Raw genomic sequence first — 72,089 nt, forward strand, 5'->3', positions numbered from 1 at the left:
ATTTATCTATAAAGGGTGTTGTGCTTTTGAAAGTATATATATATAAAATGATGTATATAGACTTTTATTCCAAACGAAAATGGATCCTGCCCGAACAAAAATAGAATACAAACTGGATTTTCGAATTGAGTTGGCACGGTAAACGTGCACTCTTGCTCTGCAAAAATTTGAACGAAGCTGGGAAAGACGCAGTAACCGCCCGAAACCAAAATTTGCGAGATGGAAATTACTGCCTATCCCTGCCATGCAAAGCCTATCGGCTCGATTTCTATAGGTTTCGATAGGGGTAGGTTTCTAATTTCACTAAAATGTGACATAACCGCCTCTCACCCGGATTTATACCCGATGGGCGCCAAAACACAGTGTCTCCTCGGCCGAAATCGACTCCCTCCCCGATTCATACACGGTGGGCGCCAAAGACAAACTCTCGTCGGCAAATATTCGATGTATGCGAGATTACCGTCCGATCCCCAACCGACTAATATTGCTGTGATGTAGGAAATTTTAAACGGGGGCTAAGTTTGTAAATTTCCTCACATTTGTGACAAGCGCGCCCTGAAGACATGGTTCCCCCATTCGTCTCTCCCTGCATTTCCCCATTCGTATTCCGTGGGCGCCAAAACCCCCTCTCCACCCCATCCTCCTCCGTCCGCCACCCCATCCACCGCCGTCCTCCTCCACCATGCCGGAGCTGATACCCTGACGCCGTCGACCATTACAAGAGATTGACCTCTCTCATCGACGGCTTCAGACCGGGATCCTTGCATCCCGTCCTCTCGCTTCGTCCCCGCCGTCGTCCACCTTGCCGGTGCCGCTCCCACGACCGTCTTGTCCACCGCGCCCCGCCACCACCGTCTACCCTCCTAGATCTGCTTCGACGCTGCCGACGGCCATCACTACCACAGCAACGACAAATTATTAGCAGATGCATACACGGCGCCACCAGAGGCGGTACTCTTTCGTATCTGCTCAACTTATTTATCGCAGCAAGAAAATAGATCGCCACTGCTTTACTCTGATTTCTTGTCCATCACTTACTTGTTAGTTGAAAGCAAACATTGGTTGCGAAGTTGCCTTTGTCTGGTTTGCACCTTCAGATCTGCCATGGCACGCTCAACACTATACTCGCACTGCTTATGGTTTTCCCCTTTTATATTCCACACTAGTTAAATGACAATAGACTAAATTTCAAAATTAAGTCAGTCGATTTTTGAGAGCTCGCCGGAGTTCACCGGTGCGAAGGAAGGGGGTCGGATGGGGACGGTGGTTGTGGGGGGGCGGTGGTGGGGCCTCGCCGAACGAAGAAAACTCGACGTGGGTGGGGGCAGGGCTGGGGGTGGCGGAGGAATGCAGGCGGTGGGGGCCGGTGGTTCGGTCGGCGGCCCGTGCGGTGTTCTGTATGGGAAGCAGAGTATGTTCCTTGTCAGGAAGGGGAGCAGGGACATCTGCAGTCGACACCTCTATTGGGCCGGTTCTGCTAAATGATTTCGCACTTCGAGTTGGTCAGCCATAATACCCTGGAAATGGTGGGAGCCGCGCGGTCTTTGATAGACTAAACTGATAGTAACAGCTGTCCGCCTTCAGATGAATAGAGCTGGCATGTAGGTGATTGATAGGCTGCATATTAGTAGCGGCAAAACCCTATGTTTTCCAGCCAGTTCCGCTTTCCCGATTTATTTATGGTGGTTATGGTGTACCCCTATTATCTACACTACGATCTGCCTACTGGCTCTGCGCTCTCGTCATCATGGTTTGGCAATAAACTTTCTATACAGTATATTATGAACCTATCATCTGCCAACTATCCTTACACCTGGGGCCCCCAACAGGGAGCCTATTTTTTGTGTAGTTGTGCCAGATTATATTAACCTACTCACCATATTACAGCACACATGGGCTCTCTCATCAGAATCCGGTGATAGCACACAAGGGTTACAGGGAGCCTTTATTATATTAAAATATCCTCTGCATTACAAAGATAATCTCACTACTATTTGTGTTTTCATGCTTTACAGATATTGTACGTAATCACAATGAATATAAGAATGCGCACATCAGAAGAATATTGCGGAATAGTTCAATGGGTAACAAACTTGGCATCAAGGGATTGAGGTCCATTGTGGATGCAATGAAACCCACATGCTCCCGACCTATAGATTCGTATTCAGAATACGATCCTAATGACTATTCTGAGCTCAAGGAGTCAAAGGCAGATGGCCTATCCTGTTCACCCAATAAGGTGCATGTTCTAATTTGGCAAGGTTTTATTGGTTGCACATATCTTGCATAAGCTGTCTTGCATTTCTTTTGCTTCGTTGCACCGCCATCTTCTTAGTTTACTCATGATATATGTGAAGATGCCATGCCCATCCATTATCAACACCTATTCCATTTGTTGTCATATGATGACCCACAAGTATAGTGGATCTATCGTAGGCCTTTCGATAAGTAAGACTGTCGAACCGAACAAGGAGCAGAAGGAAATGATAAGCGGTTTTCGGCAAGGTATTCTCTGCAAGCACTGAAATTATAGGTAACAGATAGTTTTGTAATAAGATAATTTGTAACGAGCAACAAGTAACAAAAGTAAATAAAGTGCAGCAGGGTGGCCCAATCCTTTTTGTAGCAAAGGACAAGCCTGAACAAATTCTTATATAGAGAAAAGCACTCCCGAGGACACATGGGAATTATCGTCAAGCTAGTTTTCATCACGTTCATACGATTCGCGTTCGGTACTTTGATAATTTGATATGTGGGTGGACCGGTGCTTGGGTGCTGTCCTTACTTGGACAAGCATCCCACTTATGATTAACCCCTATTGCAAGCATCCGCAACTGCAAAAGAAGTATTAAGGTAAACCTAACCATAGCATGAAACATATGGATCCAAATCAGCCCCTTACGAAGCAACGCATAAACTAGGGTTTAAGCTTCTGTCACTCTAGCAACCCATCATCTACTTATTACTTCCCAATGCCTTCCTCTAGGCCCAAATAATGGTGAAGTGTCATGTAGTCGACGTTCACATAACACCACTAGAGGAGAGACAACATACATCTCATCAAAATATCGAACGAATACCAAATTCACATGACTACTAATAGCAAGACTTCTCCCATGTCCTCAGGAACAAATGTAACTACTCACAAAGCATATTCATGTTCATAATCAGAGGAGTATTAATATGCATATAGGATCTGAACATACGATCTTCCACCAAATAAACCAACTAGCATCAACTACAAGGAGTAATCAACACTACTAGCAACCTACAGGTACCAATCCCAGACTTAGAGACAAGAATTGGATACAAGAGATGAACTAGGGTTTGAGAGGAGATGGTGCTGGTGAAGATGTTGATGGAGATTGGGCCCCTCCCGATGAGAGGAGCGTTGGTGATGACGATGGCGATGATTTCCCCCTCCCGGAGGGAAGTTTCCCCGGCAGAACAGCTCCGCCAGAGCCCTAGATTGGTTCCGCCAAGGTTCCGCCTCGTGGCGGCGGAGTCTCGTCCCGAAAGCTTGCTTCTGATTTTTCTTCGGACGAAAGACATCTTATAGCAGAAGATGGGTACCGGAGGGCCACCAGGGGGCCCACGAGGCAGGGGGCGCGCCCAGGGGGTAGGGCGCGCCCCCACCCTCGTGCCCAGGGTGTGGGTCCCCTCTGGTATTTTCTTTGCTTAGTATTTTTTATTATTTCCAAAAATAACTTCCGTGGAGTTTCAGGACTTTTGGAGTTGCGCAGAATACGTCTCTAGTATTTGCTCCTTTTCCAGCCCAGAATTCCAACTGCCGGCATTCTCCCTCTTTATGTAAACCTTGTAAAATAAGAGAGAATAGGCATAAGTACTGTGACATAATATGTAATAACAGCCCATAATGCAATAAATGTCAATATAAAAGCATGATGCAAAATGGACGTATCAACTCCCCCAAGCTTAGACCTCGCTTGTCCTCAAGCGGAAGCCGATAACGATAAATATGTCCACATGTTTAGCGATAGAGGTATCGATAAAAATAAAATACAGACATGAGGGCATCATGATCATTCTTAAAACAGCAACATATATGGATATTGTCATATGATTTCTTATTCTCAAGTAATAATCTATTCACAACGTCAAGTATGAATTAGAGACTTCATTGAGAACCAACAAACTATAATCTCAGTCATTGAAGCAATTGCAATTTATCATAACATCAGTAAGAGTCTATGTCAGAGCTTTTCAGCAAGCCAACATACTCAACTATCATTTAGTCTTTCACAATTCCTAACACTCACGTAATACTTGTGGTTACTGAGTTTTAATCGGACACAGAGAAAGATAGGGGCTTATAGTTTCGCCTCCCAACCTTTTACCTCAAGGGTAATGTCAACAATAATAGTTCATGCCAACTTACATCCAATTGGATATATATATCAGGATCTTTCCAACACACTGTGCTTGCCAAAGGATAAAATGTAAAAAGGAAAGGTGAAGATGACCATGACTCTTGCATAAGGTAGAAGATAAAAGTAAAAGATAGGCCCTTCACAGAGGGAAGCAGAGGTTATCATGCGCTTTCAGGGTTGGGTGTACAAAATCTTAATGCGGAAGAACGTCACTTTATATTGCCACTTGTGATATGGACCTTTATTATGCAGTCTGTCGCTTTTATTTCTTCCACATCACAAGATCGTATAAAGCTTATTTTCTCCCACACTAATAAGTCATACATATTTAGAGAGCAATTTTTATTGCTTGCACCGATGACAACTTACTTGAAGGATCTTACTCAATCCATAGGTAGGTATGGTGGACTCTCATGGCAAAACTGGGTTTAAGGATATTTGCAAGCACAAGTAGTATCTCTACTTGGTGCAAAGAATTTGGCTAGCATGAGGGGGAAAGGCAAGCTCAACATGTTGGATGATCCATGACAATATACTTTATTTCAGATATAAGAAAACATAACCCATTACGTTGTCTTCCTTGTCCAACATCAACTCTTTAGCATGTCATATTTTAATGAGTGCTCACAATCATAAAAGATGTCCAAGATAGTATATTTATATGTGAAACCTCTCTTTCTTTATTACTTCCTATTAACTGCAACGATGACCAAAGCTATGTTTGTCAACTCTCAACAACTTTTAATCATCATACTCTTTCTATGTGAAGTCATTACTCTCCATAAGATCAATATGATCTCTTTTTATTTCTTTTCATTCTTTCTTTTTCTTTTATTCACTCAAGATCATAGCAAAATAATCAAGCCCTTGACTCAACACTAATCTTTATTATATAGCTCACGGACTCGATTACATAAAGGGATCATAAAGCAAAACTCAAAACTAGATCATACCAAAAACTTTATTCTACTAGATCAAGATATTACTAAAAGGATCGAACTAAGAAAAACGGTAAAGATAGGAGTGTGATGGTGATACGATACCGGGGCACCTCCCCCAAGCTTGGCAGTTGCCAAGGGGAGTGCCCATACCCTTGTGATTATATCTCCTTCTTCGGAGGTGATGGTGTGATATTCTTGGCGATGATACTCCTCAGGATACGATTCTCTTCCTTGAGCTTATTGAGTTGCCGCTTGAGATCCATTATCTCCTTATGGAGCTTACCCGTGACGGTTAAAGCTCCTTGCACCCATGGATGTTGCATAGCTGCGAGGGAACAAGTAACACTCTTTTTCATATTCTCGTAAGAAAGAAATCTAACATTGGAAGGGATAACCGAGTTTGGAATAGCCGAGCTCTGTAGTTCCCCCATCGTGAATCCAGCTCGGAAGCGAGAAGTGACTTCTTGATCCTCCTCCATGGCATCTATCCTCTTCAATTCAGCCTCCATCTCTTCCTCCGTTGCTGGTCCAAAGTGGTCAGCATCACTGTTGGTCCTTGATCTCGATGCCGGATGAGACACCCGACTCTCCCCGACTGACTCTTGAGAAGACATCTTGCTCTAATCTGCAGCAGCAACAGCTCAAAACACAAACAGAGGATAATTGCGTGATACAGGAGTCAAAACCTTCGGGAGATTATATAATGAATTTTTACCGACCAAATTACATATCATGCAAGAAAATGGGGTCCAGAGAGCGCACGAGGTGCCCACGAGGCAGGGGGCGCGCCCAGGGGGCAGGGCGAGGCCTCCACCCTCGTGGAGGCCTCGTGTCCTTCCCGGGCTGCTTCTTATTTTTCTATTTTTCTAAGTATTCCAAAACGGAGAAAAATTGCCATTGGAACTGTTTTGGAGTCGGTTTACTTACCGTACCACATACATATTACTTTTCGGAGTCTGAAACGTTCTGGAAAGTGTCCCTTATTTATTCCTCCGGTGTTACGGTTTCGATAACATTAGTTTCAACATTTATACACCGAAAGGAGCCCCCGGGCCTGGGCCACATATAAGCGCGGGGCGTTATCGGGCCAGGCCCAGAACGGTGCGCTGGCGCGCGTGCGGCGGAGTTTTTACCGCAATAACTTCCTCGCTCGTTGCGCTTCCCCACGACCTGCGTTGAATGCGCGACGTGGGGGTCGTGCGTGACGTGGGGGTCATGCGTGGGGCGGTTGCTGCCCTCATGTGTTACATCATAGTAAATGGGCAGCTCGCGCCTTCCCCATAAAAAGAGGAAACGCAGCGGCGCGGCTCATTTACTAAGTGGACTCGAGTCGTGGCCTTCAAGGCGCCCGTGCCCCATGATCACGGGGTGGAAAATGGTCGCCTCACTCGTCTCCTCGATTTCGGCTTGCTCTCCACGTGTCCCCCATGCCTGGAAGATGGTAGGCGGTGGACGCGGGGGGCACGGGCCTTAAATGACGAGGTGGGGAACAGGGTCGTCGCTGATTGGAGCAACGGGTCGGTCGCGATTCCCTGTGCCCCTGGTGGCCGGACTGGTTAAGTGGGGCGGCCGAGCCCCGGCCCCGCCCCTTTATAAGAAGGGGAGGGGATGGCACCCCTCAATCTTTCATCTTTCATCTCCTTCCCTCTTGGCTCCTTCCTTTCTTCTGCTATGGCGAGAGGGCGAGCCGGTACTCCGGTGCGGCGACGAGGGCCTCTGCTCGACAGCGTGCCCCTCCTACCCAAGAGCTCGTGGCAGCGGAGCCGGCCGTGAGAGGAAGGAGGAGGGGGCGAGGCCGAGGCCGCCGTGGCGCTCGGGGAACAGGAGTACGGGGCAGCGCACCGGCCTCGCCTCCATCAGTGGCCCCTCCCCCAATGGAGGGCCACGTCGGAGACCAGCCCCATGAGTTCTTCATCATGCTGCACCGGACAGTGCGCCGTCGTCTTCGTCTCCCTACTCTGTTCGGTCGGGAGATGGAGCTCGACCCGCCACAGGCTCTGAGGTTGCATATGAGGGGCTGTGGGAATGGCAGCATGCGGGTCGACATCAACTTCCCCACCCCTCACGTCATGTATCTTCGTCGTGGATGCAAGTCCTTCGCTCGTGCCCATAGCCTGTCGGAGGGGCTCGTTCGCCACTTCAAATTAATGGAGAATAGCCTGCTCTCCGTCAAGGTCTTTGGGCACTTGGGAACTCGCCTAAGGTGTTGCGTGGAGAGCTCCTCCGATGATGAAGACTCCTCCTCAAGCGGGAGTGACGGGGAGGATAGCGACAGCGACGACGAGGGTGTCAAGCGGGAGGACGCCGACTCCGACTCTGACTGACTGCGCGGCCCTCCTCCCTCGGCCACGCGCCCTGCCGAGGGTCTTCCTCGTCAAGCTCTCCATCGGCGCGTTCCCCTTCGCCTCCTTTTTGCCTTCACCTGCCGCACCTGGGAGGAAAGGGGCAAGAACGGGGATCATGGGGCACTTATCTTTTTTAGTTTTTAAGCCTGCGGGCTCCTGTTAGATTTAAACCTTGTAATCCCCTTGCTCATGTTTACATCCCGTACGAACTATACCTGTTTGGAACATATTAATGAAAAAGGGTTCTTGCCGGGTTCTTTGTGCGTGAGCGAGGCCCATGCCAAGGAATGAATCCTTGTTATTTTTAAGATAAACATCATCGCCCGGCAACAGGCCTTGCCGTCCCCTTACTTCATTCACGACCAGACTCACGCTCTCGTCGGAGGTAGGGGCGAAGTAGGGTTAGGCCCTTCGTTTGCTTCCTTGTCACCGCAACTACAACCAAGTTCCGGCCCAGGGAATAGTCCTTGGGCACAGGAAAGGGGGAGCACGGTGGCCCAGGAATAAACGAAGCTTCATACGTCCCAATTCCATACAGAAATGAATGCATAACAGGGGATAAAAGACTTATCTGGATCGGCAGCCCCCGGCAACCTTGGCTTGCCGTGGTCGGGTGCTTGAATCTGCAGCCCCGGGCAATGGCTTGCCGGGGTCGGGGATGTCGATCCGTCTCCTTGCCCTTAAATGTCTTAGCAGGAAAGCCTGTGCAGCCTGCGAACCAAAGAAAAGACTGGAAAGGACAGAAAGACACACACACGACCTCTATGCTAGGGGTTAGTTGCTTCCGGGCACTATCAACCCTACTAGAGAGACTTAACATAGCATGCATGCTAAAACTTAGGGCGCCAGTGCTTCATTTATTTATGCTCAGGGTCTGCGCCTGGCTTTGTGCAAAGGGTTACATGCCTTGTCGGCAAGGCTCGTACAAAATGTGGCTTGCCGGGAGGCCTGGCAACCGCGCCTCATGGGTAAAACTTTCGAAGATGTTTGATGTTCTAGGAGTTGCTCACTGGGATACCATCTTCGGTCTCCAGGCGGACTGCGCCAGGCCTGGTGACTCGTATTACCCGATAAGGGCCTTCCCACTTTGGCGTCAACTTGTTGGAATCCTTGGCCGACTGAATGCACCGAAGAACAAGGTCACCTTCCTCAAGACTTCGGGCATGAATCTTGCGGCTATGGTAGCGGCGCCAGGCCTGCTGGTAGCGTGCAGCTCGCACAGCCGCCCGAAGACAATCTTCCTCAAGGAGCGTCGCGTCATCTTGCCGCAACTGCTCTTGCTCAAGCTCGTCATAAGCGAGCACTCGAGGTGACCCGTATGTGAGTTTCGTGGGGCTTCTGCCCTGTATATCAGGGCAAAGGGTGTCTGGCCGGTGGCTTGATTTGGCGTCGTTCTGATCGACCAAAGAACCGCCGGCAACTCATCAATCCGGTGCCTTCCACACTTGTGCAGCCTGTCAAAAGTCTTTGTCCTCAGGCCTCGCAATACTTTAGCATTTGCCCTCTCCGCCTGGCCGTTGCTCCGTGGATGTGCCACTGAAGCAAAACATACCTTGCTACCGAGGTCCTGGATGTATTGCATGAAGGTGCGGCTTGTGAACTGCGTGCCGTTGTCGGTGATGACTCTGTTCGGCACACCAAAACAGCTAAATAGCCCCTTGAAGAACTTGACGGCTGACTGTGCTGTCACCTTCCTTACTGCTTCCACTTCGGGCCACTTTGTGAACTTGTCGATTGTGACGTACAAGTACTCAAATCCCCTGACAGCACGGGGGAAGGGGCCCAGTATGTTGAGCCCCCAGACCAAAAATGGCCAGGAGAGAGGGATTGTTTGAAGGGCTTGAGCTAGTTGATGGAGCTTCTTCGAATGGAACTGACACGCTTCACACTTGGTTACTAGCACAGCTGCATCCTGGAGGGTTGTGGGCCAGAAGAAACCTTGCTGGAATGCCTTGCCGGCAAGGGCCCTTGACCCTATGTGGGAGCCACACATACCTCCATGTATCTCTGCCAACAGCTCTAGTCCGTCCTTCCGAGGATTGCACTTCAGCCTGACTCCGTTTGGCCTCCTTCTGTACAGGGTATCATCCACAAACTGGTACATGTTGGACCGACGGGCTACTTTCTCTGCTTATTCCTGCTCCTCGGGGAGCTCTCCTGTTTGGAGGAAACGGACGGTGGGCTGCGCCCATGCCGGAGCCTGGGGCTCAATGGCAAGGACCAAAGGCACATCTATGGCCGCAGGGGCAGCTGCCTCTACGGTCAGGGCCTGGGGCCCCGTCGGAGGTAGTTTCCCCTCGGCAAGCTTGGGGTACGCGGCAACCTCCTTGCCGACGGCTCCTGGGAGCTCAGCGGGAAGGTACTTGCCGGGGCTTGTCTTCCTTCGCTTGTTCTGCCCTGTTGATGGTTCTACGGATGGTTGTATTAACTGAAGTACAAAGGTACCTGGTTCCACAGGTAACTTGAGGGCAGCGCGTTTCGACAGGTCGTCGGCAATGTTGTTCTCTTCCCGGGGAACATGTTCTGCCTGTAGGCCGTCGAAACATTCTTCCAACTTCCTCACTTCATTCACGTAGGCCTCCATTAACGGGCTCTGGTAATCCTTGTTAACTTGCTTGACAATGAGCTGCGAATCACCTCTGACGATGAGCTTCTTGATTTCGAGGTCTGCCGCGATCCTGAGACCAGCAAGCAACCCCTCGTACTCCGCCGTATTGTTCGTCGATTTTTCCCGGGGGAAGTGCATCTGGATTACTTACTTGAGGTGCTCTCCGGTGGGTGCGACGAGTAGCACGCCAGCACTAGCACCTTGGAGTGAGAAAGCTCCATCAAAGTACATAATCCACTCACTGCTCGTCTCCTTGCCGGGAAGGGTGGTCTCTTGGATCTCCTCGTCGGGCGTTGCGGTCCATTCTGCTATGAACTCTGCCGCTCGGCTCTTGATCGTTGAAGTACTTTCAAACCTGAGGCCAAAGCTCGAATGCTCCAGTGCCCACTCCACAATCCTCCCTGTCGCATCTGGGTTGTGCAAAATCTGTTGCAAAGGGAGGCGGGTGACGACGGTGATCTCGTGTGCTTGGAAATAGTGGCGCAGCTTTCTCGAGGCCATGCGAAGGCCGAAAAGCAGCTTTTGCATTCCAGAATATCTTGACCTAGCCCCCTACAAGAGGGAACTGACAAAATACACTGGGTGCTGCACCATCTTCTTATTCTGTCCCACTTCGCCCATCCGCTCAGGTTCTGCCTCGGCGGGCCCGAGCCTTGCCGGGGGTTCTGATTTACCGGTGTCAGGCTCTGCCCGGGAAGACCCCGGCTCGCCATCCGATGGCTCTGCTGCAACTGCTGCTTCTCCCTCAAGTTCCCTCTGTGCCACCAGCACAGCACTGACCACTTGATTCGTTGCTGCTAAGTACAGCAGCAACGGCTCACGTGGTTTAGGCGCGACTAGTATTGGTGTGGAGGAGAGGTACCTCTTCAAATCCCGCAGTGCTGCCTCTGCCTCCAGAGTCCATTTTACTAGACCCGCCTTTTTCAAAACTTTGAAAAAGGGGAGGGCACGCTCAGCAGATTTGGAGATGAACCTACTCAGGGCAGCAACGCAGCCGGCAAGCCTACGGACGTCTTTGACCCGTTTCGGCGCCTCAATCTGCTCGATCGCTTTGATCTTGTCGGGATTTGCTTCGATTCTGCATTGAGACACAAAGAACCCGGGAAGTTTGCCGGAGGGGACACCGAACACGCACTTCTCTGGGTTGAGCTTGAGGTTGATCTTGCGCGGGTTTGCGAATGTTTCTTCTAAATCTTGCACGAGCGTGGCCCTGTCCTTGGTTTTGACCACTATGTCATCCATATAAGCTTCCATATTTCTATGCAGCTGGGGCTCAAAACCAATCTGGACTGCTCGGGCAAAAGTCAAACCAGCGCTCTTCAACCCGAAAGGCATTCGTACAAAACAGTACATACCACATGGGGTGATGAACGCGGTCTTCTCTTCGTCTTCCTTCATCATGAAGATCTGGTGGTACCCCGAATAGGCATCGAGGAATGACAGCAGGTCACACCCGGCAGTGGAGTCTACAATCTGGTCGATGCATGGTAGAGGGAAAGGATCCTTTGGACAGGCTTTATTGATGTCTATGTAGTCAATACACAGCCTCCACTTCCCATTTGCCTTACGCACCACCACCGGATTGGCCAACCACGTGGGGTGGAGTACTGCTCTTACCAGGCCTGCCGCCTCCAACTTCCTGATCTCTTCAATGATGAACTCTTGTCTCTCCAAAGCTTGCTTCCTGACCTTCTGCTTGACGGGCCGCGCGTGAGGACAGACAGCAAGATGGTGCTCAATCACCTCCCTGGGAACGCTGGGGATGTCAGATGCTTGCCATGCTAATACATCGACATTCGCCCGCAGGAAGGCGACGAGCGCGCTTTCCTATTTGCTGTCGAGGGTGGAGCTTATAGTGAAAGCCCCGCCCGTGCCGTCCTCCTTGGCGGGCACCCTCTTGGTTTCTGGTGGTGCAGCCTTGGACTTCTTGCTCTTGCCAGTGGAGCTCTCTGGCACGTCCTCAATGGGAGCACAACACTCCGAAGAGGTGCGCTTGCCTGAGTGGGTGCAAGAGGTCTTGCTGGAAGAGGTCTTGCCGGAAGGAGTCTTGCCGGCCTTCTTCCTCCCTGGGGCTTCAACGGCAGGAGCAAGTGCCTTGGCGGCAGTTGCTGCAACTGCCTCTCGGTAGAGTTGGTCGGCGCAGATGAGCGCGGCTTTCTTGTCAGAGGGGACGGTGATGATGGTCAGCGGCCCTGGCATCTTCAACGTGTTGTAGGCGTGGTGGGACGCCACCATGAACTTGGCCAGCGCTGGGCAGCCAAGGATCCCATTGTATGGCAAGGGGATCTCGGTGACATCGAAGACGATCTTCTCCGTCCTATAGTTTAGCTTGCCCCCAAATGTAACCAGTAGCATGATTTTACCTTTAGTCTGGCTCCTTCCCGGGTTGACCCCTTGAAACGTGCCCGTCTCTTCGAGGTCTCCATCAGGAATCTGCAGCTTCTTGATCACAGCGGGCGAGATCAAATTCAGACCGGCCCCACCATCAACTAGCACTCTGGTCACCTTGAGGTTGCGTATTGTTGGTGAAACCAACAACAGCAAGCACCCGACCGCAGTTGTGCGGTCAGGGTGATCCTCAGTGTCAAAAACGATGGGCGTGCGGGACCACTTCAGTGGCTTCTGGGCATCGAACGACAGCTCCGCCACAGTGACCTCACGCGCCCACTGCTTTAGCTGGCGGTGTGGGATGTGCAACGAGGCGCCATTGTCGACGCACATAGCCTCGATAGCCTTCTGGAACTCGTGCTCGTCGGACTCGCCGTCCTCGTCGTGATCATCATCTTCCTCCTTCCTGTCGCCGCCCTGAGCGGGCCTCTCTTGTTGGTTATCTTTGCCGCGGCGACCCCCTTGGCCGCCCCGCTTCTTGCTGGATCCCTCAGTACCATCCTGACCCTTCTCCTTGTCTCGCCTGTCATATTCAGCCTTCTGCTTTTCTGCAAGCAGCTCAACTTGTCGGTAGTTCTGGAGGTCATGGCCCTTGGTGCGGTGGATCTTGCAGTACTGCTTGTCGGAGCCTCCTGGCTTGCCGGCGGCCGCCAGGGCCAAGCAGGCGGCACACCCGGCAACCTCCTTGCCGGGGTCGTCAGCCTTGGCCTTTTTGGCGGCGCCGAGCTCGCCGGATCCCTCAACGGCAAGCACAGTCTTGCCCTGACGCTTCTCGTTGCGGCGACGGCCCTTCTTTGTCGGGGCGGCGGTATCTTCATCTGTGGAGTCGGTTTCCGCACCGGCGTCCTCGCCGGGAAACTTCCTCCCCTCTTCAGCTCGAGCACATCTATCCGCCAGAACATAAAGTTCGGCCACATCTTTGACCTTGTTCATCGCCAACTCTTGACGCATCTTGCGGTTGGGCACATTCTGATGGAATGCGCTGATAACGGCGGCGAGATAAACATTTGGGATGTTGTACTGCACCCGGCTGAACCTCTGTATGTACTTGCGCAGGTTTTCACCTTCTTTCTGGGGGATGATATGCAAATCGCTTGCCTGCCCATGAGTTGGTGGCCTCCGGTGAAGGTGCCAACGAACTCATGACACAAATCCGACCAAGAGAAATGGAATCAGCTGGCAAGTGCATCAACCATGACATGGCGTTGGGTTTGAGTGCCAACGGGAAGTAATTAGCAAGCACCTTGTCGTCGCAAGCTCCAGCAGCTTGAATCGCAATGGTGTAGATGCTGAGGAACTCCGACGGATGGTTCTTGCCGTTGTACTTCTCGCCAACATCGGGCTTGAACGTGCGGTGGGAGGGCCACTGTAACTGCCACAGCTCTCGGGTAAAGGTTGTACAACCCACCTCGTAAGGCAGGTCGCCGGGGCCCCTCGGCGCCGGGTGGTCCATAGTAGGCCCCGCACGCCGATCTGACTGATGGCGCGTCTCCCGTCGTCGTTCGATGGTAGTTCGAGCGTCTTCCTGGGCCCGTTCCCGAAGGACTTGACGTTGGTTGCGGCGGCTTCGCGGGTCGGATGACGCTGTGGAAACATTGTCACCGATGTCGGGTCGACGGGCCGGTGGCTGTTGTCGCGGCCGCGGGGGGGGGGGTACACCATGGTCGCAGCGTCTCTGGTCCCCCCACCGCCGGCATGCACCGGCTCGTCAGGACGCCGGGGCGAGTGTCCCGCCGGGAGCGGCTGATCTTTGTTGGAGAAGCTGACAAGGCTTCGGATGGTGGCTCTCCACTCGTTGAGCTTCTCCGCAGCAGGGGGAAGTCGAGGAGCGGCTCCACGCGCGCCAGCGCTTCTGCTGGCGTAGGCGGCGGCGAGATTTGTGTAGACCGTGACACGCTCCGGCTTCTAACCGGGTTAGAAGGGGCTCTGTCGCGGTCTCGCTGTCGCACGCCGCCCGCACTGGCGTCTGAGCACGCACGCCGGCCTGGTTCGTCCTGTGAGTGGCGCACAGGGATCTTTCCGCGGCGGTGCCCGGGGGCTCCAGCATCGCGGTGTTTCTCATCGCGTGCGGCCAGGGAAGGGCGCGGCGCGGGCGCCAGTTGGGGTGTCGTAGAGGCTGCTATGCCACCTGCGGGTAGCACGGCTCCTCCCCCGGACCCAGCAGCGCATGGCTCGTCGTCTCGGATCCGGACGATGCCGCTCGCCTGGCTCCGATCGCCAGAATGTCGTGGATGCTCACGGGCCACGCCTCCGGCCCCATCCGTGGGCACCCGGTCGCCTGCTCGCGCTAGCGCGGATGGGCCGGCCCTTGACGAGCCGATCATTGTGATCCCCTTTCTCTTGGGGGCCATGGTGATGATGAAGTCGGTGTGCTAACCTTCAAACCGGATTTTCACAGCTTGCGCCCCCTACCTGGCGCGCCAAAGATGTCGGGGGAAACGACACCTATGGGGTCACTGGAATCCCTTCTACGGTTGGCGGGCGCAGGGCTGTGGAAAGAGCGGGATTGAGAGATCAACGCGGGGGGGATTATCCAGGTTCGTGCCGCAAGTGATGCGTAATACCCTACTCCTGCTGGTTTCTGTTTATCTGGTGTTCTTGGACTAGCTACAAGACGTGCGGGGTGCAAGAAGTCCGAATCCTCTCCCAGTACGCCGCGGGCCTCCTTTTATAGACAAAGGGGCTGCCACAGTGGCACACAGGAGGTGGAAAGCTATACAGTGGTCGAGTCTATCCTCTGGCACCGTAGGACAAACGCATTTAATGCGCTGCCGGTGTGCCCTTCTTTCTTTATCGGGGACGGCAAGGAAGCTCGTCCCAGCTGTCGCCGCCTCGCCTGGCTTCGACGTGCGTCCCAACGGACGAGGCGGGTAACGCCACACTGGCTGCTAAGTCGACACGGTGGCAGAGTCTTCACGAAGATCTGCATGCCACCACGCAGGTGCTTGCTGAGTTGGCCTAGAGGCCACATGTCGCCATGCAGGTGCTCGCCTAGTTGGTGGGCTGGCAGCTGTATGGGAACGGCGGCGGAACCTTGGCAGATGTGGGCCTGGCTGCGGCCCTACGGATGTCTTTTGCGAGGGTCTTGCCGAGGCCCCGGCAAGGGTCTTGTCGCGGCGTCATGGGCGTCCCCGGCAAGGATCTTGCCGGGGGTCTCGTGGGTATCCTTGGCAAGGATCTTGCCGAGCATCGTCGTCTTCTGGTCATCATCTAGTCTTGTATGTTCTTGGTCTTCACAAAGATCTGCATGCCACTACGGAGGCACCTCCCGAGCTTTGGTTCCAATGCGGTTGAGGGTGTTGGAACTCTCAGGCTCAAGGGTGGCAGCCCTGTTGGCACTGGGCAAGTTGCCCCGGCAGGGCTCTTGCCGGGGCTGTGGAGGCCGCCCCGGCAAGGACCTTGCTGGGGGAGTCCACCTCGCCCTCCTGCTCTTTGTGTTTCTGGCTTAGCGTTGGTCTAGTCGTCTTGTGCCTTTGCTTCTTCTGCCCCGCCAAGCGTGGCCAGGGGCGTGGGGCTGCGACTGCCCGCGCACAAGTAAAGGGGTGCAAAAAGGGACCCCTACTTTTGTACACCGACACTGGGAGACAGAGTTTGTGTTTGTGTGTGAGAAAGAGATATTCAAGAGGAAGAGTCATAGCTTCTCATACCTAAGGAGCAAAAGACATCTCTGTGTGAGAGGGTGTGTGCGAGTGGCACACAGGGGAATAGTAGAGAGAAATGAGACCCGAGGAGACGAAGTTTGTGTTTGTGTGAGAGAAAGAGATTTCACATGGAGAATCATAGTTAGAGACACATAGCAGGGAGCGAGATATACTTAGAGAGAGATAGAGTGATGGAGGTCAAGGGAGAGAGTGTCGTCAGTGTGTTACAAAGATAAAAGATCATTGTCGACATACAGGTAGCACGAGAGATACTCGAGAGACGATGAACGCGTATAGGTCTAGAGGGATACTCCTATATATGCATGAGTGATTGCTATATGAGACGAATATCTGGATTAAAGGGAATTCAAATATCTAAACTGGAGATCACGACATCGATAATATCATAACGGAAATTGGTGTATCAAACATGCATATTCATTTGAATTTGGGGACACGTTAATGTTATATAGTTTATCAATATTAGTGAACCATAGATTCTTTAATTAGAGACAATGCATGGTTTATGTGCAATTAATGTCTAAAAGGGATTATACTATATGTTGCATGTGTGAAACACATTGTACATGTTTGACAAGTAAAAAACAACCGCATGAAACACACATTAATTGGAGACAGTTAGCGAGGAATGCATACATTGGATTTCAACATAAAGTGGTTTCAAATATTTGAAAATCCAAATTAAGATGGATACAGCCTTATGAATCTGAGATCATGCCATTTGTAAATCATATTTATCTATAAAGGGTGTTGTGCTTTTGGAAGTATATATATATATAATGATGTATATAGAATTTTATTCCAAACGAAAATGGATCCTGCCCGAACAAAAATAGAATACAAACTGGATTCGAATTGAGTTGGCACGGTAAACGTGCACTCTTGCTCTGCAAAAATTTGAACGAAGCGGGGAAAGTCGCAGTAACCGCCCGAAACCAAAATCTGCGAGATGGAAATTATTGCCTATCCCTGCCATGCAAAGCCTATCGGCTCGATTTCTATAGGTTTCGATAGGGGTAGGTTTCTAATTTCACTAAAATGTGACATAACCGCCTCTCACCCGGATTTATACCCGATGGGCGCCAAAACACAGTGTCTCCTCGGCCGAAATTGACTCCCTCCCCGATTAATACACGGTGGGCGCCAAAGACAAACTCTCGTCGGCAAATATTCGATGTATGCGAGATTACCATCCGATCCCCAACCGACTAATATTGCTGTGATGTAGGAAATTTTAAACGGGGGCTAAGTTTGTAAATTTCCTCACATTTGAGACAAGCGCGCCCTGAAGACATGGTTCCCCCATTCGTCTCTCCCTCCATTTCCCCATTCGTATTCCGTGGGCGCCAAAACACCCTCTCCACCCCATCCTCCTCAGTCCGCCACCCCATCCACCGCCGTCCTCCTCCACCATGCCGGAGCTGATACCCTGACGCCGTCGACCATTACAAGAGATCGACCTCTCTCATCGACGGCTTCAGACCGGGATCCTTGCATCCCGTCCTCTCGCTTCGTCCCCGCCGTCGTCCACCTTGCCGGTGCCGCTCCCACCACCGTCTTGTCCACCGCGCCCCGCCGCCACCGTCTACCCTCCTAGATCTGCTTCGACGCTGCCGACGGCCATCACTACCACAGCACCGACAAATTATCAGCAGATGCATACACGGCGCCACCAGAGGCGGTACTCTTTCGTATCTGCTCAACTTATTTATCGCAGCAAGAAAATAGATCGCCACTGCTTTACTCTGATTTCTTGTCCATCACTTACTTGTTAGTTGAAAGCAAACATTGGTTGCGAAGTTGCCTTTGTCCGGTTTGCACCTTCAGATCTGCCATGGCACGCTCAACACTATACTCGCACTGCTTATGGTTTTCCCCTTTTATATTCCACACTAGTTAGATGACAATAGACTAAATTTCAAAATTAAGTCAGTCGGTTTTTTGAGAGCTCGCCGGAGTTCGCCGGTGCGAAGGAAGGGGGTCGGATGGGGACGGTGGTTGTGGGGGCGGTGGTGGGGCCTCGCCGAACAAAGAAAACTCGACGTGGGTGGGGGCGGGGCTGGGGGTGGCGGAGGAATGCAGGCGGTAGGGGCCGGTGGTTCGGTCGGCGGCCCGTGCGGTGTTCTGTATGGGAAGCAGAGTATGTTCCTTGTCAGGAAGGGGAGCAGGGACATCTGCAGTCGACACCTCTATTGGGCCGGTTCTGCTAAATGATTTCGCACTTCGAGTTGGTCAGCCATAATACCCTGGAAATGGTGGGAGCCGCGCGGTCTTTGATAGACTAAACTGATAGTAACAGTTGTCCGCCTTCAGATGAATAGAGCTGGCATGTAGGTGATTGATAGGCTGCATATTAGTAGCGGCAAAACCCTATGTTTTCCAGCCAGTTCCGCTTTCCCGATTTATTTATGGTGGTTATGGTGTACCCCTATTATCTACACTACGATCTGCCTACTGGCTCTGCGCTCTCGTCATCAAGGTTTGGCAATAAACTTTCTATACGGTATATTATGAACCTATCATCTGCCAACGATCCTTACACCTGGGGCCCCCAACAGGGAGCCTATTTTTTGTGTAGTTGTGCCAGATTATATTAACCTACTCACCATATTACAGCACACATGGGCTCTCTCATCAGAATCCGGTGATAGCACACAAGGGTTACAGGGAGCCTTTATTATATTAAAATATCCTCTGCATTACAAAGATAATCTCACTACTATTTGTGTTTTCATGCTTTACAGATATTGTACGTAATCACAATGAATATAAGAATGCGCACATCAGAAGAATATTGCGGAACAGTTCAATGGGTAACAAACTTGGCATCAAGGGATTGAGGTCTATTGTGGATGCAATGAAATCCACATGCTCCCGACCTATAGATTCGTATTCAGAATACGATCCTAATGACTATTCTGAGCTCAAGGAGTCAAAGGCAGATGGCCTATCCTGTTCACCCAATAAGGTGCATGTTCTAATTTGGCAAGGTTTTATTGGTTGCACATATCTTGCATAAGCTGTCTTGCATTTCTTTTGCTTCGTTGCACCGCCATCTTCTTAGTTTACTCATGATATATGTGAAGATGCCATGCCCATCCATTATCAACACCTATTCCATTTGTTGTCATATGATGACCCACAAGTATAGGGGATCTATCGTAGGCCTTTCGATAAGTAAGACTGTCGAACCGAACGAGGAGCAGAAGGAAATGATAAGCGGTTTTCGGCAAGGTATTCTCTACAAGCACTGAAATTATAGGTAACAGATAATTTTGTAATAAGATAATTTGTAACGAGCAACAAGTAACAAAAGTAAATAAAGTGCAGCAGGGTGGCCCAATCCTTTTTGTAGCAAAGGACAAGCCTGAACAAATTCTTATATAGAGAAAAGCGCTCCCGAGGACACATGGGAATTATCGTCAAGCTAGTTTTCATCACGTTCATATGATTCGCGTTCGGTACTTTGATAATTTGATATGTGGCTGGACCGGTGCTTGGGTGCTGTCCTTACTTGGACAAGCATCCCACTTATGATTAACCCCTATTGCAAGCATCCGCAACTCCAAAAGAAGTATTAAGGTAAACCTAACCATAGCATGAAAAATATGGATCCAAATCAGCCCCTTACGAAGCAACGCATAAACTAGGGTTTAAGCTTCTGTCACTCTAGCAACCCATCATCTACTTATTACTTCCCAATGCCTTCCTCTAGGCCCAAATAATGGTGAAGTGTCATGTAGTCGACGTTCACATAACACCACTAGAGGAGAGACAACATACATCTCATCAAAATATCGAACGAATACCAAATTCACATGACTACTAATAGCAAGACTTCTCCCATGTCCTCAGGAACAAATGTAACTACTCACAAAGCATATTCATGTTCATAATCAGAGGAGTATTAATATGCATATAGGATCTGAACATACGATCTTCCACCAAATAAACCAACTAGCATCAACTACAAGGAGTAATCAACACTACTAGCAACCTACAGGTACCAATCCCAGACTTAGAGACAAGAATTGGATACAAGAGATGAACTAGGGTTTGAGAGGAGATGGTGCTGGTGAAGATGTTGATGGAGATTGGGCCCCTCCCGATGAGAGGAGCGTTGGTGATGACGATGGCGATGATTTCCCCCTCCCGGAGGGAAGTTTCCCCGGCAGAACAGCTCCGCCAGAGCCCTAGATTGGTTCCGCCAAGGTTCCGCCTCGTGGCGGCGGAGTCTCGTCCCGAAAGCTTGCTTCTGATTTTTCTTCGGACGAAAGACATCTTATAGCAGAAGATGGGTACCGGAGGGCCACCAGGGGGCCCACGAGGCAGGGGGCGCGCCCAGGGGGTAGGGCGCGCCCCCACCCTCGTGCCCAGGGTGTGGGTCCCCTCTGGTATTTTCTTTGCTTAGTATTTTTTATTATTTCCAAAAATAACTTCCGTGGAGTTTCAGGACTTTTGGAGTTGCGCAGAATACGTCTCTAGTATTTGCTCCTTTTCCAGCCCAGAATTCCAACTGCCGGCATTCTCCCTCTTTATGTAAACCTTGTAAAATAAGAGAGAATAGGCATAAGTACTGTGACATAATATGTAATAACAGCCCATAATGCAATAAATGTCAATATAAAAGCATGATGCAAAATGGACGTATCAGCTCCCCCAAGCTTAGACCTCGCTTGTCCTCAAGCGGAAGCCGATAACGATAAATATGTCCACATGTTTAGCGATAGAGGTATCGATAAAATAAAATACAGACATGAGGGCATCATGATCATTCTTAAAACAGCAACATATATGGATATTGTCATATGATTTCTTATTCTCAAGTAATAATCTATTCACAACGTCAAGTATGAATCAGAGACTTCATTGAGAACCAACAAACTATAATCTCAGTCATTGAAGCAATTGCAATTTATCATAACATCAGTAAGAGTCTATGTCAGAGCTTTTCAGCAAGCCAACATACTCAACTATCATTTAGTCTTTCACAATTCCTAACACTCACGTAATACTTGTGGTTACTGAGTTTTAATCGGACACAGAGAAAGATAGGGGCTTATAGTTTCGCCTCCCAACCTTTTACCTCAAGGGTAATGTCAACAATAATAGTTCATGCCAACTTACATCCAATTGGATATATATATCAGGATCTTTCCAACACACTGTGCTTGCCAAAGGATAAAATGTAAAAAGGAAAGGTGAAGATGACCATGACTCTTGCATAAGGTAGAAGATAAAAGTAAAAGATAGGCCCTTCACAGAGGGAAGCAGAGGTTATCATGCGCTTTCAGGGTTGGGTGTACAAAATCTTAATGCGGAAAGAACGTCACTTTATATTGCCACTTGTGATATGGACCTTTATTATGCAGTCCGTCGCTTTTATTTCTTCCACATCACAAGATCGTATAAAGCTTATTTTCTCCCACACTAATAAGTCATACATATTTAGAGAGCAATTTTTATTGCTTGCACCGATGACAACTTACTTGAAGGATCTTACTCAATCCATAGGTAGGTATGGTGGACTCTCATGGCAAAACTGGGTTTAAGGATATTTGGAAGCACAAGTAGTATCTCTACTTGGTGCAAAGAATTTGGCTAGCATGAGGGGGAAAGGCAAGCTCAGCATGTTGGATGATCCATGACAATATACTTTATTTCAGATATAAGAAAACATAACCCATTACGTTGTCTTCCTTGTCCAACATCAACTCTTTAGCATGTCATATTTTAATGAGTGCTCACAATCATAAAAGATGTCCAAGATAGTATATTTATATGTGAAACTCTCTTTCTTTATTACTTCCTATTAATTGCAACGATGACCAAAGCTATGTTTGTCAACTCTCAACAACTTTTAATCATCATACTCTTTCTATGTGAAGTCATTACTCTCCATAAGATCAATATGATCTCTTTTTATTTCTTTTCATTCTTTCTTTTTCTTTTATTCACTCAAGATCATAGCAAAATAATCAAGCCCTTGACTCAACACTAATCTTTATTATATAGCTCACGGACTCGATTACATAAAGGGATCATAAAGCAAAACTCAAAACTAGATCATACCAAAAACTTTATTCTACTAGATCAAGATATTACTAAAAGGATCGAACTAAGAAAAACGGTAAAGATAGGAGTGTGATGGTGATACGATACCGGGGCACCTCCCCCAAGCTTGGCAGTTGCCAAGGGGAGTGCCCATACCCTTGTGATTATATCTCCTTCTTCGGAGGTGATGGTGTGATATTCTTGGCGATGATACTCCTCAGGATACGATTCTCTTCCTTGAGCTTATTGAGTTGCCACTTGAGATTCATTATCTCCTTACGGAGCTTACCCGTGACGGTTAAAGCTCCTTGCACCCATGGATGTTGCATAGCTGCGGGGGAACAAGTAACACTCTTTTTCATATTCTCGTAAGAAATAAATCTAACATTGGAAGGGATAACCGAGTTTGGAATAGCCGAGCTCTGTAGTTCCCCCATCGTGAATCCAGCTCGGAAGCGAGAAGTGACTTCTTGATCCTCCTCCATGGCATCTATCCTCTTCAATTCAGCCTCCATCTCTTCCTCCGTTGCTGGTCCAAAGTGGTCAGCATCACTGTTGGTCCTTGATCTCGATGCCGGATGAGACACCCGGCTCTCCCCGACTGACTCTTGAGAAGACATCTTGCTCTAATCTGCAGCAGCAACAGCTCAAAACACAAACAGAGGATAATTGCATGATACAGGAGTCAAAACCTTTGGGAGATTATATAATGAATTTTTACCGACCAAAATACATATCATGCAAGAAAATGGGGTCCAGAGAGCGCACGAGGTGCCCACGAGGCAGGGGGCGCGCCCAGGGGGGTAGGGCGAGGCCTCCACCCTCGTGGAGGCCTCGTGTCCTTCCCGGGCTGCTTCTTATTTTTCTATTTTTCTAAGTATTCCAAAACGGAGAAAAATTGCCATTGGAACTGTTTTGGAGTCGGTTTACTTACCGTACCACATACATATTACTTTTCGGAGTCTGAAACATTCTGGAAAGTGTCCCTTATTTATTCCTCCCGTGTTACGGTTTCGATAACATTAGTTTCAACATTTATAGGATTACGTGAGATATAATGTTTGATTCTTTGACCGTTCACCACCTTCGGATTTGTGCCTTCAAAGTTGTTGATTTTTATGGAACTGGAACGATAGACCTCCTCGATAACGTAAGGACCTTCCCATTTAGAGAGAAGTTTTCCTGCAAACAATCTTAAACGAGAGTTGTATAGCAATACATAATCACCTACATTAAACTCACGCTTTTGTATTCTTTTGTCATGCCATCTTTTAACTTTTTCTTTAAACAACTTGGCATTCTCATAGGCTTGGGTTCTCCATTCATCAAGTGAGCTAATGTCAAATAACCTCTTTTCACCGGCAAGTTTGAAATCATAATTGAGCTCTTTAATGGCCCAATATGCTTTATGTTCTAGTTCGAGAGGTAAGTGACATGCTTTTCCATAAACCATTTTATACGGAGACATACCCATAGGATTTTTATATGCAGTTCCATAGGCCCATAATGCATCATCAAGTTTCTTGGACCAATTCTTTCTGGATCTATTAACAGTCTTTTGCAAAATTAATTTAAGCTCTCTATTGCTCAATTCTACTTGACCACTAGACTGTGGGTGATATGGAGATGCAATTCTATGATTAACGTCATACTTAGCAAGCATTTTACGAAAAGCACCATGAATAAAATGTGAACCACCATCAGTAATTAAATATCTAGGGACTCCAAACCTCAGAAAAATAACTTCTTTAAGCATCTTAATAGAGGTGTTATGATCAGCACTACTAGTTGGAATAGCTTCTACTCACTTAGTAACGTAATCAACAACAACTAAAATATGTGTATATCCATTAGAGGCAGGAAACGGTCCCATATAATCAAAGCCCCAAACATCAAATGGTTCAATAACAAGTGAATAATTCATAGGCATTTCTTGACGTCTACTAATGTTACCAATTCTTTGACATTCATCACAAGATAAGACAAACTTACGAGCATCCTTCAAGAGAGTAGGCCAATAAAAACCATATTGCAATACCTTATTTGCAGTTCTATCTCCAGCGTGGTGTCCTCCATAAGCCTCGGAGTGACACTTGCGTAGGATATGTTCATGCTCAGGTACACAACGTCTAATGACACCATCTACTCCTTCTTTATAAAGATGTGGGTCATCCCAGAAATAATGTCTCAAATCATAGAAAACCTTTTTCTTTTGCTGGTATGTGAAACTAGGTGGTATAAATTTAGCGACAATGTAATTAGCATAATCAGCATACCATGGAGCAGTACGAGAAGCATTTATGACATTTACTTGTTCATCAGGAAACCTATCATCAATAGGTAGTGGGTCATCAAGAACATTTTCTAACCTAGACAAGTTGTCTGCAACGGGGTTCTCAGCTCCCTTTCTATCAATAATATGCAAATCAAATTCTTGTAGCAAGAGAACCCATCTAATAAGTCTAGGTTTAGCATCTTTCTTTTCCATAAGATATTTAATAGCAGCATGATCAGTGTGAATAGTTACTTTAGAATCAATAATATAAGGTCTGAACTTATCACAAACAAATACAACTGCTAAGAATTCTTTTTCAGTAGTGGCATAATTTCTCTGGGCATTGTCTAGAGTTTTACTAGCATATTGAATAACATTTAATTTCTTATCAACTCTTTGCCCTAGAACAGCACCTACAGCATAATCACTAGCATCACACATAATTTCAAAGGGTAAATTCCAATCAGGTGGCTGAACAATAGGTGCAGAAATCAATGCTTTCTTAAGTATTTCAAATGCTTCTACACAATCATCATCAAAGACAAATGGTATATCTTTTTGTAATAAATTAGTTAGGGGCCGAGAAATTTTTGAGAAGTCCTTAATGAACCTCCTATAAAAACCGGCATGACCAAGGAAACTTCTTATACCTTTGATGTCCTTGGGACACGGCATCTTTTCAATAGCATCCACTTTAGCTTTATCAACTTCAATACCTCTTTCAGAAATTTTATGCCCCAAGACAATACCTTCATTAACCATAAAGTGGCACTTCTCCCAATTCAAGACAAGGTTAGTTTCTTCACATCTTTGCAAAACTCGATCAAGGTTGCTCATACGTCTCTGTCGTATCTATAATTTTTCATTGCTCCATGCCAATATTATACAACTTTCATATACTTTTTGGCAACTTTTTATACTATTTTTGGGACTAACATATTGATCCAGTGCCCAGTGCTAGTTCCTGTTTGTTGCATGTTTTTGGTTTCACAGAATATCCATATCAAATGGAATCCAAACGGGATAAAAACGGACGTAGAATATTTTTGGAATATTTGGAGAATTTCGGAAGAAAAATCCACGCGAGACGATGCCCGAGGTGGCCACGAGGCAGGGGGAGCGCCTGCCCCCCCTGGGCGTGCCCCTGAGCCTTGTGGGCCACCCGTAAGGCGGTTGATGCCCTTCTTCAGCCGCAAGAAAGCTAATTTTTGGTAAAAAATCACGGCGAAGGTTTCAGTCCAATCGGAGTTACGGATCTCCATATATATACGAAACAGTGAAAGGGCAGCGGAACAAAATGCAGAAACAGAGAGAGACAGAGAGACAGATCCAATCTCGGAGGGGCTCTCGCCCCTCCCACGCCATGGAGGCCAAGGACCAGAGGGGAAACCCTTCTCCCATCTAGGGAGGAGGTCAAGGAAGAAGAAGACGAAGGGCCCCCCTCTCCCCTTCTCTTCCGGTGGCGCGGGAACGCCACCGTGGCCATCATCATCACCGCAATCTTCACCAACAACTTCACCGCCATCATCACCAACCCTTCCCCCCTCTATGCAGCAGTGTAACCTCTCTCTTACCCGCTGTAATCTCTACTTAAACATGGTGCTCAACGCTATACATTATTTCCCAATGATGTATGGATATCCTATGATGTTTGAGTAGATTCGTTTTGTCCTATGGGCTATTTGATGATCAAGATTGGTTTGAGTTGCATGTTTTATTATTGGTGTTGTCTTATGGTGCTGTCCGTGTCGCGCAAGCATGAGGGATTCCCGCTGTAGGGTTTGGAATATGTTCATGATTTGCTTATGGTGGGTGGCGTGAGTGACAGAAGCACAGACCCGAGTAAGTAGGTTGTTTGCGTATGGGATAAAGAGGAATTGATACTTTAATGCTATTGTTGGGTTTTACCTTAATGATCTTTAGTAGTTGCGGATGCTTGCTAGAGTTCGAATCATAAGTGCATATGATCCAAGTACAGAAAGTATGTTAGCTTATGCCTCTCCCTCAAATAAAATTGCAATAATGACTACCGATCTAGTTATCGATTGCCTAGGGACAAATAACTTTCTCGTAACAAAAAGCTCTTTACTAATTTAGTTGTGTCTTTATCTATTCAGCCCCTAGCTTTTATTTACTCGCTCTTTTTTTTCTTGCAAACCTATCCAAAAACACCTACAAAGTACTTCTAGTTTCATACTTGTTCTAGGTAAAGCGAACGTCAAGCGTGCGTAGAGTTGTATCGGTGGTCGATAGAACTTGAGGGAATATTTGTTCTACCTTTAGCTCCTCGTTGGGTTCGACACTCTTACTTATCGAAAGAGGCTACAATTGATCCCCTATACTTGTGGGTTATCAAGACCTTTTTCTGGCGCCGTTGCCGGGGAGCAATAGCGTGGGGTGAATATTCTCGTGTGTGCTTGTTTGCTTTATCACTAAGTAATTTTTATTTGCTGTTCATAGTTGTTTCCTATCTTTAATTATGGGTAGGAAACGCGAAATACCAAAAATATTAGTTGTACCTACTGAACCAATGGTTGAAGAACCACTCAAAATCTATCACACTCCTGAAGCTTTTTACTTGGATCATCTTCGATCCCTTTGTGCTCGTGCTGAAACCCCAACTAGCTTAGTTGAGGGAAAATCTTTAGATGAGCATGCTTGTTATGTGCGACACCGAATATCTGAAAAAGGGAAAATTCTATTGGGTCAAATTCATCGTTTGCAATGCTATGCTTGGAATTTATGTTATATGTATGATGTTACTTGTTGTTCTGAAAACCCTAAGAAACACCTCCCCTACCCATGTGAGTTTATTGATAATGGAATCCTATCTTCGTATGCTAAGGGTGTTTATAATTACTATGATATTCAACAAATTGAAGAATTTGTTGCTTTTAAGGGTGCTTATGAAATTGCTTCTTTGATTGAAACGTATGATGCTACTCTTTACAAATCTGAAAATTTTGCCATACTTAAATATTGTTATGATAATTATGCTTCTAATGCCTATGTTAAACCATATATTGAGGACTACTCCGCTGTCCAAGAAGAGATTAATATTTTGCAGGAATCTATGGAAGAAGAAATTGATGAAATTGTGAGCTCCTTAGATGAAAAAGATGATGAGGAGAGAGAAGAACAAAAGGAAGAAGAGTGGATTAGCTACCCATGCCCACCTTCTAATGAGAGTAACTCTTCAACTCGTACATTGTTTAATTTCCCTTCGTGCTTACCGAAGGATGATTGCTATGATGAGTGTTATGATTCCGTTGATTCTCCTGAAATATCCCTTTTTGATGATGCTTGCTATGCTTGTCGCCAAGATGCCAATATGAATTATGCTTATGGAGATGAACTTGCTATAGTTCCTTATGTTAAACATGAAATTGTTGCTATTGCACCCACACATGATAGTCCTATTATCGTTTTGAATTCTCCTGACTACACTATATCGGAGAAGTTTGCACTTATTAAGGATTATATTGATGGGTTGCCTTTTACTGTTGCACATGATGATTTTGATGAGTATAATATGCATGTGCTTGCTGCTCCTACTTGCAATTATTATGAGAGAGGAACGATATCTCCAACTCTCTATGTTTCCCACATGACAAAATTGCAAGAAAATGTTTATACTATGCATTGGCCTTTACTTTGTGTGCATGAATTGTTCTTTTATGACATGCCGATGCATAGGAAGAGAGTTAGACTTCGTCATTGCTTGATATATGTTACTTTGTGCTCACTACTAAATTACAAATCATTGTTAATTAAAATTGGCTTTGATATACCTTGGGATCCGGGTGGATTCACTACTTGAGCACTATAAGCCTAGCTTCATGGCTTTAAAGAAAGCGCTGCCAGGGAGACAACCCGGAAGTTTTAGAGAGTAATGTATTTATGTTGTGTGCTTTTATAAAGTTTAGAAATAAAAATAATGTGCCAAGGTTTGCCTTTAGGATGTTTACAATGCTTGTTGGTTTGTACGGTGCAGGACAGAAACTTTGGCTGTACTGCGCGATTTTACATTTTTTTACTGGAACGTCAAATGGTTCTGATTCTTTTTTGCAATGTGTTTCTATGCAAATTTTTTATTTTTCCTAATTTTAGCAGAATTATTCAAGTATTAGAAGTATGGTGAATGTTCAGATTATTACAGACTGTTCTGTTTTAGACAGATTCTGTTTTTGATGCATAGTTTGCTTGTTTTGATGAAACTATCAATTTATATCAGTGGATTAAGCCATGGAAAATTTATACTACAGTAGCCATAATGCAAAAACAAAATATGAATTGGTTTGCAACAGTACTTAGAGTAGTGATTTGCTTTATTATACTAACGGATCTTACCGAGTTTTCTGTTGAAGTTTTGTGTGGATGAAGTGTTCGATGATCGAGAAGGTCTCGATGTGAGAAGAAGGAATAGAGGCAAGAGCTCAAGCTTGGGGATGCCCAAGGCACCCCAAGTAAATATTCAAGGAGACTCAAGCGTCTAAGCTTGGGGATGCCCCAGAAGGCATCCCCTCTTTCTTCAACAAGTATCGGTATGTTTGCGGATTCGTTTCGTTCATGCGATATGTGCAATCTTGGAGCATCTTTTGATTTAGTTTCTTTTTTCTTTTATGCACCATGCTGGTATGAGATAGTCCATGGTTGATTTATAGAATGCTCTTTGCACTTCACCTATATCTTTTGAGTATGGCTTTATAGAATGCTTCATGTGCTTCACTTATATCATTTGAAGTTTGGATTGCCTGGTTCTCTTCACTTAGACAACCGCCATTTGTAGAATGCTCTTTTGCTTCACTTATATTTGTTAGAGCGTGGGCATATCTTTTGTAGAAAGAATTAAACTCTCTTGCTTCACTTATATCTATTTAGAGAGATGACAAGAACTGGTCATTCACATGGTTAGTCATAAAATCCTACATAAAACTTGTAGATCACTGAATATGATATGTTTTTGATTCCTTGCAATAGTTTTGCGATATAAAGGTGGTGATATTAGAGTCATGCTAGTTGAGTAATTGTGAAATTGAGAAATACTTGTGTTGGGGTTTGCAAGTCCCGTAGCATGCACGTATGGTGAACCGTTACGTAACGAAGTCGGAGCATGAGGTGTTCTTTCATTGCTTTCCTTATGAGTGGCGGTCAGGGACGAGCGATGGTCTTTTCCTACCAATATATCCCCCTAGGGGCATGCGTAGTAGTACTTTGCTTCGAGGGCTAATAAACTTTTTCAATAAGTATATGAGTTCTTTATGACTAATGTGAGTCCATGGATTATACGCACTCTCACCCTTCCATCATTGCTAGCCTCTTCGGTACCGTGCATTGCCCTTTCTCACCTCGAGAGTTGGTGCAAACTTCGCCGGTGCATCCAAACCCCGTGATACGATACGCTCTGTCACACATAAACCTCATCATATCTTCCTCAAAACAGCCACCATACCTACCTATCATGGCATTTCCATAGCCATTCCGAGATATATTGCCATGCAACTTCCATCATCATCATATACATGACTTGAGCATTTACTGTCATATTGCTTTGCATGATCGTAAGATAGCTAGCATGATGTTTTCATGGCTTGTCCGTTTTTTGATGTCATTGCTACACTAGATCATTGCACATCCCGGTACACCGCCGGAGGCATTCATATAGAGTCATATCTTTGTTCTCGTATCGAGTTGTAAGTAAATAAAAGTGTGATGATCATCGTTATTAGAGCATTGCCCCCCAAAAAAGGAGAGGCCAAAGAAGCCTAAATAAAAACAAGGGGGCCAAAGAAGCCCGCAAAAAAAGGGGGCAATGTTACTATCCTTTTACCACACTTGTGCTTCAGAGTAGCACCATGTTCTTCATATATAGAGAGTCTCTTGAGTTATCACTTTCATATACTAGTGGGAATTTTCATTATAGAACTTGGCTTGTATATTCCAACGATGGGCTTCCTCAAATGCCCTAGGTCTTCATGAGCAAGCAAGTTGGATGCACACCCACTTAGTTTCAGTTTGAGCTTTCATATACTTATAGCTCTAGTGCATTCATTGCATGGCAATCCCTACTCCTCACATTGACATCAATTGATGGGCATCTCCATAGCCCGTTGATTAGCCGCGTCGATGTGAGACTTTCTCCCTTTTTGTCTTCTCCACATAACCCCCATCATATTATTCTATTCCACCCATAGTGCTATATCCATGGCTTGTGCTCATGTATTGCGTGAGGGTTGAAAAGTTGAAGCACGTTAAATAGTATGAACCAATTGCTCGGCTCGTCATCGGGGTTGTGCATGATGTGAATATTTTGTATGGTGAATATGGAGCATAGCCAGCTATATGATTTTGTAGGGATGACCTTTCTTTGGCTATGTTATTTCGATAAGACATAATTGCTTGGTTGGTATGCTTGAAGTATTATTGTTTTTATGTCAAATGATAGACTATTGCTTTCAATCACTCGTGTCTTAATATTCATGCCATGATTAGACATATGATCAAGATTATGCTAGGTAGCATTCCACATCAAAAATTATCTTTTTTATCATTTACCTACTCGAGGACGAGCAGGAATTAAGCTTGGGGATGCTGATACGTCTCCGTCGTATCTATAATTTTTGATTGTTCCATGCCAATATTATACAACTTTCATATACTGTTTAGCAACTTTTTATACAATTTTTGGGACTAACATATTGATCCAGTGCCCAGTGACAGTTCCTGTTTGTTGCATGTTTTTGGTTTCATAGAATATCCATATCAAACAGAATCCAAACGGGATAAAAACGAACGGAGAATATTTTTGGAATATTTGGAGAATTCCGGAAGAAAAATCCACGCGAGACGGTGCCCGAGGTGGCCACGAGGCAGGGGCGCGCCTGCCCCCCTAGGCGCGCCCCTGACCCTTGTGGGCCACCCGTAAGGCGGTTGATGCCCTTCTTCGGCCACAAGAAAGCTAATTTTTGGTATAAAAAAATCATGGCAAAGGTTTCAGTCCAATCGGAGTTACGGATCTCCATATATATACGAAACGGTGAAAGGGCAGAGGAACAGAACGCAGAAACAGAGAGAGACAGAGAGACAGATCCAATCTCGGAGGGGCTCTCGCCCCTCCCACGCCATGGAGGCCAAGGACCAGAGGGGAAACCCTCCTCCCATCTAGGGAGGAGGTCAAGGAAGAAGAAGACGAAGGGCCCCCTCTCCCCTTCTCTTCCGGTGGCGCCGGAACGCCGCCGTGGTCATCATCATGACCACAATCTTCACCAACAAGTTCACCGCCATCATCACCAACCCTTCCCCCTCTATGCAGCGGTGTAACCTCTCTCTTACCCGCTGTAATCTCTACTTAAACATGGTGCTCAACGCTATATATTATTTCCCAATGATGTATGGCTATCCTATGATGTTTGCGTAGATCCGCTTTGTCCTATGGGCTATTTGATGATCAAGATTGGTTTGAGTTGCATGTTTTATTATTGGTGCTGTCTTATGGTGCTCTCCGTGTCGCGCAAGCATGAGGGATTCCCGCTGTAGGGTTTGCAATATGTTCATGATTCGCTTATGGTGGGTGGCGTGAGTGACAGAAGCACAGACCCGAGTAAGTAGGTTGTTTGCGTATGGGATAAAGAGGACTTGATAATTTAATGCTATGGTTGGGTTTTACCTTAATGATCTTTAGTAGTTGCAGATGCTTGCTAGAGTTCCAATCATAAGTGCATATGATCCAAGTAGAGAAAGCATGTTAGCTTATGCCTCTCCCTCAAATAAAACTAGCAGTGCGACCCGCGCGTTTGCGCGGCTAGATATGACATATTTTTTGAACTATCATTTAGAATGGCCAACATATATGTGTTGGAGAAACATAATTATGCTTTGCATAGACATGACATACTACCTTTTGTATTGTTTTCTTGGCAAAAACTGCCAAAGGAAGACCAATAGTTTGGGTCTTCAGCTAATTATGTAACAGAAAAACTTTGGACCGATCTTGGCCTTATCTTCTTCTACTCACCCTCGCTTATTGGTGTTTATCTTCCCACTAATAATTTTAGATGTCATTTTAGTAAGGATTAAATATAAATAGTGAATGCGCATACTTGAGATTAGTCCATCTTTTAATTCACCCACCTTCTCATTGGCTATATATCGATATTGTCAACAGAACAGTGATAGTATTGGGGTCTTTGACTAATTCTATGTTTTGGACGGATCTTGGTATTTTCCATTTCTAATCATATTCTCATATTGGTGTCTATCTTCCCCCTAATAAGTTTTAGATGAATTTTTAATAAGGATTAAATCTAAATTTGTGAAATCTTGTACTCGAGGTTAGTCCATCTCTTCGTTCAACCTCCTTTTCATTGGCAATATAATGATGATTTTTACAGTTGATCTAATGTCATGTCTCCGAGATGGCTCCGAGCAAGCACATATTAATGGTGGTTAAACTATTATCTACATATATTACCAGAAATTGCCCGAACGCGCGCGCACACACACACGCACACACGCATTTAAACCCTTTTTTCCTAATCGTATGTCCAGTTTTTTTGTTGACTTATAATTCTGAGCATAAATAAATATCCAATTAAATATTTGTCATCATTTGTTGCTTACAACTTTTATTGCTAAAACATCCTCTTGATTTCTCTAGACGTAGCTTATCTTTATGGTCGTGTACGAATTGTCCGTTTCACTTTCCACTGTATATAAATTAATAATAAGTGATTATTTCTAAGCTATTTACATACTTTCTCTAAATACATGAAAATCAAATTGTGAATTTTTGTGTTGTTTATTATTTCAAATTTAATGGTCCAAATATAGTATTAAAATTTGACCTAGATAGTAGTAGTTTTATATCTTGTCCATCCCACGGATCAACAGATTTCACTCATCAGAAATGTCTATGATTTTGCCTGCGTGATATCCATACTACGTGTGTCTGCTAAATTCAGTTTTCCCGAAACAATTCTCTTTTTTGATGTAGATGATAATAAAATTGCCTTTTTTTATTTCGGCTGTGACATTGGTCCGCTAAATATGGCTTGGAATTCTCCTATTGTTTTCATTTCAAATTTTAATGTGCAAAATATGGTACAAATTCTATCAACCTAATTTTAGTTTTATATTCTGTCAATCGTGTTGGTCAATGATTTCAGTCAGAACAAAGGTATGTGATTTTGCGTGTGTGGGAGGTTCATATGTGTCTATGCTGAATTTAGTTTTCTGAAAAAGATTTCCTTCGAAATATATAGATTATAAATAGCATGAATGAAAAAATGGGCGTGCATTCTTTTTCTAAGTTAAAAGTTTGATTATATCCAAATATTGTAGACATACTGGAGAGGGATTCATCAGACGCTGATTTAAATGTCTACTATCCAAAAAACAAAAAACTAAAGAAATGTCTACTATCCGAGTTGGTCGGATACGAGCTAACTGGCTATGCTACACATACAAAGTGGTTCTTTTTTTTTTTTTTGCTTTTTTACCTCAGCGCATACACATAAATATCCTCTTTTTTATGTGTACATGTAAATATGTTTACAACTCCTGTACCAATCAGACTGCCCTCTGAGTTTTTTATCATAACAGCGGGAGTGCTACCAATTTCTATACAAAATCGATTTGACGAATCAGACTGCCCTCCTATATTTTTTATAACCGTACCACTACCTTATTTTGTCCTAATATATGCACTTTCTTTCACAGCCGTACTACTACGTTACTTTGTCCTAATATGCATTTTCTCTCTTTATATGCAAACTCTTTTTTTAGCGTGTACATGTAAACTTTTTTAGAGCCCATGTACCAATCAGACAACCATCTAATTTTTTTCTTTACAGCCGGACTGCTACCTTATTGTATACGAATCTGTTTGTTTAAGAATCGGACTCCCCACCAATATTTTTTTCACGGCCGAACTACCTCTGTACTTCTAATATGCCTTTTCTCTTACGACCGTAGTCCTTTGTTTGTTACCTTGTACAGACAGCTTGGTAGTAATATAATTTTTTATGTTGTTCAGTTTGTCTAATTAAACAGGAGGTCTCCTTCTAAAAAAGTTTCAATCGGGCAAACTATTTTTTACTGCTAATGACATTGGACCTGGCCGTGTCATGAGTTTTTAAACGCTTCCTTTTCTTTTAGGGGACACTTTCCTTTTTTTGGGTGGGGTTGCCATGGTCGGTCTATTGTATCTTTTTCTGGTTGCCGTACCAAAGGCAATTTTTTTAAATAAACCTTGTAGTTGAAACACATATGAGTTAACCAAAGACGTGTTGGTTCTAGAAAAACAGACCGTGTTGTACATGACATGTACTATTTGTTCATCGTAGTATTTGTATGTAACGCTGCATCTTTTAAATCTTAACCATTAATCTAAAAAAATTACGGTCGAGATAATTTAATCTATGTGGATTAATGTGATGGCTTGTTTGATTTCTGTAATAGATTGCAATAATGATTACCGGTCTAGTTATCGATTGCCTACGGACAAATAACTTTCTCGTAACAAAAAGCTCTTTACTAATTAGTTGTGTCTTTATCTATTCAGCCCCTAGCTTTTATTTACTCGCTCTTTATTTTCTTGCAAACCTATCCAAAAACACCTACAAAGTACTTCTAGTTTCATACTTGTTCTAAGTAAAGCGAACGTCAAGCGTGCGTAGAGTTGTATCGGTGGTCGATAGAACTTGAGGGAATATTTGTTCTACCTTTAGCTCCTCGTTGGGTTCGACACTCTTACTTATCGAAAGAGGCTACAATTGATCCCCTATACTTGTGGGTTATCAGTTGCTAAAGCAATCATCAAAAGAGGATCCATAGATGGAGAAATCGTCCATGAAAACCTCACAAATCTTTTCACAAAAATCAGAGAATATAGTCATCATGCATCTTTGAAAGGTAGCAAGTGCATTACATAAAACAAAAGGCATACGTCTATAAGAAAAAGTACCGAAAGGGCAAGTAAATGTGGTCTTTGCTTGATCATCAGCTGACACAGGTATTTGAGAGAAACCAGAATAACTATCTAGAAAGCAAAAATGTGTATGTTTGGATAGTCTTTCTAGCATTTGATCAATGAAAGGTAAGGGGGTAATGATCTTTTTTAGTAGCCTTATTTAATTTGCGGAAATCAATTACCATCCTATAACCGGTAATAATTCTTTGAGGAATCAATTCATCTTTATCATTAGGAACGACAGTAATACCTCCCTTCTTAGGGACACAATGGACAGGACTTACCCACTGACTATCAGCAACGGGATAAATTATACCTGCCTCAAGGAGCTTTAGTATTTCCTTTCTTACCACTTCTTTCATCTTAGGATTCAGCCATCGTTGATGATCAATAACTGGTTTGGCATCTTTCTCCAAATTTATTTTGTGTTGGCATAGAGTGGGACTAATGCCCTTAAGACCATCAAGAGTATATCCAATAGCAGCTCGGTGCTTCTTCAGAGTTTTCAATAATTTTTCTTCCTCCTTCTCTGAAAGGTTAGCACTAACAATAACAGGATATATCTTCTTTTCATCAAGATAAGCATATTTAAGAGTATCAGGCAATGGTTTAAGCTCAAACACGAGATCACCCTTGGGTGGAGGAGGATCCCTTAGGATTTCAACAGGCAAGTTGTGTTTCAGAATAGGTCCCTGTTTAAAGAATACTTCATCTATTTCCCTTCTTTCATTCATAAACATATCATTTTCATGGTCTAGCAAATATTGTTCTAAAGGATCACTAGGAGGTACGGCAATAGAGGCAAGACCAATAATTTCATCCTTACTAGGCAATTCCTCTTCACGGTGTTGTCTACGAAATTTAGAGAAATTAAACTCATGAGACATATCACCTAAACCAATAGTAACAACATCCTTTTCGTAGTCTATCTTAGCATTAACAGTGTTTAAGAAGGGTCTACCAAATATAATGGGACAAAAGCTATCTTGTGGGGAACCAAGAACAAGAAAATCAGCAGGATATTTAGTTTTCCCACACAAGACTTCAACATCTCTAACAATTCCAATTGATGATATAGTATCTCTATTGGCAAGTTTAATTGTGACATCAATTTCTTCTAACTCAGTAGGTGCAATATCATGCATAATTTCTTTGTATAAGTCAATAGGTATTGCACTAGCACTAGCACCCATGTCACATAAGCCATGATAATAATGATATCCTATTTTAACAGAAATAATAGGCATGCCCACCACAGGTCTATGTTTATCTTTAGCACAAGGTTTAGCAATTCTAGCCGTTTCATCGCAGAAATAAATAACATGCCCATCAATATTATCAGCCAAGAGATCTTTAATAATAGCAATATTAGGTTCAACTTTAACTTGCTCAGGAGGTGTATAAGTTCTAATATTACTTTTACGAACCATAGTTGAAGCTTTAGCATGATCCTTTATTCTAACAGGGAAAGGTGGTTTCTCAACATAAGTAGTAGGAACAATAGGATCATTATAAGTGATAGTCTTTTCTGCAACTTTAATAGGTTCAACTACTTTTACTTCTATGGGAGGATGATATTTAAACCACTTCTCCTTAGGGAGATCAACGTGAGCAGCAAAAGATTCACAAAAAGAAGCTACTATCTCAGAGTCAAGTCCATATTTAGTGCTAAATTTACGGAAAACATCGGTATCCGTAAAAGATTTAACACAATCAAACTTAGGTGTTATACCTGACTCCTTACCTTCGTCGAGGTCCCAATCTTCAGAGTTGCGTTTAATTCTTTCCAATATATCCCATTTGAATTCAATAGTCTTCATCATAGAAGAGCCAGCACAAGAAGTATCGAGCATGGTGCGATTGCTGTCAGAAAGCCGAGCATAAATTTTTTGAATAATCATTTCTCTTGAGAGCTCATGATTGGGGCATGAATATAACATTGACTTAAGCCTCCCCCAAGCTTGGGCGATGCTTTCTCCTTCGCGAGGCCAAAAATTATATATATAATTATGATCACGATGAATAAGATGCATAGGATAAAACTTCTGATGAAATTCCAATTTCAATCGTCTGTAGTTTCATGATCCCATATCATCACATAGCCTATCATGTCAATGCATCTCCCTTCAAAGATAAAGGGAAGACCTTCTTCTTGATAACATCATCGGGCATACCTGCAAGCTTAAATAATCCACAAACTTCATCCGCATAGATTAGGGTGCTCATCAGGATGTAATGTTCCGTCTCCTGCAAAAGGATTAGCTAGCAGTTTTTCTATCATACCCGAAGGAATTTCAAAGTAGACATTTTCATTTTCAGTAGGTTGAGGAGCAACTCTTTGCTCTACTGGTCGGGGTGAAGATACCCCAAACTAGCCCCTCAGAGGATTACTTTCCATAGTAACAAGTGACAGTAAATTTCAGCACACTATATAAATTTTTCCTTACCAAATTCCACCTACCAAAGGCGCTTCACTCCCCGGCAACGGCGCCAGAAAGGAGTCTTGATGACCCACAAGTATAGGGGATCTATCTTAGTCCTTTCGATAAGTAAGAGCGTCGAACCCAACGAGGAGCAGAAGGAAATGATAAGCGGTTTTTAGCAAGGTATTCTCTGTCAGCACTGAAATTATAGGTAACAGATAGTTTTGTGATAAGATAATTTGTAACGAGCAACAAGTAAATAAAGTAAATAAAGTGCAGCAAGGTGGCCCAATCCTTTTTGTAGCAAAGGACAAGCCTGAACAAATTCTTATATAGAGAAAAGCGCTCCCGAGGACACATGGGAATTATCGTCAAGCTAGTTTTCATCACGTTCATATGATTCGCGTTCGGTACTTTGATAATTTGATATGTGGGTGGACCGGTGCTTGGGTACTGTCCTTACTTGGACAAGCATCCCACTTATGATTAACCCCTATTGCAAGCATCCGCAACTACAAAATAAGTATTAAGGTAAACTTAACCATAGCATGAAACATATGGATCCAAATCAGCCCCTTACGAAGCAACGCATAAACTAGGGTTTAAGCTTCTGTCACTCTAGCAACCCATCATCTACTTATTACTTCCCAATGCCTTCATCTGTCACTCTAGGCCCAAATAATGGTGAAGTGTCATGTAGTCGACGTTCACATAACACCACTAGAGGAGAGACAACATACATCTCATCAAAATATCGAACGAATACCAAATTCACATGAATACTAATAGCAAGACTTCTCCCATGTCCTCAGGAACAAACGTAACTACTCACAAAGCATATTCATGTTCATAATCAGAGGAGTATTAATATGCATATAGGATCTGAACATATGATCTTCCACCAAATAAACCAACTAGCATCAACTACAAGGAGTAATCAACACTACTAGCAACCTACAGGTACCAATCCCAGACTTAGAGACAAGAATTGGATACAAGAGATGAACTAGGGTTTGAGAGGAGATGGTGCTGGTGAAGATGTTGATGGAGATTGGCCCCCTCGCCCGATGAGAGGAGCGTTGGTGATGACGATGGTGATAATTTCCCCCTCCCGGAGGGAAGTTTCCCCAGTAGAACAGCTTTGCCGGAGCCCTAGATTGGTTCCGCCAAGGTTCCGCCTCGTGGCGGCGGAGTCTCGTCCCGAAAGCTTGCTTCTGATTTTTCTTCGGACGAAAGACTTCTTATAGCAGAAGATGGGCACCGGAGGGCCACCAGGGGGCCCACGAGGCAGGGGGCGCGCCCGGGGGGTAGGGCGCGCCCCCACCCTCGTGCCCAGGGTGTGGGTCCCCTCTGGTATTTTCTTCGCTCAGTATTTTTTATTATTTCCAAAAATAACTTCCGTGGAGTTTCAAGACTTTTGGAGTTGCGCAGAATAGGTCTCTAGTATTTACTCCTTTTCCAGCCCAGAATTCTAGCTGTCGGCATTCTCCCTCTTTATGTAAACCTTGTAAAATAAGAGAGAATAGGCATAAGTATTGTGACATAATATGTAATAACAACCCATAATGCAATAAATGTCAATATAAAAGCATGATGCAAAATGGACGTATCATCATACCATGTTTTTCCATTCAAATGTTGTTCTTGTGTTTCAGACATCCAAAAGGAAGAGGGTGATTGCAGAACCTGAAGGAATACAAGCAATGTCCTTGAAAAAGGCGGTGCTGCCGGAGAAATCACATAGTACCCGACGTATATTGGCGATAGAACCAGCGCCGCAAAACCTAGGATATCGCAACTATGCTGGTCGCTGCTTTGCTCTTGTGAGTACCTATTGTCCTATCGCTGTCCTTACATTCATACCTGGTAGATTATGTGACATCATTATGCATTATAGCTTGCTTATCCACTGTTCGCTCCAAATTATCAACTATATTAATGCTTAAATTAATGTAGAATAAACCCAATGCCTATGAAGAAATTTAGTTATGCATTGTTCTTGTAAGTATCTGTTGTCCTTATATTTGTCAGCTAGTTCTTCATGTACACTTTGCAGCTTATTTTCCCTTGTCCTCCATTTTTCTACACATCAGATCTACATTTACTCTTACCAAAATATTGAATAAAACCAATGTTACTGAACAAGTTTAGCTCCACATTGCTCTTGTCAGTGCCTTCTGCCTGTATGTTGTATTTACATTTGTACTCTGCATCTTAAGTTAAATAATCGCCATTTATTCCTATATTTTCACATCTATATTTACTCTTAACAAAATGTAGAATAAAGGCAATACTCTTGAAGAAGAGTGTGAGTTAAACTTCTTGAATTGCCCCCCCCCCCCATCAATATGGACAAGGCCTTTATAGAGCTTGTCTTCACTACTATTGTAAGATTGTTCTCCTCGAGCCTTCAAACTTTGTTTTTTATATTTGGATAGCTACGAGTGCAAATGTTGTTTATTTTTGTCGTCTGCATCAAATTGCTTGTTCAAAGTTTATAAAGTAGAAGTGCATAAACATAAGTTTGTCGTTCTCAATTTCAGTCTTTAGTTGTACAATCTAGCATCGATCACGAAGGGCTTCTACATCAACACAATAGCCCGTCCGATGAAGTGTGAGTAGTTTACCACAGACCTTCGGGTCCATAGTAATTAGCTAGATGACTTCTTCTCTCTTTTTGGACCTCAATACAATGTTCTCCCCCTCTCTTGTGGACATCTATTCGATGTAATCTTCTTTTGCGGTGTGTTTGTTGAGACCGATGAATTGTGGGTTTATGATCAAGTTTATCTATGAACAATATTTGAATCTTCTCTGAATTCTTTTATGTATGATTGGTTATCTTTGCAAGTCTCATCGAATTATCAGTTTGGTTTAGCCTACTAGATTGGTTTTTCCTGCAATGGGAGAAGTGCTTAGCTTTGGGTTCAATCTTGCGGTGTCCTTTCCCAGTGACAGTAGGGGCAGCAAGGCACGTATTGTATTGTTGCCATCGAGGATAACAAGATGGGGTTTTTATCATATTGCATGAATTTATCCCTCTACATCATGTCATCTTGCTTAAGGCGTTACTCTGTTCTTATGAACTTAATACTCTAGATGCATGCTGGATAGCGGTCGGTGTGTGGAGTAATAGTAGTAGATGCAGGCAGGAGTTGGTCTACTTGTCTTGGACGTGATGCCTATATACATGATCATACCTAGATATTCTCATAACTATGCTCAATTCTGTCAATTGCTCAACAGTAATTTGTTCACCCACCATAAATACTTATGCTCTTGAGAGAAGCCACTAGTGAAACCTATGGCCCCCGGGTCTATCTTTATCATATTAATCTTTCAACACTTAGTTATTTTCATTGATTACTATTTTACTTTGCATCTTTATCATAAAAATACCAAAAATATTATCTTATCTTATCTATCAGATCTCACTCTCGTAAGTGACCGTGTAGGGATTGACAACCCCTTATCGCGTTGGTTGCGAGGATTTATTTGTTTTGTGTAGGTGCGAGGGACTCGCGCGTAGCCTCCTACTGGATTGATACCTTGGTTCTCAAAAACTGAGGGAAATACTTACGCTACTTTGCTGCATCACCCTTTCCTCTTCAAGGGAAAACCAACACAGTGCTCAAGAGATAGCAAGAAGGATTTCTGGCGCCGTTGCCGGGGAGGTGTACGCAAAAGTCAACATACCAAGTACCCATCACAAACCCTTATCTCCCGCATTACATTATTTGCCATTTGCCTCTCGTTTTCCTCTCCCCCACTTCACCCTTGCCGTTTTATTCACCCTCTCTTTTCCGTTCGCCTCTTTTTCGCTTGCTTTTCGTTTGCTCATGTGTTGGATTGCTTGTTTGTCACGATGGCTCAAGATAATACCAAATTATGTGACTTTACCAATACCAACAATAATGATTTCCTTAGCACTCCGATTGTTCCTCTTACCAATACTGAATCTTGCGAAATCAATAATGCTTTGTTGAATCTTGTCATGAAAGATCAATTCGCCGGCCTTCCTGGTGAAGATGCCGCTACTCATCTAAATAGCTTTGTTGATTTGTGTGATATGCAAAAGAAGAAAGATGTTGATAATGATATTGTTAAATTGAAGCTATTTCCTTTTTCTCTTAGAGATCGTGCTAAAGCTTGGTTTTTGTCTTTGCCTAAAAATAGTATTGATTCTTGAATAAGTGCAAATATGCTTTTATCTCTAAGTATTTTCCTCCCGCTAAAATCATCTCTCTTAGAAACGATATTATGAATTTTAAGCAACTTGATCATGAACATGTTTCACAAGCTTGGGAGAGGATGAAATTAATGATACGTAATTGCCCTACACATGGTTTGAATTTGTGGATGATTATACAAAAATTTTATGTCGGATTGAATTTTGCTTCTAGAAATCTTTTAGATTCGGCCGTGGGAGGCACTTTTATGGAAATCACTTTAGGAGAAGCTACTAAACTCCTAGATAATATTATGGTTAATTATTCGCAATGGCACACTGAAAGATCTACTAATAAAAAAGTGCATGCGATAGAAGAAATTAATGTTTTGAGTGGAAAGATGGATAAACTTATGAAATTATTTGCTACTAAGAGTGTTTCTTCTGATCCTAATGATATGCCTTTGTCTACTTTGATTGTTAATAATAATGAATCTATGGATGTGAAGTTTGTTGGCAGGAATAATTTTGGTAACAACGCGTATAGAGGAAACTTTAATCATAGGCCTTATCCTAGCAATTCCTCTAATAATTATGGTAATTCCTACAACAACTCTTATTGAAATTTTAATAATATGCCCTCTGAATTTGAGACTAGTGTTAAAGAGTTTATGAATTCGCAAAAGAATTTCGATGCTTTGCTTGAAGAGAAATTGCTTAAAGTTGATGAATTGGCTAGGAACGTTGATAGAATTTCTCTTGATGTTGATTCTTTAAAACATAGATCTATTCCTCCTAAGCATGATATCAATGAGTCACTCAAAGCCATGAGAATTTCCATTGATGAGTGCAAAGAAAGAACCGCTAGGATGCGTGCTAAGAAAGATTGCTTTATAAAAGTGTGTTCTTCAAATTTCTATGAAAATAAAGATGAAGATCTAAAAGTTATTGATGTGTCCCCTATTAAATCCTTGTTTTGCAATATGAATCTTTATAATGATGGGATTGAATATGAACCACCTTTACCTAGAAGGCGTTCCAAAAATTCGGAGTTTTTAGATCTTGATGCTAAATATGATAAAACTGGGATTGAAGAAATCAAAACATTAGATGTTAATGAACCCACTATTTTGGATTTCAAGGAATTTAATTATGATAATTTCTCTTTGATATATTGTATTTCCTTGTTGCAATCCGTGTTAAATTCTCCTCATGCTTATAGTCAAAATAAAGCTTTTACCAGACATACCGTTGATGCTTTGATGCAATCTTATGAAGAAAAACTTGAGTTGGAAGTTTCTATCCCTAGAAAACTTTATAATGAGTGGGAACCTACTATTAAAATTAAAATTAAATATCATGAATGCTATGCTTTGTGTGATTTGGGTGCTAGTGTTTCCACGATTCCAAAAACTTTGTGCGATTTGCTAGGTTTCCGTGATTTTGATGATTGCTCTTTAAACTTGCACCTTGCGGATTCCACTATTAAGAAACCTATGGGAAGAATTAATGATGTTCTTATTGTTGCAAATAGGAACTATGTGCCCGTAGATTTTATCGTTCTTGACATAGATTGCAATCCTTCATGTCCTATTATTCTTGGTAGACCATTCCTTAGAACGATTGGTGCAATTATTGATATGAAGGAAGGGAATATTAGATTCCAATTTCCATTAAAGAAAGGCATGGAACAGTTCCCTAGAAAGAAAATAAAATTACCATATGAATCTATCATGAGAGCTACTTATGGACTGCCTACCAAAGATGGCAATACCTAGATCTATCCTTGCTTTTATGCCTAGCTAGGGGCGTTAAACAATAGCGCTTGTCGGGAGGCAACCCAATTTTATTTTTAGTTTTTTTGCTTTTTGCTTCTGTTTAGGAATAAATATTTGATCTAGCCTCTGGTTAGATGTTTTTTTATGTTTTAATTAGTTTTTGTGCCAAGTTAAACCTATAGGATCTTCTTGGATGATAGTTATTTGATCTTGCTGTAATTTCCAGAAACTTTCTGTTCACGAAAATAATTGTTAAAAATCAACAAAACGTGATAAAATATTGATTCCAATTGCTTCTGATCAATAAGCAAATTTTCTAGGTCTTCCTATTTTGGCTGATGTTTTGGAGTTCCAGAAGTTTGCGTTAGTCACAGATTACTACAGACTGTTCTGTTTTTGACAGATTCTGTTTTTCGTGTGTTGTTTGCTTATTTTGATGAATCTATGGCTAGTAAAATAGTTTATAAACCATAGAGAAGTTGGAATACAGTAGGTTTAACACCAATATAAATAAAGAATGAGTTCATTACAGTACCTTGAAGTGGTCTTTTGTTTTCTTTCGCTAACGGAGCTCACGAGATTTTCTGTTAAGTTTTGTGTTGTGAAGTTTTCAATATTTGGGTGAAAGATTTTGATGGATTATGGAACAAGGAGCGGAAAGAGCCTAAGCTTGGGGATGCCCATGGCACCCCCAAGATAATCTAAGGACACCAAAAAGCCAAAGCTTGGGGATGCCCCGGAAGGCATCCCCTCTTTCGTCTACTTCCATCGGTAACTTTACTTGGAGCTATATTTTTATTCACCACACATGATATGTGTTTTGCTTGGAGCGTCTTGTATGATTTGAGTCTTTGGTTTTTAGTTTGCCAGAATCATCCTTGCTGTACACACATTTTGAGAGAGCCATACATGATTTGGAAATTATTAGAATACTCTATGTGCTTCACTTATATCTTTTGAGTTATATAGTTTTGCTCTAGTACTTCACTTATATCTTTTAGAGCACGGTGGTGGATTTGTTTTATAGAAACTATTGATCTCTCATGCTTCACTTAGATTATTTTGAGAGTCTTAAATAGCATGGTAATTTGCTTAAATAATACTAATATGCTAGGTATTCAAGATTAGTAAAAACTTTCTTATGAGTGTGTTGAATACTAAGAGAAGTTTGATGCTTGATGATTGTTTTGAGATATGGAGGTAGTGATATCAAAGTCGTACTAGTTGAGTAATTGTGAATTTGAGAAATGCTTGCGTTGAAGTTTGCAAGTCCCGTAGCATGCACGTATGGTAAACGTTATGTAACAAATTTGAAACATGAGGTGTTCTTCGATTGTCCTCCTTATGAGTGGCGGTTGGGGACGAGCGATGGTCTTTTCCTACCAATCTATCCCCCTAGGAGCATGCACGTAGTGCTTGGTTTTTGATGACTTGTAGATTTTTGCAATAAGTATGTGAGTTCTTTATGACTAATGTTGAGTCCATGGATTATACGCACTCTCACCCTTCCATCATTGCTAGCCTCTTCGGTACCGTGCATTGCCCTTTCTCAAATTGAGAGTTGGTGCAACTTCGCCGGTGCATCCAAACCCCGTGATATGATACGCTCTTTCACACATAAACCTCCTTATATCTTCCTCAAAACAGCCACCATACCTACCTATTATGGCATTTCCATAGCCATTCCGAGATATATTGCCATGCAACTTTCCACCATTCCGTTATCATGACACATTCATCATTGTCATATTGCTTAGCATGATCATGTAGTTGACATAGTATTTGTGGCAAAGCTACCATTCATAATTGTTTCATACATGTCACTCTTGGTTCATTGCATATCCCGGTACACCGCCGAAGGCATTCATATAGAGTCATACTTTGTTCTAGTATCGAGTTGTAATCATTGAGTTGTAAATAAATAGAAGTGTGATGATCATCATTTTTCTAGAGCATTGTCCCAAGTGAGGAATAAAATAAAAGAGAAAGGCCATAAAAAAGAGAAGTCCCAAAAAAATGAGAGAAAAAGAGAGAAGGGACAATGTTACTATCCTTTACCACATTTGTGCTTCAAAGTAGCACCATAATCTTCATAATAGAGAGTCTCTTGTTTTGTCACTTTCATATACTAGTGGGAAAATTTCATTATAGAACTTGGCTTGTATATTCCAACAATGGGCCTCCTCAAGTGCCCTAGGTCTTCGTGAGCAAGCAAGTTGGATGCACACCCACTTAGTTTCTTTTGTTGAGCTTTCCTATATTTATAGCTCTAGTGCAACCGTTGCATGGCAATCCCTACTCCTTGCATTAACATCAATCGATGGGCATCTCCATAGCTCATTGAATAGCCTCATTGATGTGAGACTTTCTCCTTTTTTGTCTTCTCCACATAACCCCCATCATCATATTCTATTCCACCCAAAGTGCTATGTCCATGGCTCGCGCTCATGTATTGCGTGAAGGTTGAAAAAGTTTGAGATTACTAAAGTATGAAACAATTGCTTGGCTTGTCATCGGGGTTGTGCATGATGAGAGCATTCTTGTGTGACGAAAATGGAGCATGACTAAACTATATGATTTTGTAGGGATGAACTTTCTTTGGCCATGTTATTTTGAGAGGACATAATTGCTTAGTTAGTATGCTTGAAGTATTATTATTTTTATGTCAACATGAACTCTTATCTTGAATCTTTCGGATCTGAATATTCATACCACAATTAAGAAGAATTACATTGAAATTATGCCAAGTAGCATTCCACATCAAAAATTCTGTTTTTATCATTTACCTACTCGAGGACGAGCAGGAATTAAGCTTGGGGATGCTTGATACGTCTCCAACGTATCTATAATTTTTGATTGCTCCATGCTATATTATCTTCTGTTTTGGACATTATCGGGCATTATTATTCACTTTTATATTATTTTTGTGACTAACCTATTAACCGGAGGCCCAGCCCAGAATTGCTGTTTTTTGCCTATTTCAGAGTTTCGCAGAAAAAGAATATCAAACGGAGTCCAAACGGAATGAAACCTTCGGGAACGTGATTTTCGGAACGAACATGATCCAGGAGACTTGGACCCTACGTCAAGAAATGAAAGAGGAGGCCACGATGAAGGGGGGCGCGCCTACCCCCTGTTGGAAATATGCCCTAGAGGCAATGATAAAATGGTTATTATTGTATTTCCTTGTTCATGATAATTGTCTGTTGTTCATGCTATAATTGTATTAATTGGAAACCGTAATACATGTGTGAATACATAGACTACAACATGTCCCTAGTGAGCCTCTAGTTGACTAGCTCATTGATCAACAGATAGTCATGGTTTCCTGACTATGGACATTGGATGTCATTGATAACGGGATCATATCATTAGGAGAATGATGTGATGGACAAGACCCAATCCTAAGCATAGCACAAGATCGTGTAGTTCGTTTGCTAGAGCTTTTCCAAATATCAAGTATCATTTCCTTAGACCATGAGATTGTGCAACTCCCGGATACCATAGGAGTGCTTTGGGTGTGCCAAACATCACAACGTAACTGGGTGGCTATAAAGGTGCACTACGGGTATCTCCGAAAGTGTCTGTTGGGTTGGCACGAATCGAGACTGGGATTTGTCACTCCGTATGACGGAGAGGTATCTCTGGGCCCACTTGGTAATGCATAATCATAATGAGCTCAATGTGACCAAGTGTTTGGTCACGGGATCATGCATTACGGTACGAGTTAAGTGACTTGCCGGTAACGAGATTGAACAAGGTATTGGGATACCGACGATCGAATCTCGGGCAAGTAACGTACCGATTGACAAAGGGAATTGTATACGGGATTGATTGAATCCTCGACATCGTGGTTCATCCGATGAGATCATCGTGCAACATGTGGGAGCCAACATGGGTATCCAGATCCCGCTGTTGGTTATTGACCGGAGAGTCGTCTCGGTCATGTTTGCATGTCTCCCGAACCCGTAGGGTCTACACACTTAAGGTTCGGTGACGCTAGAGTTGTAGAGATATTAGTATGCGGTTAACCGAAAGTTGTTCGGAGTTCCGGAAGGGTCCGGAGGTAAAGATTTATATATGGGAAGTCCTATTTTGGCCACCAGAAAATGTTCGGGATTTCTCGGTATTGTACCGGGAAGGTTCTAGAAGGTTCCGAAGTGGGGCCCACCTGCATGGGGGGGACCCACATGAACGTGGGTAGTGGGGGCAAGGCCCCACCCTGGTCAAGGCGCACCGAGATCCCACCTTAGTAGGAATAAGATCATATCCCGAAGGGATAAGATCAAGATCCCTAAAAAGGGGGGATAACAATCGGTGGGGAAGGGAAATGATGGGATTTCTTCCCCCCCACCTTTGCCAACGCCCCAATGGACTTGGAGGGCAAGAAACCAGCCCCCTCCACCCCTATATATAGTGGGGAGGCGCATGGGAGCAGCACTCCAAGCCCTGGCGCCTCCCTCCCTCCCGTGACACCTCTTCCTCCCCGCTTGCGCTTGGCGAAGCCCTGCCGGGATCCCGCTACTTCCACCACCATGCTGTCGTGCTGCTGGATCTCCATCAACTTCTCCTTCCCCTTTGCTGGATCAAGAAGGAGGAGACGTCCCCGCTCCGTACGTGTGTTGAACGCGGAGGTGTCGTCCGTTCGGCGCTAGGATCATCGGTGATTTGGATCACGACGAGTACGACTCCATCAACACCGTTCTCTTGAACGCTTCCGCGCGCGATCTACAAGGGTATGTAGATGCACTCCCCTCTCTCTCGTTGCTAGATGACTCCATAGATTGATCTTGGTGATACGTAGAAAATTTTAAATTTCTGCTACGTTCCCCAACAGTGGCATCATGAGCCAGGTTTATGCGTAGATTCTATGCACGAGTAGAACACAAAGTAGTTGTGGGCGACGATTTGTTCAATTTGCTTACCGTTACTAGTCTTATCTTGATTCGGCGGCATTGTGGGATGAAGCGGCCCGGACCAACCTTACACGTACTCTTACGTGAGACAGGTTCCACCGACTGACATGCACTTGATGCATAAGGTGTCTAGCGGGTGTCTGTCTCTCCCACTTTAGTCGGATCGGATTCGATGAAAAGGGTCCTTATGAAGGGTAAATAGCAATTGGCATATCACCGTTGTGGCTTTTGCGTAGGTAAGATACGTTCTTGCTAGAAACCCATAGCAGCCACGTAAAACATGCAACAACAATTAGAGGACGTCTAACTTGTTTTTGCAGGGTATGCTATGTGATGTGATATGGCCAAAAGGATGTGATGAATGATATATGTGTTGTATGAGATTGATCATGTCCTTGTAATAGGAATCACGACTTGCATATCGATGAGTATGACAACCGGCAGGAGCCATAGGAGTTGTCTTAATTTATTGTATGACCTGCGTGTCAATGAAAAACGCCATGTAATTACTTTACTTTATTGCTAACCGTTAGCCATAGTAGTAGAAGTAATAGTTGGCGAGACAACTTCATGAAGACACGATGATGGAGATCATGGTGTCATGCCGGTGACGAAGGTGATCATGCCGCGCCTCGAAGATGGAGATCAAAAGGCGCAAGATGATATTGGCCATATCATGTCACTTTATGATTTGCATGTGATGTTTGTCATGTTTACATCTTATTTGCTTAGAACGACGGTAGCATAAATAAGATGATCCCTCACTAAAATTTCAAGAGATGTGTTCCCCCTAACTGTGCACCGTTGCGAAGGTTCGTTGTTTCGAAGCACCACGTGATGATCGGGTGTGATAGATTCTAACGTTCGCATACAACGGGTGTTGACGAGCCTAGCATGTACAGACATGGCCTCGGAACACAAGCAAAACACTTAGGTTGACTTGACGAGCCTAGCATGTACAGACATGGCCTCGGAACACAAGAGACCGAAAGGTCGAACATGAGTCGTATAGTAGATACGATCAACATGGAGATGTTCACCGATGATGACTAGTCCGTCTCACGTGATGATCGGACACGGCCTAGTCGATTCGGATCATGTATCACTTAGATGACTAGAGGGATGTCTATCTAAGTGGGAGTTCATTAAATAATCAGATGAACTTAATTATCATGAACGTAGTCAAAAGGTCTTTGCAAATAATGTCGTAGCTTACGCTTTAGTTCTACTAAGATATGTTCCTAGAGAAAATTTAGTTGAAAGTTGATAGTAGCAATTATGCGGACTGGGTCCCTAAACTGAGGATTGTCCTCATTGCTGCACAGAAGGCTTATGTCCTTAATGCACCGCTCAGTGTGCTGAACCTCGAGCGTCGTCTGTAGATGTTATGAAACATCTGACATACACGTTTTGATGACTACGTGATAGTTCAGTGTGTGATGCTAACGTTTAAAATTGTGGCACCAAATACGGTTTTGAAACGTCGCAGAACATATGAGATGTTCCAAAGACTGAAATTGGGATTTCAGACTAATGCCCACGTCAAGAGGTATGAGACCTCTGACAAGTTTCTTAAGCCTGCAAACTAAGGGAGAAAAGCTCAATCGTTGAGCATGTGCTCAGATTGTCTGAGTACTACAATCACTTGAATTGAGTGGGAGTTAATCTTCCAGATGAGATAGTGATGGTTCTCCATAGTCACTGCCACCAAGCTATTAGAGCTTCGTGATGAACTATAACATATCAGGGATAGACATGATGATCCTTGAGCAACTCGCGATGTTTGACACCGCGAAAGTAGAAATCAAGAAGGAGCATCAATTGTTGATGGTTAGTAAAACCACTAGTTTCATGAAACGGCAAATCAGTTGCTGCTCTAGTGAAGAAACCCAAGGTTGAACCCAAACCCGAGACTAAGTGCTTCTGAAATGAGGGGAACGGTCACTGAAGCAGAACTACCCTAGATACTTCGTAGATGAGAAGGCTGGCAAGGTCGACAGAAGTATATTGGATATACATTATATTAATGTGTACTTTACTAGTACTCCTAGTAGCACCAGGGTATTAGATACCGGTTCGGTTGCTAAGTGTTAGTAACTCGAAATAAAAGGCTACGGAATAAACGGAGACTAGTTAAAGGTGAGATGACGATATGTGTTGGAAGTGTTTCCAAGGTTGATGTGATCAAGCATCGCATGCTCCCTCTACCATCGAGATGGTGTTAAACCTAAATAATTGTTATTTGGTGTTTGCGTTGAGCATAGACATCATTGGATTATGTTTATCGCAATATGGTTATTCATTTAAGGAGAATAATGGTTACTCTGTCTATTTGAATAATACCTTCAATGGTCTTGCACCTAAAATGAATGGTTTATTGAATCTTGATCGTAGTGATACACATGTTCATGCCAAAAGATATAAGATAATAATGATAGTACCACATACTTGTGGCACTGCCACTTGAGTCATATTGGTATAAAACGCATGAAGAAGCTCCATGTTGATGGATCTTTGGACTCACTCGTTTTTGAAAAGATTGAGACATGCGAACCATGTCTATTAGTATATATGCATGAAGAAAGTCCATACAGATGGATCGTTTGGACTCACTTGATTTTGAATCACTTGAGACATGCAAATCATACCACATGGGCAAGATGACTGAAAGGCCTCGTTTTCAGTAAGATGGAACAAGAAAGCAACTTGTTGGAAGTAATACATTTTGATGTGTGCAGTCCAATGAGTGCTGAGGCATGCAGTGGATATCGTTATGGTCTTGCTTCATAGATGATTTGAGTAGATGCTGAGTATATTTACTTGATGAAACAAGTCTGAATTATTGAAAGGTTCAAGTAATTTCAGAGTGAAGTTGAAGATCGTCGTGACAAGAGGATAAAATGTCTGTGATATGATCATAGAGATGAATATCTGAGTTACGAGTTTGGTACACAATTAAGAAATTGTGGAAATTGTTTCACAACTAATACCGCCTGGAACACCATAGTGTGATGGTGTGTCCGAACATCATAACTGCACCCTATTGGATATGGTGCATACCATGATGTCTCTTATCGAATTACACTATCGTTTATGGGTTAGGCATTAGAGACAACCGCATTCACTTTAAATAGGGCACCACGCAATTCCGTTGAGACGACACCGTATGAACTATGGTTTAGAGAAACCTAAGCTGTCGTTTCTTAAAAGTTTGGGGCTGCGACGCTTATGTGAAAAAGTTTCAGGCTGATAAGCTCGAACCCAAAGCGGATAAATGCATCTTCATAGAATACCCAAAACAGTTGGGTATACCTCCTATTTCAGATCTGGAAGCAAAAGTGATTGTTTCTAGAAACGGGTCCTTTCTCGAGGAAAAGTTTCTCTCGAAAGAATTCAGTGGGAGGATGGTGGAGACTTCATGAGGTCATTGAACCGTCACTTCAACTAATGTGTAGCAGGGCACAGGAAGTTGTTCCTGTGGCACCTACACCAATTGAAGTGGAAGCTTATGATAGTGATCATGAAACTTCAGATCAAGTCACTACCAAACCTCATAGGACGACAAGGATGCGTACTACTTCAGAGTGGTACGTAATCCTGTCTTGGAAGTCATGTTGTTGGACAACGATGAACCTATGAGCTGTGGAGAAGTGATGGTGGGCCCGGATTCCGATGAATGGCTCGAGGCCATAAAATCTGAGAGAGGATCCACGTATAAAAACAAAGTGTAGACTTTCAAGAACTACTTGATGGTCGTAAGGCTGTTGGGTGCAGATGGATTTTAAAAGGAAGACGAACAATGATGGTAAATGTCACCATTAAGAAAGCTCGACTTGTCGTTAAGATGTTTTCCGACAAGTTCAAGGAGTTGACTACGACGAGGCTTTCTCTCTCGTAGCGATGCTAAGAGTCTGTTGGAATTATATTAGCAGTTACTGCATTATTTATGAAATCTTGCAGATAGGATGTCAAAACATTGTTTCCTCGACGATTTTCTTGAGGAAAGGTTGTATGTGATACAACCAGAAGGTTTTGTCAATCCTGAAATATGCTAATAAGTATGCAAAGCTCCAGCAATCCTTCTAAGGACTGGAGTAAGCATCTCGGAGTTGGAATGTACGCTTTGATGAGATGATCAAAGATTTTGGGTTTATACAAAGTTTAAGAGAAACTTGTATTTCCAAAGAAGTGAGTGGGAGCACTATAGAATTTTTGATGAGTATATGTTGTTAACATATTGTTGATCAGAAATGATGTAGAATTTCTGGAAAGCATCCAGGGTTATTTGAAAAGTGTTTTTCAATGGAAAACCTGGATTAAGCTACTTGAACATTGAGCATCAAGATCTATAAGGATAGATCAAAAATTCTTAATAGTACTTTCAAATGAATACATACCGTGACAGGATTTTGAAGGAGTTCAAAATAGATCAGCAAAGAAGGAGTTCTTGGCTGTGTTACAAGGTGTGAGTATTGAGTAAGACTCAAGGCCTGACCACGGCAGAAGAGAGAGAAAGGACGAAGGTCGTCCCCTATGCTTTAGACGTAGGCTCTACAGTATGCTATGCAGTGTACCGCACCTGAAGTGTACCTTGCCATGAGTCAGCCAAGGGGTACAAGAGTGATCCAGGAATGGATCACATGACAGCGGTCGAACTTATCCTTAGTATCTAGTGGACTAAGGAATTTTCTCGATTATGGAGGTGGTAAAAGAGTTCGTCGTAAGGGTTACGTCGATGCAAACTTTGACACTAATCCGGATGACTCTGAGTAGTAAACCGGATTCGTATAGTAGAGCAGTTATTTGGAATAGTTCCAAGTGGCGCGTGGTAGCTACATCTACAAGATGACATAGAGATTTGTAAAGCACACACGGATCTGAATGTTGCAGACCCGTTGACTAAAACCTCTCTCGTAAGCATAACATGATCAAACCCTAGAACTCATTGAGTGTTAATAACATGGTGATGTGGACTAGGTTATTGACTCTAGTAAACTCTTGGGTATTAGTCACATGGCGATGTGAACTTTGAGTGTTAATCACATGGTGATGTGAACTAGATTATTGACTCTAGTGCAAGTGGGAGACTGTTGGAAATATGCCCTAGAGGCAATGATAAAATGGTTATTATTGTATTTCCTTGTTCATGATAATTGTCTGTTGTTCATGCTATAATTGTATTAACTGGAAACCGTAATACATGTGTGAATACATAGACCACAACATGTCCCTAGTGAGCATCTAGTTGACTAGCTCGTTGATCAACAGATAGTCATGGTTTCCTGACTATGGACATTGGATGTCATTGATAACGGGATCACATCATTAGGAGAATGATGTGATGGACAAGACCCAATCCTAAGCATAGCACAAGATCGTGTAGTTCGTTTGCTAGAGCTTTTCCAAATGTCAAGTATCATTTCCTTAGACCATGAGATTGTGCAACTCCCGGATACCATAGGAGTGCTTTGGGTGTGCCAAACGTCACAACGTAACTGGGTGGCTATAAAGGTGCACTACGGGTATCTCCGAAAGTGTCTGTTGGGTTGGCACGAATCGAGACTGGGATTTGTCACTCCGTATGACGAAGAGGTATCTCTGGGCCCACTTGGTAATGCATCATCATAATGAGCTCAATGTGACCAAGTGTTTGGTCACGGGATCATGCATTACGGTACGAGTTAAGTGACTTGCCGGTAACGAGATTGAACAAGGTATTGGGATACCGACGATCGAATCTCTGGCAAGTAACGTACCGATTGACAAAGGAAATTGTATATGGGATTTATTGAATCCTCGACATCGTGGTTCATCCGATGAGATCATCGTGGAACATGTGGGAGCCAACATGAGTATCTAGATCCCGCTGTTGGTTATTGACCGGAGAGTCGTCTCCGTCATGTTTGCATGTCTCCCGAACCCGTAGGGTCTACACACTTAAGGTTCGGTGACGCTAGAGTTGTAGAGATATTAGTATGCGGTTAACCGGAAGTTGTCCGGTGTCCCGGATGAGATCCCGGACGTCGCGAGCAGTTCTGGAATGGTCCGGAGGTAAAGATTTATATATGGGAAGTCCTATTTTGGCCACCAGAAAATGTTCGGGATTTTTCGGTATTGTACCGGGAAGGTTCTAGAAGGTTCCGAAGTGGGGCCCACCTGCATGGGGGGACCCACATGAACGTGGGTAGTGGGGGCAAGGCTCCACACCCCTGGTCAAGGCGCACCAAGATCCCACCTTAGAAAGAATAAGATCATATCCCGAAGGGATAAGATCAAGATCCCTAAAAAGGGGGGATAACAATCGGTGGGGAAGGGAAATGATGGGATTTCTTTCCCCCACCTTTGCCAACGCCCCAATGGACTTGGAGGGCAAGAAACCAGCCCCCTCCACCCCTATATATAGTGGGGAGGCGCATGGGAGCAGCACTCCAAGCCCTGGCGCCTCCCTCCCTCCCGTGACACCTCTTCCTCCCCGCTTGCGCTTGGCGAAGCCCTGCCGGGATCCCGCTACTTCCACCACCACGCCGTCGTGCTGCTGGATCTCCATCAACTTCTCCTTCCCCCTTGCTAGATCAAGGAGGAGGAGACGTCCCCGCTCTGTACGTGTGTTGAACGCGGAGGTGCCGTCCGTTCGGCGCTAGGATCATCGGTGATTTGGATCACGACGAGTACGACTCCATCAACCCCGTTCTCTTGAACGCTTCCGCGCGCGATCTACAAGGGTATGTAGATGCACTCCCCTCTCTCTCGTTTCTAGATGACTCCATAGATTGATCTTGGTGATACGTAGAAAATTTTAAATTTCTGCTACGTTCCCCAACACCCCCCAGGCGTGCCCTCCACCCTCGTGGGCCCCATGTTGCTCCACCGACGTACTCCTTCCTCCTATATATACCTATGTATCCCCAAATGATTAGATACGAAGCCAAAAACCTAATTCCACAGCCGCAACCTTCTGTACCCACGAGATCCCATCTTGGGGCCTGTTCCAGAGCTCCGCCGGAGGGGGCATCGATCACGGAGGGCTTCTACATCAACACCATAGCCCCTCCGATGAAGTGTGAGTAGTTTACCACAGACCTTCGGGTCCATAGTTATTAGCTAGATGGCTTCTTCTCTCTTTTTGGATCTCAATACAATGTTCTCCCCCTCTCTTGTGGAGATCTATTCGATAATCTTCTTTTGCGGTGTGTTTGTTGAGACCGATGAATTGTGGGTTTATGATCAAGTTTATCTATGAACAATATTTGAATCTTCTATGAATTCTTTTATGTATGATTGGTTATCTTTGCAAGTCTCTTCGAATTATCAGTTTGGTTTGGCCTACTAGATTGGTTTTTCTTGCAATGGGAGAAGTGCTTAGCTTTGGGTTCAATCTTGTGGTGTCCTTTGCCAGTGACAGTAGGGGCAGCAAGGCACGTATTGTATTGTTGCCATCAAGGATAACAAGATGGGTTTTTTTTATCATATTGCATGAATTTATCCCTCTACATCATGTCATCTTGCTTAAGGCGTTACTCTGTTCTTACGAACTTAATACTCTAGATGCATGCTGGATAGCGGTCGATGTGTGGAGTAATAATAGTAGATGCAGGCAGGAGTCGGTCTACTTGTCTTGGACGTGATGCCTATATACATGATCATACCTAGATATTCTCATAACTATGCTCAATTCTGTCAAATACTCAACAGTAATTTATTCACCCACCGTAAATACTTATGCTCTTGACAGAAGCCACTAGTGAAACCTATGGCCCCCGGGTCTATCTTTATCATATTAATCTTTCAACACTTAGTTATTTTCATTGCTTACTATTTTACTTTGCATCTTTATCATAAAAATACCAAAAATATTATCTTATCATATCTATCAGATCTCACTCTCGTAAGTGACCGTGTAGGGATTGACAACCCCTTATCGCGTTGGTTGCGAGGATTTATTTGTTTTGTGTAGGTGCGAGGGACTCGCGCGTAGCCTCCTACTGGATTGATACCTTGGTTCTCAAAAACTGAGGGAAATACTTACGCTACTTTGCTGCATCACCCTTTCCTCTTCAAGGGAAAACCAACACAGTGCTCAAGAGGTAGCAGCCATTAACAGGCCGGTAGGCCAGTTGGGCTGAAATTTATCCACGAAGACTACGGGCCGTTAAGAGGCCTAAAGTTATGTCGGACAAGAAATAGCCCAGTGTCTGCATGGGCCGTTAAATGGCCTAAAGTTAAAACCGGGACGACAACGTCCCAGATGCACCACAGGCCGCTAACAGGCCAAAACTATTATCGGGCCAAACTGGTAAACGGGCATTTAACAGGATGAAATACAAACCTATCTTAGAATGGACCCAAAAGAACAGTAGCCTGTTAATGGGCCTGATCCGATATGGGCCGTAATTTGGCCTAAAACACGACAGGCTGTGAACGGGCCTGATCTTGTATGGGCCTCAATTTGGCCCAAAACATGGCAGGCTGTTAACGAGCCAGCCCACTAGTGCCTGAAAAAACATTGTGGGACTTTAGCCGGGCCGGCCTTTTCACCGGAATGGCCTCTATTAGGTCGTGCCACGTGTCGACGTATCATAGGCGCCTCCTATCCAATGAGTGGATGACATATGTCCCAACGGTGAGCAAACACGTGTTTCCTCCGGCCAATGAGTATTTTACACGTGGAAAATCCCCATTGGTCCGGGCTGTTAACGGGTTATCGGATCCAAAACCGGACCCGATAGCTTAACGGCGTTCCATTACGGTGGATGCCACGTGTCGGTCACCCTTGACGAAAGCACTTCTATGACGCGCGATTTATAGTCATGGAAGTGGACACTTCCGTGATGATAATTTTGGTAATGTCATGGAACACTTCTACGACAGCACAGGTATGACTATCTTGATTCTGTCATAAAATTGTCATGGATGTACATGCACGACAGAAAACGTGACCTACTGTGAGAAACACGTATCATCATGGAAGTGTCTTTTTTTTGTAGTGTCCCCCCTTTCCTATTCCTATTCGGAGTAGGAAGGGAAGAGGGGGAAGGGGGAATCCTATTCCATTTTTCCTTTCCTCCTTCCCCTTTCCTTCTCCAATTTGGCCAGCCCATATGGGGGGGGAGGGGCGCACCAGCCCCTTTGTGGCTGGTGTGTTTCCCCTCTTGGCCCATAAGGCCCATATAGTTTGCCGGGGGTAGCCCGGAACCCCTTCCGGTGACCCGATACGTACCCGGTAACCTCAGAACACTTCCGGTGTCTGAATTCTATCGTCCTATATATGAATCTTTACCTCTCGACCATTTCGAGACTCGTCGTCATGTCTGTGATCCCATTCGGTACTCCAAACAACATTCGGTCACGAAATCACATAACTCATATAATACAAATCGTCATCGAACGTTAAGCGTGCGGACCGTACGGGTTCAAAAACTATGTAGACATGACCGAGACACCTCTCCGGTCAATAACCAATAGCGGAACCTGGATGCTCATATTGGCTCCCACATATTCTACGAAGATCTTTATCAGTCGAACCGCTATGACAACATACGTTATTCCCTTTGTCATCGGTATGTTGCTTGCCCGAGATTCGATCGTCGGTATCTTCATACCTAGTTCAATCTCGTTACCGGCAAGTCTCTTTACTCGTTCTGTAATGCATCATCCCGTAAATAACTCATTAGTTACATTGCTTACAAGGCTTATTATGATGTGCATTACCGAGAGGGCTCAGAGATACCTCTCCGATACTCAGAGTGACAAATACTAATCTCGATCTATGCCAACCCAAAAAATACCTTCGGAGATACCTGTAGAGCATCTTTATAATCACCCAGTTACGTTGTGACGTTTGATAGCACACAAGGTATTCCTCTGGTATCCGGGAGTTGCATAATCTCATAGTCAAAGGAATATGTATAAGTCATGAAGAAAGCAATAGCAATAAAACTTAACGATCAACATGCTAAGCTAACGGATGGGTCTTGTCCATCACATCATTCTCCTAATGATGTGACCCCATTCATCAAATGACAACACATGTCTATGGATAGGAAACTTAACCATCTTTGATTAACGAGTTAGTCTAGTAGAGGCTTACTAGGGACACAGTGTTTTGTCTATGTATCCACACATGTATCGAGTTTTCGGTTAATACAATTCTAGCATGAATAATAAACATTTATCATGATATAAGGAAATATAAAATAACAACTTTATTATTGCCTCTAGGGCATATTTCCTTCAATCCCAAGCGATGAGGCACTGCGCTCCCGACGCAATGTCCGCTCCGGACCAAAGGAAGAACCGTCGTAGGGCGTCAATCGCACGGAGGACAGAGGGCGGGACCTCCATCGCAGCCATGGCGTACGTAGGCAGCACGTCCAGCACAGTGTTGAGCAGCACCAGGCGCCATGCTCGCCAGCCGGAGAGGTAGCTCTCAGCCTTGGCGATGAGCGGGAGGAAGTCGTCCATTGTGAGCTTACGGTTGGAGAGCGGAAGGCCGAGGTAGATTTGGGGGAAGCTCCCAACGACGCAACCCAAGACCTTACCATCTCATGAAGTTCATCCTCGGGGACGTGCATGGGCGTGGCAGTGCTTTTGTGGAAGTTAATGACCAACCCCGTCGCGGCCGCGAAATCATCCAAGATGCCCTTAAGGCGCCGCACCGTGTCTAGCTCCGCCCGCACGATGATGATAGTGTCGTCGGCGTACTGAAGGACGAGCGGAGGCGCATCATCGATCAGAGGATGGCGCATCCCCCCAACGCTCTTGATCATTTGCTGGAGCACATCCGCGACAAGCAGGAACAAGTAGGGGGATAGGGGGTCCCCCTGCCGCAGTCCTTCCTTGCAGCTGATCCACCTCCCAGGTACGCCGTTGAGGACCACCGCGGGCATGGACGACTGGAAATCGAGTCCATCCAATCACACCAGAGAGGAGGGAACCTGCGCACCTCCATAATCCGGCGAAGGCTTCGCTAGTCAATGGAGTTGAAGGCCTTGGTGAAGTCCAGCTTCAGGACCGAAGAGGGGGCCCGGCGAGTCTCGCAGCACTGTACTATCTCCGTCGCGAACACAAAGTTCTCGGAGATTCTCCAGCCCTTGATGAACCCGGATTTGTCAACATCTACCACATCTGCGATTTGTTGTTGTAGACGCGTCAGCATTGCACGGGACCTTGACATCACAGTTCAGGAGAGATATGGGGCGGAAACCACCGGGCGCGAGCACCCCCTCGGCCTTGGGGAGCAGCACAATGTGTGCACGATTGATACAGGAGAGGTTCACCGAACAGTCGTGGAACCCCTGCATCAACCGAAGCATGTCACCGGAGACGAGGGGCCAGGCGCGGCCTGGTAGAATGTCGGCCACAGGCCATCGGGCCCGGGGGCGCTGGTCTTGTCGAGGCTTTTGACAGCGGCCTCAAGCTCAGCTATCTCGAAGGGGGCGATCAGGCTGGCACCATCGACAGTGGCGGCTCCCTCGTACAGCGTTTGAAGGTCGAAACGCCATACGGGGACGCTGGCACACCCAAGAAGGTTGGAGTAGAAGGCATGGAGGGCCTCCGCCTTGGCCACGTGGCTGACGACGACCGTGCCGCCGACATCCAATGCTTTGATCCAATTGGACCGATAGCGCTTGGATGCCTGGGCGTGGAAGAAGCGGGTGTTCTCATCTCCTTCACCTACCCGGTGGAACTTCTCCCGCGCCGACAGAACGCAGTCTGCTGGCGAACGGAGAGGGCCAACGCGGCTTGAGCGTCGCGGCGCAAGACCGCCTCCTCAGCTGAAATTACACGGTACTCCTCGAAAAAGTCAATCAGGTTAATAACAAATTTGCAGTTATTATCATGGCGAGGGACATACCGGTGATTTGCTTTCCAAACCTTTGCAGCACGACGGAAGGACTTGACCCGAGCAGCAATGTCTTTAGCACCGTCCGTAGTCGCGAGCGGGAGAGCCCAGAAGGGAGAGGTAGAGGGAAGGAACAGGGGATCCAGGAGCCACTTGTTCTCAAAACGGAATTGGCGGGAAGTGGGGGTGTGGGTGGAGGAGGTGACAAGGAGCGAGAAGTGGTCGGAGGTGAGGCGGGGGCGGGAGGCGAGGGTGGAGTTGGGGAGAGCGGCGTCCTAGCCGGCGTTAAAGAACGCACGATCGAGTCGCACGAGGGTGGGGGGGTTCGACGGTTCGTCCAAGTGTACAAGCGGTCGGAGAGGGGAAGTTCGATAAGCGACAAGGTATTAAATCAGGGCATTGAAACGAGATGCAAGGGACGCACAAAAGTTATCGTTGTTCTTCTCATCAGCAACCTAATAAGATTGAAATCCCCTAGCGTAAGCCAGGGCCCCGAGATCGAACCCGAAATGGCCATCATCTCATCAATGTATTCTTGAGTAAAGGAGTGATCGGATGGGGCGCAGACATTAGTGACCGAGAAAGCTAGTTCAGAGGACGTTGAGGAGGACATAGTCGTGAGAGGTGGTGAGAGTATAGCAGCCAGCATCGCAGGAGACGAGGGAGAGAACGGCAGGATCCCATGCGGTAACCAAACCTCCACGAGAGCCATCTGCGTCCTTGCGCTCCAGCGCCGAGAGGCGGGTGGGAAGGAACGATGGGGGAGGGAGGCGAGTTTCGTATCTTAGATGCATGCAATGGACGGGTTGGCATCATCCACAGCACTGCGGACAAGCACACACTTGTCGGAGTCGCCGAGCCCCTGAACATTCCAAGAGAGAAGCGAAAGAGAGCAGAAACCGTAAGTATCTATTATACCATGCGAGGCACCAGACACACAGGACACAAAATGGATAGCACGGAGCGGAAACAGGGTGTAGTTGGACGAAACACAGTACAGGCACGGGTACAGGGGCGAGAACTAGCGAACGAATACAAGTGGAGATTAAAAGTAGGACCAGTAGATTGGCCGTGCGTTGCCACGGACTTTTAATTATACTGATTGCATGTCAAATTTTATATAAATAAAAAGATAGCCAATAACAAAGGAACCCTAGCTGCCCCTCCTCCTCCCTAGCCGCCCCTCCTCCTCTTCCCTTCCTCGCCGCTGCCTGAGGCAGCCGCCGGGCAAGCCTGGGGCGCCAAGGATGGTGGCGGCGGGGCCTCGGTTGCCCTGCCTCTGCGTGGGGAACCCCGGATCTGGAGTGGCGGCTTCATTAGCAAGGCACGGCCGGCTAGCAGCCGTGCGGGCAGTGGATCTGGCGCCCCGGCCACGTGGGTGGCGGGATCTGGTGGTCGTTGGTGGCCGGCGGCGGTTTCTGCGGTGGCCAGTGCGTGCGATCTGGCGCGTCCCCTCCTCCCCTGTTCAGCGTGCATGCCAGCCTCGTCGGGCCGCGCTTCCTTGGGTCGCCGGTTTTGTACAGGAGGCGATGCTGGTGGCGGAGATCTAGTTCGGGCGAAATCCCTGGTCGGCCATGGCCGGCCACGTCGACGGCGACGCCTGAGGGCGTCGTTCCCCTCCTTGGAGGCATTGGTATGGACTGATCCCCACACTTCCCCTTCCCCTAGGTCTCCCGGGCGAAAGCTCTAACTTTGTTGGGCGGCGACGGCGCTCACGGCGTCGTTTCCTTCTTGAAGGCGCCGCTTTGGGAACCTTGGGGCTGGGTGGCGCTTGTGGGTGGTGGGTGACTACGGTGGTGCGGCCCTATCCTAGCATGGATCTGCGTCCATTGCTTGGAGATAGACTCGCGTAGGTGGAAGTCGTTGTTTGGTGTCATGGTGGCGTCGATGGCGGAGGCACCTGCCAAGGTTGGCACCTTAATCTGCTCTGAAGATGGACCAGTGGAAGAAGGCGGCGACGACACATGTGAGTGCGTCGGACCGGTTTGTGCCCCGGACCCGGTATGTGGCTCGGTCGGGGCCTCCGGCTTTAGTTGTTAGGCTTAGGTGAGAGGTCTGGGTATTTGGCCTAGCTTGCACCCCTTCATCATATGGATTGGAGTAGCGGCAGATGTTGCCAAGATGGCGGATTCAGACATATTGTTGTACTACTTTGTAAGGTCCTCGAGAAAAATCAATAAAATGGCCGCGTGCATCTCCCAGATGCAGAGGCCGGGGGTCATCCTCCTTTTCTAAAAAAACAAAGGAAAATAATAATTGTAATCTAATTCACTTGTAATGTACTTCGACAAAAAATGTAATTAGACCCTATACACCTAATGCACAAAATAAAGAAGATGGTACGTAAACACTGAACTCTTTATTCTGCACCGCATTACAAAAGATAATAACACTTAGATGCCTTTTTTTATTCTTAAAATCGACTGTCTCATGGAAGCGTGTGCATTGGTATTATCCATTACTTAAAAACAACATATTGTTAGAACTAAACCGTGGTACGTAGTCGATCATCCGAGGACCAAGCAATCACAAGAGGCACGACGCCGAGATTGTTTTAACAAGGTTCATCGATATGGCTACGTCCCCGGAGTTGACTACAGGTGCTCCTCCCCGTGACACTGCTACAATACCACACCACGGCCCTCCGGGTGCCGGCAGCGGCCGTTGGCACTCCCTGTGTGCTTGTGCTATTATGTTGGCATAGGTTACATCGTGTGTCTACCCCCACTATATATGAAAGGCCTAGGATACAAGTGTCCTACTTGGACACGACTCCATATCCTATCTAAACACAATACAACTGTAACCTACCTTATACACTATATTCGACACAATTCCAACAAACTCCACCTTGGCGAATATTCTCCACCACCCTGAATTCGCCCATGTGTCAAACATCCATGTACATTGGACTTGAGTTTATCCCATAGTATCGTTGCTACTCAAAAGACTCCATGTGACTCCACATGTAACTTGTAGTCCCTCTTTTTCTTAACCACAGTCAACGCTCGAGCGAAATTAAGTTCACCATACTCTAGTTTGTGTTCCCAACTTCCAGAGTATCCATTCAACGTCATCACAAACCGATTATTGACCTGCGTGAAAGTGAACAATTCACATATTGGGTGTCACACATAAGGCCAACTCCACCGCACGACCCCAAACAGATGTCCGGTTTGGCCAGATTTTGTCCCTTTGGGGCGGCAATGGGTTTGCCCATGTCCGTTGGGTCGTGAGTGCGCCCAACGCGCGGCCGCACCTCAAATCATGTCCGTGTTGGACGTGATTAAAAAAACAAAAAACAAAAATAAAATGCCTAAAAAAGTAAATAAACGTAATTAAAAAACATAAAACATAAGTTAGGGTTCACGGCACAAAACGGCCCAGTTTCACGGTTCACATTGCCATAATTAACATAAAAACAAAATAAAAACGGCTGCCGCCCGCGTGCTCCTGCCGTGCCCGTCGCCGCCGCCGTCTTCAGTGGCCGCCGGTGTCGTCGTCGTCGTTGACGAGGTCGACGTAGTCCGGCGGCGTCCAGAGGTGGGCCGGCGGTGCGTGGTAGACGAGGGCGGGCTGGAAGGCGGCAGGTGCCTGCACCACCTCCTCCCGTGGCGATGCCTCCCGCTCCGGTGATCGCGGCGGTGTGGGGCACCAGTTCATGCCCCCCACGGCGCGGCCATCTCCGGAGTCGTGCACGACCAGCTCCACTGCTGGCCCACCATGCCCAGGTGGAACGCAACCACCGGTGCCTCCTCCATCACCTCCTCCGCCGCCACCATATCCAGCACGGGGATGACGACGTCGCCGGCCGCAGAGAGGGCCATCGTCTCCTCGAGGCCCGTCCATTTCCGCTCATCGTGCGTGTTCATGGAGTCCTCCATGACACGTTGCATGAGCCGAGCCTCCTCCTCCGCTGTCATGCGAGGAGGTGGAGGTGGTGACGGAGATGGGGAAGGCGATGGCATGGGCGTGAGGTCACGCACCCGCGTACGCCCATGCACCTCCCGACGTGGCCGCCGCGGCCCCGACGCCGTGCCGACGAAGTAGGAGGCGCGCCGCACGTCGTGCCCATCCTGGAGCCACGTGTCCCAGAGCACGAAGTTGGGGGCGTACCTATCGTCGTAGTAGAGGTCGTCGGGGAGTAGGAGGCGGCGGCGCTTGATCTCATCGCGGCGCGCATGGCCACTCATCGGGACCGGCGGGATCGGGACCCGGTCGGCGGAGAGGTGCCAGTTGTTGGGGAGGTGGACGTCGCTCCATGGGACCGGCGTCCGCGTCTGCCAATAACGTCGGCATACGTCGGTGTTGAGGTACTGCCGATCGCGCTCGCCGGTGGCCCTAGGGGCAATGGTGAATGGGGCAGTCGCGGGGCCCCGACAGGAGGTGCACGGCGGCCATGCGGCCTCCTCTTTCACAGAGCCGCGGCGGCGTCCCGAGGAGGAGCCGGCCTCGCGGTCGTGCTTCCCCTTGCGGCCGTGGTTCCATAGCCCCATGGCTCCGAGGCAGCCGGCAAGTTCGAGGCTAGGGTTTGGGGGTTTGGGGGTGTCGGGTTTTGAGGGGGCAGAGAGGGCCGGAGTGGGAAGTGTGGACGACGACTGGTCCACGGCTTCCCCATTTAAGAAGGACGGCGACCGTTCGCCTGGGCGGATGACAGGCGGGGCCGACCGCGCATGCGCATTGATGTTGGCGGGTGGGAGGTAGGTGGCCGCCTGCCACGCGGCCCCGACACGGACGAGCGACACGTCCATTTGTTGTCCGCCGCGACCCAAACCCGGCGCACGTTTGTGCTTGAAATGGGTCGGCCCGGACAAAAAACGGACCAATGGGTCCGGGCCGTCACGCGTTGGGCCGACCGGTTTGTCCCTTTTACTCCAAACGGACGGGGCCGGACAGGATGGGGTCGCGCGGTGGAGTTGGCCTAAGAGTTAATTAAACTCAACATCATCGCTCTTCCTTGACCGCGTGTCTGAAACTTGAAGGGATTTCACTATCGCTTGTCCTCATCCCGCCAAATTTGCAGTTGTCTCACCACATGTATGACCACCAGAGCCTTGGCCCGTCTCCATGTCATGTGCGCGTCCCACGCCTCGTCGCTATTACCGCAACGAGCCTCTGCTGTTGAAAGGATCGAGATGGACCTAGAGGGGGGTGAATAGGTACAATTACAAATTTTAATTATTACTTAGCAACTTTAGGCAATAATGCGGAATATGAAGGTAAGCCTAACAATTGCAAGTGTGAAGCTAAAAACTAAGCAAGATAAACAAGTGACACAAGTAAGTAAGGGAAGAAGCACAATATGATATAAGTAAGTGCTAAGAGACAAGTAACCACAAGTAGAGAGTTAGGGTTATGAATAACCACAACTCCGGGATACGAGGATGTATGCCGATGTTCACTTCCTTGGAGGGAAGCTACGTCACCGTTAGAGAGGTGGATGTTACCACGAAGGCACACCAACGCCACGAAGGCTCGCCCTATTCTCCCTTTGAGACAACACCACGAAGGCGTTTCTCAACCACTAGTGGTAGACCTTGGGGTGGTCTCCAAACCCTCACAAACTTTTCCGGGGGTAATCACAAAGGCCGATTCCTCTCCGAAAGACTCCTACCGCCTAGGAGTCTCCAGCCTCCAAGAGTAACAAGAACGATGGGGAAAAGCTCAAGACTTGCTCAAATCACGAATTCCTTGGGTGCAAAGAAGGGGAAGGAGTGGATCTATCACTTGATTGGAGAACTTCTCTCAAATGTTCCCAAATCACTAGGGGGTCTAGGATTTGGTGTAGAGGATTGAGAGAGAGAGTGAAAAGTGTTCTTGGCAAGCTCAAAGTGAATGGTCAACCTTCTCTCATGGAAGAGAGAAGGCTATATATAGTGGGTGTGGAAAAAGTAACCATTTGAGCCACTTAAGTGCACTGAAGAGGTCGGACATCCGGACAGGACCGGACGTCCTGTGGCACAAATAAGTTCGGACGTCCGACAGCCATCGGTCGTCCGGCCGCTGGGAATTCATAAGCCACGAGCCAGCACACAGTAGTTGGACGCCCGAGACGTGCCGGTCGTCCGGAGACCGGACGTCCGGAGAGGCTCGGAAATCCGTAAATATTGTTCTGTGAAAGAAACACCGGACGTCCGAGACGTGCCGGCCGTTCGGAGGCCGGGCGTCCGGAGGGGCTCGGAAATCCGTAAACATTGTTCTGTAAGAGAATCACTGGACGACCGTACAGAGCCGGACGTCCGGACAACTGAGAGGGATCGGACGTTCGTAGAGTACCGGACATCCGGAGATAAACTGGAGTTGGTGGGTTTGAGCAAATCTTTCACTAGATCCAGCGATCCCCTCTTAATAGTGCGGGATCCCTATACTCAAGAACAAACAGTAAACAAGGTCAAGGCTAATGTCTTGTGGAATCCCATGTCTTGTATCTCCAATCTTGAGTTATATGCATTTGTCCCTAGTCATGATCCACACACAGCCTTTGAGACATAATCCTGAGATATACTTGATAAACATGATTAGTCCCATATATGCATGTTGTCATCAACATCAAAATATGATTAAGGGCATGATTGCACTTTCAATATGCCCCTTTTTGGTAGTTGATGACAACATACATGCACTTCTCAATAATAATAACACTTTGAATATCGAAGGAGTTGTTGTGGAGCTCCCCCTAACCATGTGCATAGTAAAAAAATAAGCATGAGAGGAGCTCCCCCTCAGATTTATACCGAAGCAACCAAACCAAAACTCAGCCAAACACTCAAAGAACACAACAACAAAAAACCATAATAAGTGCCTCACTCATATCATACATCATAAAGCATAGTGAACATGGTGAACATGGTTCATGGCACGATACATAACAAAGTTAACATAGTTCATGGTACAATACAAACTAACAAACTAATATCACCATACTACACAGTACTAAAAGGAAGTGCTACGCTCCCCCTTGGCAGCAAGTACCCAAAAGGGGGCCAAGAGGAGCAACCAGAACAGCATCATCACCATCAGAACCCTGCCTCATCATCATCATCATGAGCACCACTGCCACCGGCCTCGTCAAAGAAATCAGACCACTTAGGACCCGAGGGAAAGCCAAAGTCAGAAGGGGGCTCATCAGGAAAACGGTCATCATCACTCACATCAAACACTCCGGAATCTCTCAGACGAGCCTTCAGAGCATTCTTGGAGGTGATAAGGCACGTGACAACATTGTGATTTTGGGAGCAGTTAAAAGTAACAGCCTTCATCAAGGTGGAGTGGGCCTTCCCCAGAAAGAGAGCAATGCGACCGAAGGGTGCAGATCCGGAGGGAGCAGCACGGGGGATGCTAGCAGCAGTGCGGCGCGGATGAGCAGAAGAGGAAGAGTCCTTGGGAACATAATTATCAGCCATGTGTGCGGGAATGACCCATCGCTCATGCAAATGAGTGCGGACAATAGGAAACGGAGCCACACCCTCGATAAATGCCTGAAGAAAGTGAGCATGAGGAAAGGCCCGCTTGTGCTGAAAAGAAGCGAGGCGAATCTCATGCCATATAAAATGAGGCACATTGATCTTCCCTTTCGGAGACGCATAGAGGCGATGCATGAGATCGATGCAGTAGCTACTTCAGGACCCCTTGTCACCCATCTTAGGATAAATGGTGCGAATGACACATTGATAGATAATGAAGAAAGGAGCACGCCAAATGGAGACTTGGTTAAAACCCTTATGTTTCTCCTCATCAGTCAGTTCTGCTATGGGTTTGATAAGATCAGCACAAGCATCAGTGCCCTTGGGTCTATGTTCGGGGTCATCATTGTGAATTTTGAACCCAGTGTCAGGAAAACCAAGGGCAGCAACAAATTGAGAATAGGAAGCCGAGAGCTTCATGTCGGAGGTCATCCAAGTAACAGTGTTATTTGGACCGAAGAAACATGTGGCATAAAATTGATGAATGGCGGCTTGGTTAAAGTCATGTTGAAATGCAAATGGGGCAGCAAGATTGGAGGACTCAATGAGCTCAATAGCCCCGGAATATTTCTCCGGATGAGTACGAATGTGCTCTAAATCAATGCGTAGATGCAGAGAAAGACCCTTAGGGATGATGATAGTGGTAAAAATGTTAGCTTGGACATTAGTGCGAAAACGGTTGTCCCTAGAGTCACGCGCAACCATAAATTGATCAACATCACGACGCAACTTAAGATAGGAAGCAATGGGAACCACGTTGAACCGCTTAACGTGACAGTCGTTTGGTAAAGGTGGTTCAAGTGAGATATGATGAGCATCACCGTGAGGTTGGACCGGAGGAGGAGGAGGCTAGAAGGTGGGCCGTCGAGTCCCGGGCTTGGGAGCAGTGGTGCGAGCAGGGACAGGCTCTCCTCTCTCCATATGAGCCAGCTCATCTTCATAGTCAGATCCCTCCGACGAGTCTTCGCTTGGAGAGCGGTGAGGTGGAGGAACACGCTTCCGAGGACGAGCCCGTTCTTGGGAATCATCGGAATCACCGCGATGGAGGGACGAGAGGACCCAGAAGGGAGGTCCTTGCGAGCAGTGTGCTTGGTCTTCACCATTTCGACCTAGAAGAGGAGGGGAGCCCAAATCAACAACCCACCACCATAGATCGACAAACCGCTGGATGAGGGAAGAAGAGATAGGTGCTACCTCGGAGTGAAGAAAACGGAGGAAGACGACGACCGGAGAGAATCCGTCAATGGGTCGCGCCAGGGACTGGAGCGACCCTAGCGGTGCAGCGACGATGAAGGGGCCCGAGCGACGAGCGGCCATGAGGCAGGGGCGACCCTAGCGGTGCGGCGGTGTTGAGGGGCCCGGGCGACGAGCGGCCGCGGCGAAGAGCCGCGAGGCAGGGGCGGCGGCGGTGGAGAATAGACGAGGGGAGCGAATGGATTAGGGTAAGAATGACGCGTACCGCAACCCGCGCTATATATATATGTGCCCACGACAAGCCCGGACGACCGAGGTTCTACGGACGACCGAAGACTGAGCCAGGAAAAGAATAACGGATGACCGGATGGACCGGACGTCCAGACTGAGTGTACCAGAAGGCTTATTACAGACGACCGGGGTTTTACGGACGTCCGAAGCCTGGGCCAGGAGAAAATTTGTCGGAAGATGGAATAGGCCGGACGACCAGTCGGAGGGCGCCAGAAGACTTTTTACGGACGGCCGGAGTCCTACAGACGGCCGGTGCCTGGGCCAGGAAAAATAGATAGGGCAACCGAAGGGATATTACGGTCGACCGGATACCATCGGACGACCGATCGGGAGAGTCATTACGGACGTCCGGAGATTGCCGGACGACCGACACACAGAAATTTTCCAATGACAAATAGAGGAGATGATGCCAATGATGATCTAACTTATGAGTAAGGGTACCAATGATGATTACAGTATGAAGTAAGAAGAATTAGCCTAATGTTGGAAAGTGAGTATTCTAGGCTGAAAACAACAATAACACCACTAGATCTCACTGATCAAACCCATGTTTGAGTATATGTGACATGGCACAACAAAAATTTGAACTTTGGGTGCATACTCACTACTCCATCATGTTAAAGCACCATAGTTAGAATAACATGGTAGCTTTGAGAGTGTTTGTTCTTTTTATGCATTTCATAGGATGAGAGTACTCATGAGTTTGAATGTCTCCCCCTAAATATATGCCTATATCGAGACAAGACATTATGACAATGCATGCATGGATACTAGTTTTCACATAACGTTGTCAAGCTCCAAGATACCAAGTTCACGCCTAAGTTGACAAAACCTTGCTTCATCCAAGGGCTTCTTGAAAATATCTGCAAGTTGCATATCTGTGCCAACATGAGCAATGTCAATATCACCCTTCTCCACATGATCTCTCAAGAAGTGATACATAATATCAATGTGCTTGGTGCGGGTATGATCTTTAGGGTTCTCAGCAATACTGATGGCACTTTCATTGTCACATAGAAGAGGCACATGTCTATAGGTGATACCGTAATCCTTCCAAGTTTGCCTCATCCATAGTAATTGGGTTGCACAACTGGCGGTTGCAATGTATTCAGCTTCGGCGGTGGAGAGGGCAACACAATTTTGTTTCTTCGAGGACCAACTTACCACGGAGCGTCCAAGAAATTGACATGCACCGGAGGTGGACTTATGATCCACTTTGTCTCCAGCCCAATCCGCATTCGTGTACCCAATGAGATCGAACTTAGCATCCCTGGGGTACCATAGACCCAACTTTAGGGTGTGAACAAGGTATCTAAGAATATGCTTAACCGCCTTATGATGACTTTCCATAGGGGAAGCTTGAAATCTAGCACACATGCATACACTAAACATGATCCGGCCTAGATGCACAAAGATAAAGCAATAAGCCAATCATAGAGCGGTAAATAGATGGGTCGAAAGGAGTACCATTTGTGTCTTCAGTGAGTGCAATTTTGGTTGGCATGGGTGTCTTACATGGACTAGCATCAGACATGCCAAACTTCTCTAGGATATCCTTGAGGTATTTTGCTTGGGACAAGAAGATTCCTTCTTGAAATTGTTGAATTTGAAATCCGAGGAAGAACTTCAAATCCGCATTGAGTGACATTTCAAAATTCTTGGTCATTGAAGCCGCAAACTTCTTGCACAAATGAATGTTAGGAGAACCAAAAATGATATCATCTACATAGATTTGGCATAAGATCAAATCACCCTTGTCCCTCTTAGTAAAAAGAGTGGGATCGATCACCCCTCTCACAAAACCATCATCGAGTAAAAACTTCTTAAGATGATCATACCAAGCACGAGGTGCTTGTTTGAGGCCATACAAAGCCTTATGAAGTTTATACACATAGTCTTTGTGATCGGGATCAACGAACCCAGGTGGTTGTGACACATATACTTCTTCTTGTAGAGGACCGTTAAGGAAAGCACTCTTCACATCCATTTGATGTAATGTAAAACCATTGAAAGCAGCATAAGCAAGTAAGATGCGAATGGATTCAAGACGGGCAACGGGGGCAAAGGTCTCACCAAAGTCCAAACCTTCAACTTGTGAGTACCCTTGTGCCACTAACCTTGCCTTGTTGCGGATGATTACACCATTCTCATCTTGCTTGTTCTTGAAAATCCACTTTGTTCCAATGACGTTGTGTTCCGTAGTTGGCCTCTTGACTAATGACCACACTTGGTTGCGCTCAAAGCTATTCAACTCTTCTTGCATAGCAATGAGCCAATCAATGTCCATTAATGCTTCTTGTACCTTGAGAGGCTCAACACTAGACACAAACGAGAAGTGAGCACAAAAGTTTGTCAATTGTTTACGAGTGACTCTACCTTCC

The sequence above is a fragment of the Triticum aestivum genome, chromosome 2D (assembly GCF_018294505.1).
Source record: "Triticum aestivum cultivar Chinese Spring chromosome 2D, IWGSC CS RefSeq v2.1, whole genome shotgun sequence".
Classification (NCBI taxonomy): domain Eukaryota; kingdom Viridiplantae; phylum Streptophyta; class Magnoliopsida; order Poales; family Poaceae; genus Triticum; species Triticum aestivum.